Here is a 65,726-nt window from a genome sequence, read left to right as displayed (position 1 = left end):
CCCACAGCTTCCGCATCCCAGTTCACTGCTTACTGGGAGGCACTGGGGCTCCAGCCCCCTGGGGGAGAGGTCCCCGGAGATGCTACCCACCCTGCTGAGAAGGGAACAGGGGACGTGGCTGATCGGCTTCCCAATATCCAGCCTCTGGGTTCTCCTGCTGTGAAAACCCATCAGGTGTCGGCGTTGAACCCCATGCTCCTGCAAGACTGAGCAGCCGAGATAACATCCCCGCCGACGGCTTCAGCCAGGCTTTCTGCAGCCCTCATGTATATTAATCGAGATGAATATTTATGCAAAGTTTCTCGCTCTTGAGCGGTTGCTCGTGTGCAGGCGCGATCCGGCTACCAGTTTGGGCGGTGAAATGGCTCCGGCAGCTGGAGGCTGCGGGCAGCCCTGCGGTGGCAATGGGCAGGGCTGGGGGTGACCTTGCTCCTTGCCAGGCTGCTCCGGCTCGGGAAGGATCTCCCAGCACGTTGGGATCCAGAGGGATTTATCCTCGCTGAAGCCCCAGGATGGAGCAGGGCTGCTTTCTGGTGCATAGAGACCTGGAGGTGCAAATCCCGCAGGTGTTCCACGTGCCAGCTCCTCACCAATGCTGTGCTCGTCCCTCAATCCCACAGGTCCAGGAAGCAACTTCTGCACCCTCACCCGGCAGAAACTCTCCCAATTTCTCCCAGAAACTCTTCCCAGCACGCCTGGCCCAGTGCCTTGAGTCCTTCGCGTTGCCCTGCCTCGTGCCAATGCATCATCTCCGCATTGGCGCAGGACACGGGATCAGCCCTGGTCCATCCTTCAGCGAACAAAGTGCCTGGAAAAATCAAAATGAAGATGCTGAGCTGAAACCCATCTTCCTGGGCACAACGGCTGTGTCCGTAGGTCTGGGAGCCGCTTGGGATCAGCCGTTGGCGGTGCTGCTGTGAAAGTGCTCCTCGGTCCAGAACAAACCCCAAAGTGAAATTTATTTCAGAGCTTATTCCTATCCTTCCTCTTCTGCTCATCGCATGGGCTTCCTCCGCTCCTTTTCCTTTCCTTTTCTCCATGCCACCACTAGCAGAAAACTTCACGTGAAGGTACCTCGGAGGTGAGCAGTGGCCGCGGGCAGCCGGCGCGGGGCCGGTCCCTCCGTCCGTGCGATGGGCACCAAGCGACTGGCGAGGGCTCCTCCGCCGGCACTTAGGGCCTCTTCCCGTTAGAGCGGATTACCTTGCAAACCAAACTTCCCTGTTTATGGCTGCTTTTGTTTTTCCACTGGAGCAATTCACAGCGAAGTTTATGGCAAGCGATTCAGGCAGGCGGCTGTGGTTACCGGCTTCTCGGGGGCTGCCTTCTGCTCCCGTCTCGCCCTGCGGTTCAAGCCGAGATGCTCCTGCTAAACCTTTCTGAAAAGCTGCTGCTCCGTGCGCAGCTCGGGGGAGACCAGCCCTGGGGATCGGGCCCATCGGGGGCCACGGGAGCTTGGGGGCTGGTTGCAGCATTCCCACATCCCTCCCGGCCGGGAGCTGGACTCGCTCTCTTCCCCGAATCCTCATCCAGGGCCAGGCACAGAGTAGCTGCCACCTCACCGACTCTCCCCTGTCCCCGATTTCTGTGCCAATACATAAGAGCCCCATGTTGGAAAGGCAACAGCGCTGGGTGCCTTGGGAGCCCCCGGCTGTGGGGCTCGGCCGGTCCCTGCCCGGTGCTGGCCGTGCCGGCGGTGCCCATGCCGGTGGATGCTGTTAGCTGCAGCAGCAGCGCCTGCATAATGATCGTGGCGGCACCGAGGACCTTGTGTCAACCCGGCGGGTTATTATTGCCTTAACGGACAGGTCTAATTCCCATCCCGCAGGCAAAGCCCTGGTGTTACAACCTCCGCACACGCGGGCGCTGCTTTAATTACGCCCTGCGAGCTGCTCCGCTTGTGCTGACACCCAGCCCCCCCGGATCCGCGGGCACCGGTGAGGCTGAGAGCCCTGATCCGTGCTTTCCCCACATCCCAGCAGTTCGCGAGGGTGAGGAGGGTGCTGGGGGCTCCGGGTGCTTGCACCCATCAGCCGGGGAGATGCTTCGTTTTGGCTGAGGGTTCTCCAGTGCCTTCCCGAGCGCTGCCTGGTCCAGGGGGACTTGGTGGGGGCTGAGCACCCCTCTTGCCTTGCTTTGGGCTGGGGGCACGGCGGGCGGCGGAGCTCACGCTGTGGCTGGGGGAAGGTTTGCAGGGATGCAGCAGCAACAAGCAGCTACCAGAGAGCACCCAGTTGTCCTGGTAACAGTGGGTGCCTCCAGCTCCCACAGCTCGGCCCCCCCCCGCAGTGCTGGAGCCCTCTGGCCCCTCCTTGCTGCAGGCAGGGTCCCACCTGGGGCAGAGGGGCCTTTCGGCAGTGCTGCCTGCAGCAGCGGGGAGCCTGGGGTGGGGGGGATGCGGAGGCTGGAGAGGACTCCCTCGCTGGAAGGGCAGCAGCAGGCAGAGCGTGATGTTGGGTGCACGACCACGGGCCGGGGCCAGGCCTGGTGGCAAGGGGCTCTTGCAGGACAGAGCCACGTGAGCCAGGCTGGCCTGGGATGCTGCGTAGCAGCTTGCACTGGAGCCAGGGCAGAGCCCACGGGTGATGCACAGGCAGCATATCTTGCACGGCATCCTGCATGGCAACCTGCATGGCATCCTGCATCGCATCCCACATCGCATCCCGCATCACTCGCAGGGCAGCGGTAGCTGGTGACAAGTGCATTTGGAAATTTGGAGGTATATCAAGCGTGCAGACCTATTCAGCTGCGGGAGCAAATACCTCGCGGGAAGCAGAGAGTGTGACCCAGAGAGCCGTGGCTTTGGGATCGCCCTTCTGCTGAGCTGCAGCCGCGGCAATGATCTGTATTTACAGAGACGGGTTCTGGAACATCCTCCAGTTATGTCTGAGCTAATGACGCTTTTCTCCCTGGGATAAAGAACAGCCTGAAAAGCTGGTGTGCTTTCTTTCAGCCTTGACCCAGAGGGGATGAGTGTCTGTCTGGGGACGCCGGGTCGGGCACCGGCAGCTGCAGGGGAGGACTGGGAAAAGGGAACGCCAGGGAGGGAGCGAGCTGAATTGCACAAAGGTCTCGGGTGGATACAAGCCTGAACTTTCAGCGGTGCCAGGCTGGATTAGGGCTGGTGCTGAGCTACATATCTCCAGGGTGCTGAGCAGTGGTCCTGGTGGTGCCTCCTGCTACCAGGTTTCTGCCTCTGTCACTCCTGGCCCTGGATGGAGGCTGCAAGGGGCCGCCCGGAGATCTGTGCATCCCCCGGGGCTGAGCACAGCACGCACAGCGCCGGGCAGGATGCAGCCAGCTGAGATGGGCAAGCAGGCAATGGGAATACGCTGCATTTCCAGCTGCGCTGCTCCCACAGCATGGCAGCGAGGCCGTGCTGCATCCCGCTGGGCGCCTTGCTGCGGGGCTGGGGCTCGGTGTCGGTGACGCCCCGTCCCCTCCAAGCTAAAGCTCCCCGTGCTCCTGGCGGGCTCTGCTGTGGAGCCTTTGTGTCGGCTGCTCTCAGTTGCCCATGGACCACCAAGATGTTCAGGTTTATCCCGTCTGTGCACGGCCTTCACTCGTGAAACTGCAGCTCTGCAGCCCCCCCAAACACCCCCGTGGCTCTGGGAGTCTGACATTCTCCATGTCACACACACTCGTGCCACGTTTGTGCAACGGGGTGTGCCAGCCCCATTTCTCACCCAGCGCTGATGTTCCAGGTCTCCCTGCATCCCACACCCCCCCTGCACCCCACAGCTCTCCCTGCAAAACATGTCATGCCAAGGCCTGCACGTGTGTGCAACACGGCTGCTGGCAGGGAGCACATGTATCCTGCGCAGGGGTGTGCCATGCACGTGTGTGTGCACGCCCCAGCACCCACTGGTGTGCACGCGTGCACTGCCCACGCATCAGCAAGCACGAACAGACCCCTTGTGTGCATGCATGAACAACCCAGCCGTGCACACGCAGACACAGCCCACACCCGTGCATGCACAAACCAAGTCATGCGTGTGCGGGCACACGCCAGCCACACACCTGCACACGCATGCAGCCTGCATGCACCCTCCACCACCCAGGAGCACAACACCCGTGTGCATGTGCGCACCACATCCACGCGTGTGCAGCGTGCACCCCCGCCCGCCCGCCCCCCCAGCACTGCAGCCCCCTCCACCGGGCTGCAGCACCCCGGGGGTCACCTTCCCACCCCCCGCCCGCTCCGGGGGCGGCGGCGGTGCAGCGGCGGGGTGCGGGGGAGGCCACGGGGGGAGGTGGGTGTGTGCCCCCCCGCCCCCGGCCTCCTTGAGGCGGCCCCGCCGCCGCGCAGGCTCCCCGCCATGCCCGGCGCTGTCACACCGCCCCGCGCCCGGCGCATGCAGCAAGTGCCCGAGCCGCGCGCGCCGCCGCCGCCCCCGCGCCGCCGCCGCCGCCACCGGGGCCCGGCGCGCCGCGCGCCCGCTCCCGGCCCCGCGCGCCGCCGCGCTCCCCGGGGCGCGCCCGGGCACCGGCTGCCGCCGCCGCCGCCGCCGCCGCTGCCGCCGCCGCTCGGGGATGGCCAGCCCGCTGCACGCCGCGCCGCGCCGGGGCTACACGCGCTGCTGACGGAGCGCAGGTAAGGGCGGCGGCGGGGGAGCGGGCACCCCCCCTGCCCGGTGCACCGACATCCCCCCCCTTCCCGGTGCACCGACACCCCCCCCCCGCCTTTCCGGTGCACCGAACCCCGAGGTGCGGTGCGCTCCGCTCCCCCCGCTCCGCGGCGCAGCGGGGGCGGCAGCTCGCCGGGGATGCGGGATGCGGCGGCCGGTGCTGCCGGTTGGCAAAGCCCCGGTTCCGCCGTGCCACCACCGCCCCCCCCCGCCACCCCCGTCCAACTTTCCTGCCCCGGCGATGGGCTGTGGGGCCGGGGACTTGCAGCCGCGCCGCGGTACCGGTGGTGCCCCGTGCCCGGTGCGGGCAGTGGCATCCCCGGAGCGGCCCCGGCCCTGCCTGGAAGTTGCGCGGGGCTGCGGCGGCGGCGGCGGCGGCTGGGCGGGCTCGACACCGGGGCCGGCTGCGAGCGGCGGGCATGCCCGGGGCTGCTGGTCCCCCTCCGGGGCTGCCGGTCCCCCCCACGCCGGGATGCCGGTGCCTCCCCGCGGGCAGTGCCAGGTCTCCGGCAGCCCCACGGTGGAGGGGCTACACGCGTGTCGGTGGGCACATGCATGTTTCTGGGCACACGTGTGGCACCACAGTGCTGTGGTGTGTCATACAGCAAGGCCACGGGTGCCCGGCTGCCTGCTGGCATCCCTGCCAGCCCCGGCGTGGGCACGCATGTGCTGCCAGCCCAGCAGGCGTGGGTGCTCGGCGCGTTGGTCTCCCCACGCCGGGGCTGGCCCCACACTGTCACCCCTGGCCAGGGCCCCGGGGAATCGGCACACACCTGCGTGGGCAGGCATGTTGGCAGAGCCCCGGCAGCAGGTGGGCGTTTTTGCAGCTCTCCCCTGCGTGGGGCTTTGTTTGGTGCCAGCGTGGAGGGCTGCAGGGAGCCCCCGTGCCACGGCCGTGCCACTGGGGCAAGCGGCACCCAGGGATCGTGGGTGTGCGAGGGCACACGTGGGCACCCAGCGTGTGCCAGTGCGGGCACGTGCGGCGTGCAGGTGGCAGCCGGATCTGGGGGGGAGCGGGGGAGCTGCTTCCCTTCCCAGGGGACCTGTGAGCCCCGGGGTTCATGGCAGGAGCAATGCCACGTGTGCCCATGCAGGTCACTTGTTGAAGCACGGGGAGATTTTCCGCAGCCCCAGCCGGTGCGGAGGGTGCGTGTGTACCGCGCCTGCACGGTCGGCGCCCAGGGCTCGCGGCAGCTCAGCGTGTGAACAACCCTTTGCTTTTCTAGGTCATGTCACCGCTGCCTGTGCTGGATGGTGCCTGGCAGCCAGGGCCACCGGTGACGTGGGGAGGTGGTCCCGGGCTGGCTGGGCTGGGCTGTGGCAAAGCGTCTGGTCGGGGTGTCTGGCCGGGTGCTGCCGATCACTGGGACGTGCGTGGAGCCAGCAGCGCGGGGCTGGCGCTGAGCTGTGTCGCTGGGAGAGCTCCCGGTGGGCAGCGGGGCGGTTATTTGGGACTGACCTCTCCCCCCTCGAAGGCGGTGGCTGAGCCGAGGAGGGCTCGTGGGGAGGGAGCCGGCTCGCAGGGCTCGCACCAGGCACCCGTGAGGAGGAGCGGGGTGGTGCGGCTCTCGTCACCGTCACCATCACCTGGCTGCTCTCCAGTCACCCTCATCTGGGAGGCTCGGCACCCTGTTTCCCAGTGGGGTTCATTACCAGTGGCACAGACGGCAGCGGATGCTGGAGTTGGCCGTGGGGCAGTGCCAGCTCCTCTGTGCCGGAGCCCGGATCCTGGCAGTGGCTCCTCTTCGAGGCCTGCCTGGCTGCTCGTCAAGCCTTGTCACCAGACCCTGCTTTGATCCAAGGAGTTTGCAAGAAGCCGGGATCCTACAAATTTGGTCTGTGTTGGAGAGAAAATGGATATGGAGCCGGCACCGCGGGCGGCTTGCTCTCTGACCGGCAGCAGCATGGCAGAGGTGCTCCAGCACCGGCTGGGACACGCTGGCTGCTCTTCCCAGCTGTCTCCAGCTCTTCTCAACATCTCTAAGGACCTCCAGCAGCGCAGCTCCTCTGCCTGGTGTGACACCTCTGCTGTGCCGGTGCCGGGCATTGGGCCAGGGGTGCTGGGCTCTTCCTGGAGAGCTGCAGTGGGCTCTGCCCGCCCCGGCGGACTCCCCTGCCCTGGCACCGGGCTCCCGCACAGAGCAGTGGAATAGATGGGTTTTCCTTCGCCCGGGCTGTTCCCATCGCTGCCGAGTCCCTGTGCTCCAGGCTGGACGGGGGCTGCAAGATGGGCTGCCCGTGCCCCCCTGCCCGGAGGAAGATGATGCTCGGACGGACGGACACACAGACCATGGGACGAGCCGCTAGCCCTGGGCCAGCCCCCGCCGCCCCTGCACAGCCCTCGGGGCTGGGCTGCTGCGACGCCTCGATACTTCTCCATGGGAATTTGGACCGAGGCCCAGCAAACTCATTTCCTACCACAGTGCCGTCCTCTAATGGGGACGGGGCTGGCTCTGGGCCACCCAGCTCGGTTGCCAAACGTCAGAGGCTCCGTAGCTCCTTGGTGCTTGCGAGGGCCATTGTGTCCCCCCCGCTCTCGTCCCGCCTGTTCGTTCTTGATGTCCTCCAAGAGCAGGATGGAGCCAGGCCCCTTCTCCTCCTCGGGGTACCTCGGAGGCTCCCGGCGGATCCGGGTCCAGCTCAGATGGTGGGTTACAGAAATCCCCCTCCGGCGTGAGCACACATCCAGGCTGCCACCACGCTGCTGCCACCCCTGGGACGCGGACCCCCCTTTGGAGCCCTCCTGGGGCTCTCAGCCCCAAATCCCTTTGCCCTGTGGTGCCAGGGCAGGATGGAGCTGATGGAGAAGAGGGAGCCACATCCCAGCGACATGGAAACTCCTCAGAAGAGACCGTGGGAGAGCGACAGGAGCAGCCGCGGCTGCTGCAGCCCCTGCGGGTGCCCTGCTGCGCGGGGGTGCTCGCCTCTAGGGACCCCGCAGCCACGGAGGGGGAGGCAGCACATGCTGTTCCCTGGCAAAGCGTAATCCCTAATCCCGGAGGAGATTTCACTGTGCTGTCTCTCGGCCTTGCTTTTGGAGTGGAGTTTTACCAACAGCAGTTAAGTAAAATAAATAAAAAGGCCTGTGCTTGCCAGTGCTAGCGAGGCTGAGCCAGTGATTGGCAAAGCGGCACCATTAATTACAGCTCGGCGCTGCTGCCAGCCTGCCAGCTTCAGGAAAGGTGGTGGCAGCGCGCCGGGGAAGCCAGAGGGAGAGGGGGAGTGCAGGGGGAGGGGGGAGACGTGGCAGCACCGAGGGGAGGGAAACGTGGTCCCGGGTGCCAGGGGGGATTGTGCTGCGGGGGGCGGAAGCGGCACCAATTCCCCTCTCCCCGCCGAGTGCCTGTGCGTGCATGCACGGGAGCCCACGCGTGCACACGCGTGTGCATGCATACGCTTTGCAGGAAGCCACATTTTCGGGGGGCTGTGATCTCAGTGGAGTTGCTCCGGCACTTTTGCCCGGTGATGCTCACAGCGTTAATTAGTTGGCAGGGAGGCTCTGTGGGTGCTGCCGAGGGCCGGGCAGGGGCTCAGTGCTGGGGGTCCCTCGCGCCGGGAGGATGGGTGCAGGGCACCGAGGGCTGAGCACGGCAGAGGTGGCTTGGAAGTTCTCGGGTGCCTTTGAACAGCTAGTGAAGATCCTGGAAATTGGAGGGTCACGGACTGTCCCGGTGGGAAGAGCTCGTTATGGCACTTCGTTCATCAGTGTCGCCTCTGGGCAGGCAGGGATGTGCTTCCACGGGAGGGAGCCCATTTCGTGGCCGCATGGCCGTGCCGTGCCGTGCCGTGCCGTGCCGTGCCGTGCTGCCGGCCAGCCTGCTCCTCCCCAGATGCCGTTGCCTTTCAGCAGGGAGCGAGGCCGTTCCCGCTGTGGTTCAACACCCAGGACTGCCTGGCCCTTCCTTACCCTCGTGCCCTTGTCCCGAGCCATCCTCGCGTTAGGAATTCTCATGGATTGTATATTTTCTACAGCTTATTAAAAGAACACTGTCGGGTTAAAAACCGTGTCTCTTAAAACTGAAATCTCCTTTATTTTGCTATTAATCGTTTCTCAGATTATTTATGCCAGCGGGGTTTAGTGCCGCCCGTTTATCACTTTTGGGGCTGCTTGGTTGTTTCTGGCTTTGCCTGGCGGGAGAGGGGCGGCCGCGGCAGTGGTCAGGATGGAGCTGGACCAGATCCCTGCCGAAATCCCCGTTCAGGCACAGCATCTTGAGGGAAACAACCTGTTTGTGCGGCGCGAGCGGGGCTGGTGTGGAGCAGTGCTTCCTCCTGCCGTGCCGCGGCTGCTGGCGAGGGAGAGGCGAGCCCTGGTCGGATCCTGCCGGTTACCGGAGCCAGGAGGGATGCGATGGCAGCGATCGAGAGGGGCCGTGCTCTGACTGCCGAGGATGGGGAGCCTGGGATGTCGCTTCCGCACAGTCGCTTCCCGGTTCTGTGATGGCTCTTTAAAAGCTTTAATTAAAAACCCACCCCCTTCTCCGCGCCCGGGCGGGGAACAAAGGCAAATGGAAGGGGCTGGAGCGGGTGGCTCCAGCGGGCAAGCGTGCCAGCCGTGCTCCGGGTGCCATCCCCGGGGAGCAGCACCCACTCCCGCAGCAGCCCAGCAAGGCGGTTGGGTGCGGCGGGTCCCTGGGGGCAGCCGGCGTCCCCCCACCAGCAGACTTTGCCAACGGTGCCGGGATGCGGCCGCTGGCGATGGGCGGTTTCTTCCACACGGACCGAGGCCGTTTCGGAGGCGGAAGGGCGATGGGCAGCGGGGCCGTGCCCTGGCACCCCGGCGAGGCTGGGCTTGCACTTGCCGGAGCTCGCCAACGGTGACGCTGCAGGATGTGAGGTCCTCGCCACGGTGCCAGGTAGGGGGTGACGGTGGCCCTTCCTCGAGCCGCTCGGCAGCTCCCGCCGGGTGACTCAGTGCCCCAGATGTTAAATATCTTCTCGGGCCCAGCTTGCAGCTCAATGAAATATTTTCACTGCAGCAGCAACAGCAAGCGCTGCAGGGAGCGGGGCTGGTGCTGAACGAGCTGTATCAGATTTGATCTGCTCTTAACGAGCCCTGGCTTCGATAGCAGCTACGGTGTGGTGCCAGGCGCTCGGGCAGCCGCAGCCCCAACCCTGGTGGGATTTTGGGGTGGGGGGAGGCTCCCCATGGTCCAGAGCACCTGGACGCGGTGGAGCCCGGGGAGGCACAGCAGTGGGCTGCCCGGCCGTGCCCGGCCCTGCCGAGCTTTCCAGCATGCGGTTTGCCCCAGCGGCAGCCGCGCAGGCAGGCTGGGCACCGGCAGGAGCCGGGCGGGAGGGAGGAGCGGATGGCAGTGCCAGAGCATCCCTCCTCGCTGCTCCCGGGCGAGGGAAGCAAGCACCATCTTGTGTCCCTGCCAGGCTGCGGGAGCCCCGAGAGCTCACTGCAGAGCGGCAGCGTGTCCCTGCCTGACCTCCTCTTCCTCCTCCTCTGCCGCCTCCTCCTCCTCCCATCCCCGGCTCTCCCGGAGCAGTGGAGGGCCGTGATTCTCCGGGGGGACCCCAGGTCCTTGCTGGGTGCTTGAGGACCATCAGTGGGGGCTGCCCGTGGGGCTCCCTGCTCCAGCCCCCCTTGGCTCCCTGCTGCTGCAGGTGGGGGATCTCCTGTGAAATTCCCCGGGGTCTCCCGGGGGTGGAAGTGGCTGTGGGAAAGTGGGGTTTTCTTTTGCCCCAGATCTGCTTACATCAGGGGGGTCCTGCCTGCATCCGGCCCCAGTCCCAGCTCTTCCCGCTGGCTCCATCCCAGCCCCTTTCTCCCCCTGCCTGTGTGCTGCTGGCGGGGGCCGGCTGCCGGCACCGAGCCCCAGCGCTGCCGGGGCGGCGGGAGCCAGCGCCAGCCTGTTGCATGAGAACCGGGTTATTTTTAGCTCTCTAATGTGCCCGTCGTGGCTTCGGCGCAGGCTCAGCCGAGGCTCAAGCTCCCTCCCCGATGAGCAGGGGGATGCCCTGGTACCGGGGCCCCGGCCAGGGGTGATTTGGGAGCAGCAGATGTTGTTTGGGGATGGAGAAGAGTATCCTGGTGTTGTGTTGAGTGCTTGGCATCCCCCAGGCATGCCTGGGATAGAGGGGAGCAGGGACCTCAGTGATTTTGGAAATCAGTTTCTGGAATGGCATCCGTCCCCTGCGGCCACCTCCTGCCGTCCCCGGGGCTGCCCCTCGCCGCTGCTGGCCCGGCAGAGCGGTGCCGACACGCGTGCGGTGGCCTCAGCCTCTGCAGAGCCACGCTCCGGTCCAGCTTAAGAAGGCCACCGCGTGCATTATTTTATTAATGAGTTATTAAAAAGCTATCCACGGCAATGCTGCTGCGTACCCGGCATGGTGTCCAAGAAATATGTACTTTAACAATTGCTCGCCCTGTGCCAGGCTCTCACGGCAGGTGGGGGGGACACCATGCTGTTGGGGTGCCCGTGCACCCCCAGCGCATCACCCCGGGCTCCTCTGCTGAGCAGCCGGCCTGTCCCCGCGGTGCTCTGGGGCCCCAGCAATAGCTACGAGGCTTTTTATAGCCCCGTCTGGGCAGAAGCTGCGTGGTGGCTCCTTGCCCAGTGTTGTGCCTGGCCAGCCCAAGACCCCAGGGTCTCTGCTCTGGTGGTTTTGGGGTAAAGTCCCCGGTCCGTGCTGCATGGTCCCTGGCCTGGGGGCTGCCTTGGCACAGCCTGGGGGACAGGGCAGGGGTCTCTGATGGCTGTCCCCTGCCTGCAGGGTGGCAGTTTGGGGACATAGACCAGCTGGGATGCTGACCCCCCCCATACCAGCTCTGCACCCCCCGGCACAGCAGGGAGCCCGCAGCAACCTGCCTCCCAGTAAGCGTCTGTCTGTCCGTCTGTCTCTCCCCCAGGGCAAATGCCATAGGATGACCGCTGCTGGTCCCCTCTTACTGGCTGTGATATCGTCTCTGCTGTGGCTCACGCGGGGCTTCGACCCGGCTCCCAGCGCCTGCTCCGCTCTGGCCTCTGGCGTCCTCTACGGCTCCTTCTCCCTCAAGGACCTCTTCCCCACCATCTCCTCCGGCTGCTCCTGGACCCTGGAGAACCCCGACCCCACCAAGTACTCGCTCTACCTCCGCTTCAACCGGGAGGAGCAGGTCTGCACCCACTTCTCGCCCATGGTGCTGCCGCTCGACCACTACCTGGCCAACTACACCTGCGACCCCCGCGGCGAGGCCGCCAGCCCCCCGCCCGCCCGCCAGCGGCCGGAGGAGGAGGAAGAGGAGGAGGAAGCCGAGCTGGAGCTGTGCGAGGGCGCGGGGCCCTTCACCTTCCTCCATTTTGACAAGAACTTTGTGCAGCTCTGCCTGGCGGCAGAGCCCGAGGCGGCCCCCCGCCTCCTGGCCCCCCAAGCCCTGGAGTTTCGTTTCGTGGAGGTGCTGCTCATCAACAACAACAACTCCAGCCAGTTCACCTGCAGCGTGCTCTGCCGCTGGCTGGAGGAGTGTCTGCAGGCGCCCGGCGCCCGCCGCTGCGGCTTCACCCACGCCGGCTGCAGCTGCCAGGCGGAGAGCCCGCCGGCGCCCCGGCGCAACGGCACGCGGCACGCTGCCCGCACGCCCGCCACGCCGCCTGCCACCAGCGACTGCTGCCCCACCGACCTGCATTCTGCGAATGCCAATGATTTCGACCTGCCCGAGGTCCCACACGGTGAGTGGGGTGCGGGGGGGGGCCCCGGGGATGGACCCCCTGCTCTGTGCATGGTTCCCAGGGGTGCTGTGCACAGAGCAGGGAAGCGTGCAACGGATGAATCCTGCCCATGCACGCTCCCCAGGGCAGGAGGGTGCAAATTTGGCACTGTGCATGGAGCAGGGAAGCCGTGCAATGGATGAATCCTGCCCGTGCACGCTCCCCAGGGCAGGAGGGTGCAAATCAGGCACTGTGCACAGAGCAGGGAAGTGTGCAATGGAAGAATCCTGCCCGTGCACGCTCCCTGGAGCAGGAGGGTGCAAATTTGGCACTGTGCACGGAGCAGGGAAGCTGTGCAATGGATGAATCCTGCCCATGCACGCTCCCGGGGCAGGAGGGTGCAAATCAGGCGCTGTGCACAGAGCAGGGAAGCGTGCAATGGAAGAATCCTGCCCGTGCACACTCCCCGGGGCAGGAGGGTGCAAATCGGGTGCTGTGCGCACAGCAGGGAAGCCATGCAAAGTGCAAATCCTGTGCATGCTCCCAGCCCCGGGTGCCCCTCGCCTGAGCCATGGCCAGGCTCAGTGGAGCCGCAGCTCGCTCTGCCCTGGCCGCGGTCCGGCCAGCCCTGTCAGCCCCGCTCCTCGCCGCGCCGGCCCCGGCTGTTTGCCACGGCTGCTCTGGCACAGCCTCCGTGGCCCCGGGGCCTCGCCTGCCTCCCCTCCGCGCCGGGCTGCTGCTCGCCTGCCTGCGAGCCCGGCGCAGGAGCGCTGTCGCTCTGCATTGGTGGAGACGTGGAAAACAATTTGCAGGTAAAATGACCCTTTCTCGTGGCAAATTACCCTTGACTGCTGCAGCCCGGGCGCTTGTTATTCCAGGCAGGATGTCACGGCACGGCGGCACGGCGCGGCCGGGCTATTAACCAGGGGGAATGAAGCCATTTGCTTGTTACGGAATTGCAGGAACCTCAAGTGAAGCTAAAGCAGCCGTGCTCACCCGTGCCCTGGGCACCGGGGTCGGGCTGCCCGTGGCAGGGAGTCGCCTCACCCAAGCGCTCCCTTTGCTCGTGGGCATCTCTGCCCAGCCTGGCGAGGTGATGCAGGGGTTTTGGGGCACATCTGGCCAGATGTTCCCCCTGCGCCGGCGCTGGGTGATGCACAGGGAGGAGCAATCCCCAACTTAGCTGTGTGGGGTCTTTATCCAGCAGATTAGGTGGTGGTGATGGGCTGTGGGTATATATATAATTTCACTGGGCTTTAGTATTTATTTCAGGAGCTAAATGTCATTACGGGCAGATCCCCCAACTAAATCCCTGGTCCGTTACAGCTGCAAGGTTATAAATCGCCTCATCCCGAGGGGAGCTGCTTGAACTGATTTTATTTTATTTTTTTCTTCCTTTTTTCCCCTTTAAATGCAACTCTGCATGGATGATTATGAGCTCCGTGCCGGGTTCAGGTGCCATCCCCAGGCTCAGCCTGGCTGGTTCTCTGCCCGGGGCACCCAGGGATGCCGCAGGGGCCGGCACCCGCCGTGTCCCGGGGCTGCCTGGGGAGCAGCGGGTGCTGCGGGCTGCCGGCGTGGAGCAGGGCTGGAGGATGCCCCATCCCCTCGGTTCCCAGGGCATCCTGCACCTCCCCGTGGCTGGTTTGGCGGGGGTTAGTAATGCCGAGCGTGGCTCCAAGAGGGGGTGCTGGGCCGGGTGCAGCAGAGGTGGTCCCCGCAGACCCCCCGCAGACACTCAGGCACCGAGCCGCCTGCCGCCTTTCCGCAGACGGGCACGCCGAGCGGCAGCAAGGGCGAGAGCGTGAACTCCCGCTCCTTCCCCAAATTACATTTGACATTCAATTAAAACCTGGAGGTGCCCGGACGTACAATGTTATTGCAGCGCTGCAGCCGCAAGGGTAATGCGCTGCCTCGGCCACCCCGCGTGCCGCGCCGCTGCCAGCCGGCGCAGCCCCCGTTGCTGCGTTCCCCCCCGGGGCGTTTGCCTGCATCCCTGGGCCGGGCCGTGGGGCTGCGGGGCTGGAGCACAGAGCGCCCTTCATGGCAGCGAGGGGGGGTCCCGGGCTCCCACCTGGCCTCCCCCCGGCGCCCCGCGGGGTGGAGAATGGCCGCCTTTCAGGGTGGCGGTGGCAGGCAGGGCCGGGGGGCTGAATGGCGCCTGTGAGCCGAGCCTTGGCGGGCGCCCAGCGCTGATCTCACCGGCTCTCCTCCGCCGAGCGCCGCAGCAACGCGGGGGCTGGCGCCCGCCCAGCCGCTCCCCGGGCCTCCCCGCTCCCAGCCGCGGCGGTGCCCCCGGGGTCCCCGGCCCCCGCGCCGTCCCCTCCGTGGCACGGCTCTCCCACGGGGCCGGGGAGACGTGGTTGGAGCTGGGGAGACGCAGCCCCAGTGCGATGCGGTGCTGGGTCCACGCGGGCGGAAAGCGTGGATGGGTGTGGGGATGGGGTTGAAACTTTGCGCGTGACGTTGGGCGCATTGCAGCCATGCAATGGGGGGGGTCTTTGGAGGGGGTAGAGCCCCGCAGAGTCCGCAGCACCGGGGCCGAGCGGTTCCAGCTCTGGGGCTTGCTCCGGGCTGCGTTTCCCCTTGCCCCGAGCCCATCACCCTTCAGAGGCCCCCGGGGAGGTCATACCGGGACAGGACCACGGCTGTCGGCTTACGGGGACACAACTGGCCTCAGGGGACATCCTGGGCTCCCCAAAAGAACCCCACTGCCCTTGCAGCCCAGCAGCCGTGCCATGGTGTGGGGTGCTGGGGGACCCCGGGGGCAGGACTGGGTGCGGGTGCTGGGGCGGGGGGTGCCGGGGCCAGGCGCAGCCACCCCGTGGTGACGGCCGGGGATTTAGTGCTCTCCGAAGGAAATTGAATTTGGTGTCTCTGTCGGACACAGCCGGGGAGAACGCCCTCGTATATCCTCGGGATTTATGGTTGTCCCCAGGCGCTTGCCATGACGTGCGTAGTTCTGCCGTGCCAGTCATGGGGGCGGGCGGCCCCGTGGGGAACTCGGCCCCGCGGCTGGACAGACCCCCCCAGGGCAGCCCCTCCACCTTGCCGGGTCCCCCTGCACCCCCCGTGCCACGGAGCGGGGTGCGCAGGGAGAGGAGCCGAGGGCACCCGGCTCCACCGGCGGTGACGGCGAGGAGCCTGCGCTGGGGACGGGCGCGGGCAGGGGTTACGCTGGGTTGAAGGCAAAAGTCAGTAAATTTGGGTCTGGTTTACAGCACTAATAATTGTCAGCGCAGGCAGCGCTCCCTGCCCGGGGCTCGTATATCACCTGTGTGCATTGCAACGGGAGCCGCAGCGTGCCCCGAGCACGATGGGCGCTCCCCCGCCAATGCCAGGTGTCCCCATGTCACCTCCCTCTATCCCTTGGGGACATCACCGTGTCTGTGCCGGGGCAGCTCGGCGAGGAGGTTGTGCCGTCCCTGGCTGCTCTCCTGGCTGGCACAGCAGCGGGGTGCCCACGGCACTTTGGGGGGGCCACGTGCCTGGGGTGGCATTGGCAGTGCCCAGGGGAGCCCCCGCCGTTTCCTGTGGCACACGGCATCCGCTGGCAGCAGCAGCCCCGGTGCTGCCGTGCCGTGCCCAGGGCAAGCACACGGGAACGCGCCAGCATCCTGCGCCCCGGTATGGGGACAAGGGACCCTGCTGCAGGACAGGGGGGTGACCCGGGGGGGTGTGGGGGAGGCCGGGGAAGGCGTCCCCCCCGCGCCCGCAGCCGTGCCTCCCGCCGAGCCCTGCACATGCCAGTTAATTTCACGCCAAGTGCTCTTGATGGATCTCTTGTTATTTTTGGTGAGCCAAGCCATAAATTTGTGCCACCTCACTGCAGCAAGCTGTTAAGTGGGGAGGGGAGAGCACCTCTGCCCAGCGCGGCGGGGGCGCGGGCACCCTGCCTGCACCGGGGACGCGGCACCAGGGCCGTGCTCCAGCTGCATCCCCTATGACAGGGGGTGATGTGTTTTGGGGGGCTGTGAGTGTGCTCAGCCATGCTCAACCATCTCTAGCCCTCGGGGATGCCACGCGGTGCTCAGTGTGGGGCTGGGTAAGCCTGTATCCCTCCTGCAGTGTCCCTTGACCCACGGTGGCCCTGTCCCCATCCCCGTCCCCTGCCCGCTCTCACCAGAGCCTTTCTCTCTTCCAGACAATGCGGTCGAGGAGAATCAGAAGGTGAAAACCCAGTGGCCGCGGTCAGCAGATGAGCCAGCCGTCTACATGGCCCAGACAGGTACTGGTGCTGCCCCGGCGCGGGGACAGGCACAGGACACCAGCGGCGCTGGGCTCGGGTGCCCGGCCACAGGCAGGGGTGATGGAGATGGAGCGATTCCCTTTGCTTTCTGCCCACAGACCGACTTAATTTGCTCCATTTATATATTTTTTTCTTTACACCTTCCTCCGAGGGTTGTAAAGCAAAAAAAAAATCCATTAATTGTTTCGTTCAAATGTATTTATTTGGCAAATCCATCTGGGTAATTTGAGCGCGCTGCTCCCCCCTCCCCAGCCCCCCCTGATTTATGGTCGGAGGGCTCGGAGGCGAGCGGGAGATGGATGAGCCCCGGTGCCGGGAGAGGAGCTCTGCTCCCTGTGCCTGGCATGCAGATCTCCTCCCAGCCATGCTCACGGGGGTCCTGCCCCCCTGGGAGCTGCTGGGCAGAGCGTGGGGTGACCCCGGTGGTGACCCAGTCCGGCCCCGGGGTCCCCGTGTGATGCGGAGCAGCCGCAGGGCGTTGTCACCTCCATGGGAGCCCTGCTCCGGAGCCTGCGTCCTGTCTGTCTCCAGGACAAATCGTCCCCTTTGGAGCCCTCCTCCGTATATTCCTTTTTAATTTAAACTGATGGCCTTTTCTTCTGGCCTGTCCAATAGCTTCAGAGACATCATCAAGCTTAATAAGAGCTGGGTTGTTGTAAATGTCGATGCTGCGCCTGGGTGGGGAGAGGGAGCCGTGCCAGGCTGCCCGCACTGCCCGCGCTGCCTGCGCTGCCCGCGCCGCCCCGGCTGCCCCGGCGCGATGCTATCCCTCCCTCGTGGGGGGCGATCCTATGCCCCGACCCCTTCTCCAGGTGCAGCTGGTGCTGGGTCCGGAGGGCAGCGTGGGCTCCTTCACCCTGCTTACGTCCTCGGTGTCATCCCTGTCACCTTGTCCTCGTCCCTGCGCTCACGGGTGCTGCCTGGCCGCTTTCCCGTCCCCCCGTGGGGGCTCCACTCACGGGACCTTCCCCGGCCCCCCCAGGTGGTCGCCGGCTCTCAGGCTCCGTGTCTCCCACAGGGGACCCGGCGGCGGAGGAGTGGTCCCAGTGGAGCGTCTGCTCCCTGACGTGCGGGCAGGGCTCCCAGGTGCGGACGCGCTCCTGCGTCTCCTCGCCCTACGGGACGCTGTGCAGCGGGCTGCTCCGGGAGACGCGGACCTGCAATAACACGGCCACCTGCCCAGGTACGGGGGGCCACGGGGGCACCGGGGGGGGGCTTCGCTGCCGGCTGGGGGGTGCCCACTGCTGGCTGGGCTCTGGGTCGGTGCCCACAGGACTGAGCGGGTGGGTGGCTGGGGAGAGCAGGGACATTGCTGGGGGTCTCTGGGGGTGTGGGGTCTCTTGCGGGTGGGGGGATGCTGGGGGTGGATGAGGAGGGTGGCTCTGTGTGGCGGTGCTGTGGAAGCAGGCATTGCCCGTCCCGCGCTGGGCTGCTCCGAGCCCCCGTTGGCATCCCCCCATCGTCTCGCCTTCCCCGCTGTGCCAGCTCTTGGGAAACCGCGTGGGGAGCAGCAAGCTGGGGGAGGCGTCTGGAGTGGGTGCCCCATCCCACCCCACCCCACCGCTCCTGCTGCCGGGGGTTTTACCTTAGGAGCAGCTCGGCCGGCGGCTCCTCTCCGTCCTCCCTCCCGGCAAACTCGGGGCTTCCCCAGGGCGTCTGCTGGGCTTTGTGCTGGGGGCTCGGGGGCTGGAGCCTGCGCCGGGGGGCTCGGGGCTGGGCAGCTGCCTGGCCCGGTGTGGTGGGGGCCGAGCCGCTCAGTGCCTGGAGGCAGGTCGCAGGCAGGATGCCGGGGGGGGGTCTCACTGGGCCGAGTACTGGCCATGGTGGTGTCCGTGCGTCTCCCGTGGGACACGGGATCGGTGGGGCATCGGGGTGCTGCAGCGGCAGCCAGGCTGCCCTGTCCGAGCCTGGGATGTTTTGGGGGAGTGCAGCCCTGTCCCATCGCTCCAGGGACATGGCAGCTCACGGAGGAGCATCCTTTAGGATGCTTGTGTGCCGCGTGGGTCCCCGCTCCCTTCCCGGGTGACCTGAGCTCCCGTGGGTGTGATGTGTCCGAGGGGTGGCCATGCCCAGCGTGTCGACATGGGTTGGGGTGAGTCGGGCTGTGTGTGGGTGCGGGGGGACGTGCGCCGCCGGTACCGGGACCCCAGGGAGGAGGCTGGAGCAGGGCAGGGAGCGGCAGCGGCCCCGCTGCCTGATCAGGGCCCTTGGGGTTCAGGCTCGGGTGTGATGGTGGGGCAGGCGGTGCCGGTGGGACGAGGAGGGGAGCCGGGGACCGTGCCCGGCTCTGCCGCGGAGCCCTGGCCCAGAGCACGAGGGGTCTGCGATGGCCAGGACCCCTCGGTGCCAGGAGGAGGAGGAGGCTGGAGCCCCGCGGGGCCGGGAGCGTGTGGCGACGGGCGCTGTGCTGTGTTGCAGTTCACGGCGCGTGGGAGGAGTGGTCCCCGTGGAGCCTGTGCTCGGTGACCTGCGGGCGAGGGGCCAGGACCAGGACGCGGCGGTGCGTGGCCCCGCGGCACGGAGGGAAAGCCTGCGAGGGCCCCGAGCTGCAGGCCAAGCCCTGCAATATCGCGAGCTGCCCGGGTCAGTACCTCCCTCTCCCCCTGCTCCTCCTTCCCCCCGGGAATGCCGAGAGACGGCACCGGCCAAGAGCCAGGGCCGTGCTCCCGGCGCGGGGCTGCGGTGCTGCGAGGGACGGGTGGCACCGCCGTGGGGACCTGGGACAGCCTGGGGACACATGGGTGCCGTGACATGGGGTGCTCCCTCCTGTCCCTGCTGGAAACCCAGACAGAGAGCCGGCTCTGTCGGCCACGCCGGGGGGCTCGAGCCCCCACCATGGGCAGGGGGGACCAGCCTGGGGACCACGGAGGAGCCGGCTCCTTCCCTCCCCATCTGCTGCGACCGTCTGTCCCCCGCGTCAGGCAACAGCGCTGGCACCGGGGTGGCACGGGGACATCGTGGGGCACCGGGGAGGTGGCTGGAGGTGGTGAAGGGGGTCTGTCTGTGCGCGGGTGGCAGTGCTGTCTCCTTCCCTTCCTCCTGTGTGCCGGGAGTGGCTGCGGTGGTGGCCGTGGGGTTTCTCGGTGATGGCCAGGGATGCCACGTCAGGGGCCAGCATCCCCGCGGGGACTCCACGTGCGGCGCGGGGAGGCCAGCGGTGGGCTGGGAGCAGGAGGGAGCGCGGGAGCTGAGGCGTGCGCAGGGTGCACCCCTTCCGCAGCAGCTCCGGCAGGGACGTGCCACCCCCGGCACATGGCTTTTGCCACGGCAGATGCTGCTGGAGTGACGAAAGGTCACGGCAGCTCTTTCCCCGCCTGCCCTGGCCCGTACGGCAACGCTGGGGCTCGCAGGTTTGGCGGGGAGCGATGCCGGGGCCCCGTGGGTGTGGCTGGGCGTTGCGGTGCAGCGGGGCTGTCGGAGCAGCCGCTCGGGGTGTGGGGGCCAGTCCTGGCGACAGCCCCCCGGGCTGGGCAGGGTTCGGCGCTGGCTGTTGAGGTCGGGACGGGAGGAGCCGGCACGTCCGTAGGTTGGACCCGTTGCACGGAGAGCCCGGCGTGGGCCGCGGGGAGCTGGGGCCGTGCGGCTGAGGGGCCGCCGGCCGGTGGGGGCTGACGCCGCTCTCGCTTGTCCCCGCAGTGGAAGGGCAGTGGCTGGAGTGGGGCGCCTGGAGCCGCTGCTCCGTCACCTGCGCCAATGGCACGCAGCAGCGGACGCGCAAGTGCAGCGTCTCGGCCCACGGCTGGGCCGAGTGCCGGGGGGCCCACGCCGACGCCCGGGAGTGCTCCAACCCCAGCTGTCCCAGTAAGGCCCCGCGCGCTGGGGGGGGAGCGGGGGGGAGGCCACGCGTGCTGCTGGCACGGCGTGTCGGTGCGCGGCACATCAGCACGCGGCCCAGCCGTGCATCTGCCGTGTCACCGCCGGTGACACGAGGGTGCCGGCAGCCCCCTCCGCTGCAGATGTGGGCGCGGGGGGAGCAGGAGCCAAAGGGTGATGCTGGGGATCGGCAGCCCCCCCCCTCGTGCCGGTTGCTCCCTGCAGGCGCACCCCAGCTGGAGGAGCCGGGGATTTGTCCCGTGCCCTCACCCCTGTGTCACGCTGGGGGGACCCGTCGGTGCCCGGTGGCTGCAGGTCCTGGCGTGCTTTGGGCGTGCGAGCTCTCGTGCGTGCACACGGGGCAGCGCGTGGGGCTGGGGCCGGCTCTGGGGCTGGGGGGACACAGGGCAGGGGGTAGTCAGGCCGAAGAATGGACCCCGTCCTCCTCCTTTCCTTCGACCCCATCCTCGTCTTGTCCTTCGACTCCCCGGCATCGGTCGCAGGCGCAGAGGGAGGCGGGTGCTGCGCCATGGCCGCCGCGGCAGCCGGAGGGAGGGAACGGCTCTGCCGCGCGCCGAGGGTGCCCTTGGGCTGCCGACGGGGAGCGGCCGGGTGGCGGCACGGGGACGGTGGTCTTGTCTGGAAGAGATTTAAATCATTGATCCATGGATTTCATACCCTGAGGAGCTTTCAATTCATGGCACGGGGGGCAGCCGCCGCTGGGGCCCATCAGCCCATCCCCGTCTCCCCGGGTGCTGCTCGCTGTGCCAAACCAGGTGTCCCACGGTGTCCCCATCCCCGCAGCCGACAGCAAGTGGGGCCCCTGGAACCACTGGAGCCTCTGCTCCAAGACCTGCGACACCGGCTGGCAGCGCCGCTTCCGCATGTGCGAGGGCACCGGCGTGCAGGGCTACCCCTGCGAGGGCACCGGCGAGGAGGTGAAGACCTGCAACGAGAAGAAGTGCCCAGGTACGGGGCACCCCCCTGCCCCCCGGTGCCCATCACCCTGCGTCTGGGCTGCACCTGACCCCCCTCTCGCCCCCCAGCCTACCACGAGATGTGCAAGGACGAGTACGTCATGCTGATGACCTGGAAGAAGACGGCTGCCGGGGAGATCATCTACAACAAATGTCCCCCCAACGCCACGGGTGAGGGGCACGGGGCGAGCACCCCCAAACCCCCCATGCCCCGGAGCAGGGCAGGGGGTGGCGGGTGGCATCGGAGTTCCGGGCAGTGCCGCCTGTTCTCGGCGTGCCGGGGAGGCGGTTCCCGTGCCGGCGTCAAACCTGATTCTCCCGCGCAGGGTCCGCCAGCCGCCGGTGCCTGCTGAGCCCCCACGGCGTCGCTTACTGGGGTGTGCCCAGCTTCGCCCGCTGCATCTCCCACGAGTACCGATACTTGCATCTCTCAGTAGGTGCACGCTCTGGCGCGGCCCCCCCGCCCTCCCCTCCCCGTCATGGGGCGTCCGCCCCGTCCCCAGCCCCTGCCGTCCCCTGGGGAAACCCAGCAGCTGCTTTGCTTCACCGGCTGGCTACCACATGGGGAAACTGAGGCAGGGCTCCCCGGGCAGGGCTGGGAAAGGGGACCCCAGTCCGAGCTGTGCTCCTGTGTCCTCGGGAAATGGCTTTTGGGGTGGGAAGGAACCGCCAGACCCCCATGTCCCGCTGCTGTCCCAGTTAGTGCAATTAGCTCTGCAGTGTCCCCACCACCCGGGCTCGGGCATGGCGAGGGACCTGGAAACACAGAGCACTGTCGGGGAGGGCGCTGGCGGCCGAGTGACACCGGTGTCCCCCCCTGTACAAGCTGCGGGAGCACCTGGCCAAGGGGCAGCGGGTGCTGGCGGGCGAGGGCATGTCGCAGGTGGTGCGGAGCCTGCTGGAGCTCATGGCCCGCAAGACCTACTACAGCGGGGACCTGCTCTTCTCCGTGGAGATCCTGCGCAACGTCACCGACACCTTCAAGAGGGCCACCTACACCCCGTCCTCCGAGGACGTGCAGGTAGCGGGCAGGGGACGGCGAGGGACGCCCCCGGGGAGGTGGCGGTGGTCGGTCCCTGGACCCCAGCCCCGCTGAGCCCCGTCCCCGCAGCGCTTCTTCCAGGTGGTGAGCTACATGGTGGACGTGGAGAACCGGGACAAGTGGGAGGACGCCCAGCAGGTGGGTGGCACAGGGCACAGGCGGGTGGCTGGGGCGGCCGGGATGTCCCCACCGTGGGGCCACGTCCCAGCGGCTGCGGAGCTGGTCCCTCGCCCGCAGGTCTCGCCTGGCTCCGTGCACCTGATGAAGGTGGTGGAGGACTTCATCCACCTGGTGGGGGACGCGCTGAAGGCCTTCCAGAGCTCCCTCATCGTCACCGACAACCTGGGTGAGCGGCGGGGCGGGCACGGGGCCCCAGCGGGCGCGGGGAGCCGGCCGGTGACGCCTGCTCTGCCCTGCCAGTGATCAGCATCCAGAGGGAGCCCGTCTCCGCCGTCTCCAGCGACATCAACTTCCCCATGAAGGGCCGCCGGGGCATGAAGGATTGGGCCCGCAGCTCCGAGGACAAGCTCTTCATCCCCAGGGAGGTGCTCAGCCTCGCCTCCGCCGGTGAGGCCGGGCTGGGGCCGCGGGAGCGGGCACGCTCTGCACGTGTGTGCACGTGTGTGCACGTGTGTGTGCGCACCTGGGGCTGTGCAGGGGTGTGCACGAAGTGAGCGTGCACATGTGAGTGCACATCTGGTGCTGTGCACATGTGAGCATGCGGCTCTGGGAGTGTGCATGTGTGTACACATGTGTGAGTGCACATCTGGTGCTGTGCACGTGTGAGCATGCGGCTCTGGGAGTGTGCATGTGTACACGTGTGTGAGTGCACATCTGGTGCTGCGCACATGGAGCGTGCACATGTGGTGCAGTGCACATTTGCACGCATGTGTGAGCATGCATATCCGGGAGTGTGCGTGTGTGTGCATGTGAACATGTGTGAGCTTGCATGGCTGGGGCTGCGCATGTGTGAGTGTGCACATCTGGGAGTGCACGTGTGTGAGTGTGCAGGCAACCTCCTGCCAGCCCACGTGCCGGCGTGTGTCCGTGTGTGCCGTGCCTGTGTGGGGGAGGGGGTGCACGTTCCCTCACGCGTCTCGGGGGCAGACGTGTGGGCTCATACGTGTATGTGTGTGCTCGCTGAGCCCACGCGTGTGCTGGGTGCTGGATCTCGGCGCCGCTTTTCCATCCCCTCTCTCTGCAGAAACGGATGAGTCGTCCCACTTCGTCATCGGGGCCGTGCTGTACCGCACGCTGGGGCTGATCCTGCCTCCGCCCAGGTGAGTGGGGCTGCCCGCAGTCTCCCGCACCGCGTCCCCGTCCCTGTGACAGCCGGTGCCCCTCCCTGCAGGACCCCCCTGGCCGTCACCTCCAAGGTGCTGATGGTGACGGTGCGCCCGCCGACCAAGCCTGCGGAGCCCCTCGTCCTGGTGGAGCTCTCCCACATCATCAACGTGAGTGTCCCTCTCCTGTCCCATCACCGCCTCACCACGTCACCGTGTCACCTCTCGGTCCCACGTGGGTCCCACCAGCCCCTTCACCCCCGGGCGCTGAGAGCCAGGCAGGGGCCAGCAGCTCCCAGCTGGTGGCCACAAGTACTCAGCTCCGTGCCCGCGGTGGGCACGCGCCAGCGCTGGGGGAGCCGGGCAGGTCCCCAGGGGCCGATCACCCTCCTGGGGCTGGGAGCAGGGGGGCGAAGCACTGACCTGTCCCTCTGTCCGCAGGGCACGTCCCACCCGCAGTGCGTCACCTGGGACTACTCAAGGACGTGAGTGGGGGACGGGGGTCAGGGACACCCCGGCCATGCCCTCACCGGCGGGCAATGCTGGGCAGCGGGGCTGGGCTGTCCCAGCACCCACGGGCACCTGGGGAGGTGGCGGCAGGGGCGGGAGCGGGGTCAGTCCCTTCCCGTGGCTGAGCCCCTCTGACTGCGGGTGAATGGTGCTGCCGCGGATCGATCTGCCTCCGCGTGACGCCGGGGACGGATGCTGCCAGCCTGCCAGATGCAATTTGTTAGCGTGGAGCCCGGTGCTCCGGCAGGAGCGAGGGAAAGTAGGGCACGGCGGGGGGAGCGGGTGGCATTGCTGGGCCCCCCCACCCAGGTGCCCGTGGGTGCTCTGCATCTCGGGGTCACTGGTTCCAGTACAGCTCCCATGTTGACAGGGGAGGCGTGTGGTTGTGATGAGTGTGGCAGGTCTCAGCCTGGCCTGGGGGAGCTGTGTCCCCAGCTGTCCCACAGACCCAGTTCCTGGTTTCCCTGCCTTGCTGGGAGCGGTGGCTGCTCTCTCCATGCATGGCCAGCGTCACCCTGGGGCACCCGCTCCCGGGGGGTCCCCATGGCAGGAGGGGTCCCCACGGCAGGAGGGGAGCATCGCCGCTCCCGGGCACGGCTGGCTTTGGGGGTAGCACATCTCTGCTGCGTGAGCCATGGCTCGTGCTGGGGGGGTACGTGGGTTCCAGGGGCCCCCTGGGACTGCTCCTGCCTGCCCCGGCGCTGCCTCGGCCCCCCTCCACCCCCACCACCCCTCCTCCTGGGCCTGGCCCCCTCCCTCTGTGGTTTGCCCCCCCAAACCTGGGTGGGATGATTAAAAATTAAGCTTTCGTGTTGCACCGCTCCCCAGGGGGATCAGCACCAGGGCAGGCGGGGGCAACCGGGGCAGGGATGGCTTCACCCCCCGCCATGGGCTCGGGGGATTAACCTGTCCCCTGGCAGTGCCCCCCCCGGCTGCCTCCCCCCAGGCAGGGGCCAGCGAAGGGTTAACTCGGGAGAGGCGCGAGGGGCTGCCCGTGTGTTTGATCATTTCAAATTGCTCTCCCTCACTCTCGTCCCATTAATCAGGGATGCTGGCTTGGGAAACTGGGACACGGAGAGCTGCCAAACCCTGGAGACCCTCCCAGCGCACACCAAATGCCAGTGCCGCCAGCTCGCCACCTTCGCCGTCCTCGCCCAGCTGCCCAGAGACCTGGTAGGGGACAGGACGGGGACAGGGACGAGCCTGCTGGGGACACGGGCCATGGATGGGGGGCGATCCCCGGGGCCCGGCTGAGGTGGGGGTCCCAGGGGAGGATGGGGATGGGCAGGGGCTGCATTGCCTGCAGGCACCTCGTCAGGGTGGGGTGGGCACCAGGGGGATGAGGGGGGTGTCTCCCACCACCCGAGGGAAGGGCCCCTGCACCCCCTGGCACCCCGAGGGTGGGCTTGGGCAGGCAGGGGGCTGCCGTGGTCGACAGGGCTCGATATGGGGCATTGCTGCGTGCAAGGAGGGGAGGGGGCAGACCCCGGCCCCAGGCATCCCCCCACCCCATTGCTATTCTGCCCGCATCCCCCGTCGGCATGGAGATGGGCACGGGTCCCCGGGAAGGCGCCTTGGCTACGCCACCGACCCCCTCCGGCACCCGGGGGTCCCCAGCTGGGGAGGTGGAGGGGCCCGGTGGGGGGCAGGGGCTGGCAGGGAGCAGCCATGGGGGGCCGGGCTCAGGCGCTCCCCCCCTTCCCTGTTCCCCACCAGGCCATGGACCCCTCAGGCACCCCGTCGGTGCCGCTGATGATCGGCTGTGCCGTCTCCTGCATGGCCCTGCTGACCCTGCTGGTGATCTACGCTGCCTTCTGGAGGTGACCCGGGGACAGCTGGGGACGCGGGGGGCACCTGGGGCGTGAGACCACGTGGGGAGGGGGCGGCGAAGGGGGGCACGGCGCGAGCAAAGGCTCAGCATCAATGTGATTAAATGCAACGTGGCGGGAAGAGAATAACTCAGGTGGCAGCGGGTGGGAGAGGTGCCCGGGCTGCCTGGCACTGTCCCTGGCGCAGGACGGTGCCCACCCACTGGCAGCATGCGGGGGACGTGGGACAGGGACGTGGAACAGGCTGGCGCCCCGGCCCCACGCGGCTCCTGCCCCCAGGTTCATCAAGTCAGAGCGCTCCATCATCCTGCTCAACTTCTGCGTCTCCATCCTGGCCTCCAACATCCTCATCCTCGTGGGCCAGTCTCAGATGCTCAGCAAGGTGGGTGCCACCACCGTGCCCCCCTTGTGGGGTCCCCGGGTGGGCATGGGGGCTGCAGCGGGGTCCGAGCCCTCTTTTCCCGGCCGGTCGCCTCTTCCCTGCTGGCTCCCAGCAGCAGATTGGATTTGGATTAACTCGATCTCGGGATTAAATCCTTTGCGCCGATGGCTTTGACACAAACCTTGCCCAGGCGTGGGAGTTTAACCGCCACGGTGCCGGGCGCGTGGCCGCGGTGGTGCCGCGATGCCTCCCCCTGAGGTGCCCGCGTCCCCGCAGGGCGTGTGCACCATGACGGCCGCCTTCCTCCACTTCTTCTTCCTCTCGTCCTTCTGCTGGGTGCTGACGGAGGCCTGGCAGTCCTACCTGGCGGTGATCGGCCGGATCCGGACACGCCTGGTCAGGAAGCGCTTCCTGTGCTTGGGATGGGGTAAGAGCCCGGCAGGGCTGGTCCCGGGACAGGGTGGAGGGGAGGCACCGTGCACCCCTCACTGGTACCCCCCCAGGGTTATCAGAAGGGGAAACTGAGGCACAAAGGAGGAAAATAGACCCAGGTGTCTTGGTCCCTTCAACGTGGCACTCTCTGACCAGCCAGACTGTGGGGAGCTGCCAGAAGGGCCCCATCCCTGTCCCCATCCATGGGGGCTGGCACAAGAGTGATGCTGGGGGGGACAGTGATGCCACCCCCCTGCAGCTCCAGCCTCATCTCCCCTCTCCAGGCTTGCCAGCCCTCGTGGTCGCAGTCTCTGTTGGCTTCACGCGGACCAAAGGCTACGGGACGGCGAGCTAGTACGTGGGGACGGGGGGACACGGGGCTGGGCATGGGGACCGCTCCGGGCTGGCAGCAGTGCTGGGAGCAGGGGACAGGGACAGGGGATGTCCCCTTCCATCGGCTCCTGACACGCCACGGTCCCCTGCAGCTGCTGGCTCTCGCTGGAGGGCGGTTTGCTCTACGCCTTCGTGGGACCCGCTGCTGTCATTGTGCTGGTGAGCTGACCCCCAGCCTTGGACCCCCAAAACCCACCCCGGTGCGTGGCCGCTCCTGCCAGCCCCGGCTCGGGGAGGGCTCCGTGCCCGGCCCTAACGCCGGCGCCGCTCTCGCCCAAGGTGAACATGCTGGTCGGCATCATCGTGTTCAACAAGCTCATGTCCCGCGATGGCATTTCAGATAAGTCCAAAAAGCAGCGAGCTGGGTAAGTGCCCTGCGCCCCGCGGGGCTGTCCCTGGGGCCGGCGCGGAGCACCCTGCCCTGCCGCGCCGCGGGGCATGGCATGGGGTCTCCTCCGGGAGCGGGCTGAGGACGGGGCAGACTTCACCTCATCAGTGGGTGGTGGGGACCAAGCCCAGGGCAACCACAGCTCCTTGCTGGGGGCTGCTGGAGGGGCGGTAGCTGGGGGCAGTCACCCCCACACCTTTCCCCGGGGAAGGGGGAGCCGCATGCTGCGGACCCCCCTCCCTGCCGCCAGCGGAGGGGGCTGAGCCCTGCCCGCCCCATCCCGCTGCCGCTTGGCCACCCCTACTCGTCATTAACAACTGCTGCCGCCCTCGACTAACCCGGCTCTCTCTCTCTCTTTCTCTTTTCCTTCTCCCATTTGCTTTTTGCCTGTGTCCATCCATCCATCCGTCCATCCGTCTGGCCATCCACCTGTCTGACCCCCCTCCCCATCGCTGCCATCCTGCTCTCCCACGGCCTTGCTCCCCGCGTGGCCCGGTCCTGGCCGCGGGGCGCCGGGGGGGGTGGTGGGTGCGTAGCTCCAAGCCCCCCCCCTGCGGCAGCCTGCTGCTGAAATGCACCAAGTGCGGCGTGGTGTCCAGCGCGGCCATGACCTCCGCCACCGCCAGCAGCGCCATGTTAGTGCCCGCCACGCGCCCGCTTCGCCCCCCCGCCCTGAGCACAGCCTTGGACCCCGGGGAGCGGGGGGGTGGGCTCTGGGTATCGCTCCGGGGAGGATGGGCTCTGGGTTGGGGGTCCCGTGGGCAGGGCGAAGGCTGTGTGCTCGGGGCGGCCCCGGGCGTGGGGTGCGCGTGCCCCACCGCGGCCATCACGTCTGCATGGCATGGCTTCCCGCAGGTCACGTCATCTCTGGGGTTGGGGCGCGGGGGGCTCGGCTCCTCTTCCCCGGGGCGGCTTGGGAGAGGGGAGGGCGTGAGGGGCACCACGCCATGGGGCACAGGCAGTCCTGGCCTCGGGGGCGTCCCCGGGACCCTCTTCCCGGCACGTGAGCCCCCTCGGGTGCTGGCTGGGACGTCTCCAATGGGTTGGGCTGTGACCACTGCCACCCTGGCCAGCCGAGGTCCCTGCTCCCAGGGGTTTAGTTGCAATAGAAGCAGCCCCAAAATTCACTGCTAAAAAAGAAAGAAATCCCCTTTCTGCTCTTCTTGCGGCTGTGGGAGGGTGACAGTGGCCCCGCGTCCCCCCAGCACCCTCGCTGCTGGCTGTGCTGCCTGTGCGGGGACAGGGACATGCATGGCTGTGCCCTGCCCGGGCCAGCTCGGTGGTGCCGATGGCTCAGCCTGGGGTTGTGCCGGGGGGAGAAGGAGCCCGTGGGCCCCCATGCCATAAGGCAGAGTGCCCCGAGCACCCAGCCAGCGCTGGCTTGGGGACGCCGAGGAAGAGGGGACAGCGGGGGGGCCTGGTGGGGCACAAGGCGTCTGCAGGGTGCTCGGGCTCGGGTCTCCGTGCCGTGCACGCACGGTCAGCCCCGGCCACGCTTGCGGGGCTGGGGGCGATGCTCAGGGGGGCTGTCACGGGGCAGCTCCGGCGCTGTGGGCTCACCCCGGCCCCTCTCTCCCTGCCCCAGGGCATCGCTGTGGAGCTCCTGCGTGGTCCTGCCTCTGCTGGCGCTGACCTGGATGTCGGCCGTGCTCGCCATGACCGACCGGCGCTCCATCCTCTTCCAGGTCCTCTTCGCCGTCTTCAACTCCGTCCAGGGCTTCGTCATCATCACCATACACGGGTTCCTGCGCCGAGAGGTGGGGCGGCCCCGGAGGGGTGCCGGGGGGGACCCCTGGCTGCGGGGCCGTGACCGGCTCTGTCCCCGCAGGTCCAGGACGTGGTGAAGTGTCAGATGGGGGGGTGCAGGAGCGAGGAGAATGAAAACTCGCCCGACTCCTGCAAGAACGGGCAGGTGCAGATCCTGGTGAGTGCGGCAGCGCCGGCACGGCCTGCAGCAGGCACCGGCAGGGCTGGGCAGGGCTGCTCGCCCCGGCTGGGGCAGGGTCCCCATCGCAAACCCCGCTGCTCCCTGTGCTGGCCAAGATGCATTCATTTCCCTGTCTCTCTCCCTCTCTTTCTCTCCTCTCTCTCTCTTCTTTCCCCTCTTTCTGTATTTTTATAGACAGATTTTGAAAAGGACGTTGACCTGGCGTGTCAGACAGGTGAGGTCTCCCCTGCCCCCTGCGCTGGGGACGGGGATGTCACTGTGCCTTGCCTGGGAGGGACAGGCAGCGTGTGCCGGGGTGGGCACGATGCCACCGTGCAGGGGGTCGGTCCAGCCTCCCTGCCCTCCCGCGGGACCCCCGGGGCCGGCTCTGACCCCGCTCCCTGCCCGCAGTGCTGTTCAAGGAGGTGAACACCTGCAACCCCGCCACCATCACCGGCACCTTGTCCCGCATCTCCCTGGATGGGGACGAAGACCCCAAGCTCAACACCACCTCGGAGGGTGGCCTGGGCTTCTCCAGCCTGCCAGGGAACATCCCTCCCTCCAGCATCCTGGTCCAGGTCCCCAAGATGACGCCCAATGTGGTGGCAGGATTGAGCGAGCTGGGCGACCCACCGGCGCAGCAGCTGAGCCTGGAGACGCCGGGTCCCGTCTACCTGTGCACGGAGAGCAGCCTGCGGCCCCTGGAGTACGGCTGGCTGCGGGCGCCCGAGCCCCCGCGGGAGAGCGACTACATGGTGCTGCCCCGCCGGACCGGCAGCCTCAAGCCCTTCCCGCGGGAGGAGGGCACCCTCGGTCCCGGCGCCGAGGAGGGGGTGCCCGGTGGGACAGGGCGCCCGGCGGCCGAGGGGGATGCCTACCCCGGCTTCGTCACGGTGGACCACGTCAACGTGAACTTGAACCAGCCCTACGGGACGGTGAAGACCCCCTACGGCCTCCAGTTCAAGCAGCACCCCACCGTGCGGCAGATCCTGGCCTCGGAGCTGTCGGAACGCAGCCGCACCATGCCCCGCACCGTCCCCGGCTCCGCCATGAAAGTGGGGTCCCTGGAGGTGAGCGGGGGGCTGGTGTGTGGGTGTGCCCGTGGACACGCGCGTGGGGAGGGAGCGGGTTGGGCGAGGGTGCAAGAGCATGCATGAGCATGTGTGCACGCGCAGGGTTGCATGAGTTCCCCCCGCGCTCGCTGCTCGGCATCCCAGCCTTTGCCTGGGGCTGCCTTCACCCCAGTACCGCGGTGGATAAGCTGCACGTCCCCCAGCTCGGCCGGGAGCCCCGTGTCCCCAGCCGGGCTCTGCCCCCTGCAAGTGGCACGGCTCGGGGCTGGCATGAGCTTCCCCCCTGCCCTGCTCCCCCCACGTCCCGGACCTCCAAAGACCTTTCCCTTTTCTTCTCCATCTCCTCCCCCTGCTCTGGGCCCTGCGTGTCCCCTGCCAGAGGAAGAGGTTGCGATACTCTGATCTGGACTTCGAGGTAAGCCCCGCCACGGCAGCGGGCGTCACCGGTGCCCGCCGCGGGGTCGGGTGCCATCCGGGGAGCGAAGCACCTTGCCCCCGGTTCCCTCTGGCTCGCTGTCAGCGAAGCAGCAGCCAAGATCGGAGTTTTATACCAGGCAATAACGAGCGTTGGCTCTTGATTAAAACGCCAGCGCCGAGCGGGAGTGTTGCAGCGGGCTCTGCCGCTCGTCTGGGGTGCCCCGGGAAGGCGGAGGGGACGGGGATGGGAACGGGGGGGGTGTGCTGAGGGGCGCGGGGCCGTGCTGGATGCCGACGGCCGCAGGCTCCGCTCTCGCCCCGCAGAAGGTGATGCACACGCGGAAGCGCCACTCCGAGCTCTACCACGAGCTCAACCAGAAGTTTCACACGCTGGACCGGTACCGGGCCCCGGCTGCCGGCTCCTCCAAGGTGAGGTCCTGGGGTCCCCATCCTGCTCCGGTCTGCTCCCCGACACCCCTCCACCTCCCCCTGCATGGCCCGGGGCATCCCGGGGAGGACGGGGGAGATGGGGCACCCCCGGGAGGATGCTGGGGCTGAGTGCTGCGGTTATTTCCGCAGCGAGAAAAGCGGTGGAGCGTCTCGTCGGGCGGCGGGGAGAAGAGCACGGCCAACGTAAGTGCCCGAGCCCCCCCTGGGGCTGATCCACCCCATCCTGAGTGGGGCCGGAGGGTGTAGGCGAGTGGCTGTGCCCCAGGGCTGGGTGCTGGTGGGACAGAGCCGTGCATCGCCACGCACCCCGGCCGCTTGCCACAGCTCCCCCTCGCCCCGCAGGATGCGGCCAGCCCCGAGGAGCAGCAGCCGCAGGCGCCGGCCGCGCCGCCGAAGCCGTGGAGCACGTTCAAGGCGATGACGCTGGGCTCCCTGCCCAGCGCCCAGCGGGACCGGCTGGAGCTGCGCTGTGCGGACTGGGAGGGCCCCTGCGCCAGCCTGGATGCAGCCGACGGCGACTTCCAGACGGAGGTGTGAGCCCTGCGCCCGCCGCCATCGTCCCGGGGCAGGACGAGCCAAGACGCTGGGTTTGCTCTGTCCCCCTCGGCGGCTGGGGGGGTCCCCGCCTGGTCAGAGCCGTCCCCGCGGGAGGGACCGCGCTCCCCCCTGGCCGCAGCCGCCTCCTGCCCGTCCTCGTGCGGTTTCTCCTCCATGCCACCCTCCGGACACGGGTGCGGAGGGGACACGTGCACCCCCCCACGCTCACCCACCGATCACGCCTGCACCCCCCGGGGCAGGACCGGCCGTCGAGGCCGTCAGATCTTCGTTCTTTTCTACCGGGATGTTTCTTCACGCCGTGCACCGTGTGCACGCGAGCGGCCGCCCCCGGGGCCGGGCTGCCCTCGCCCCCCGGGGCCCCGTGGCCGCCCCCTCCCAGCCCTCCCCACCGTCCCCACCCCACGGGGCAGGTGCTGTCGTTGTTGGAAATAAAAGTTCACTCTCTGTGGTGCCGTGGGGCCGCGGCCGCCGCCTCGTGCTTCGTGTCGGGGGTCCGGCTGGGGAGGGGGTGACTGTCACCCAGTGGGGACCTCTGGTCTGTCTGCTCCCCCCAGTCCCCTCCCCGCTTGGGCTGTGCCCCTGCCCGGACCCCGCAGGATTCTGCTGGCCAGGGCCGAGCCCGCACCCACGCGCTGCCGTGCAAATGAGTGTCTTATCGCAGGAGCCAAGAGCAGTAAATTACATGGTAATTAATCTATGAGCAAATTAGTAACTTCGGAGGCAATTACTACGCAATCTGCAGAGGCACATAACGTGGGGTGCCTCGCGCTGCCGGAGCATCCCTGGCATCAGCGCAGCCGGAGCTGGGCGTTGCAATGCGGGGGTGCTGCCCACGGCGCCGGTGCAGGTACCCCCGGGGTGGGGACAGGCAGGGACAGGGTGCTGGGGCAGGGGGGGCTGGCAGCGGGGCCAGCAGCCGTGGCCGTGAACTTGGCTTGTGCTGGACCAGGAGCTGTTGGGAGAGCAAGGGCAGGACTCAAGCTTGGGGCAGGGCAGTGCTGGGGGAGAGGACGTCTCTGCAGCGTGGGTCTCAGCACCTTGGGACTAACGAGGTCCGTGCTAAGTGTTAATGCGTGGTGTGGATCAGGTGCCCGGGCAGCTCGGCTGGACTGTGGCACCAAAACCCTCCCACCGCGGTGTGCCGTAACGTGCCGGGGAGGGCTGCGCCGGTGGGAAGCGTGCCCTGGTGATGGCTATTGCTTCTCCCTGGGAGAAGCCGCCAAACCTTCCCCGAGGGCTCGTTTCAGCAAGGACAGGTTGGGCACAGGCTGCGGGCGAGCAGGCAGCACCCTCCAGCACCCACATTTCGGGCAGGCGACATTCCTGCAGGGATGAAGCTGGTGGGAGCCGTGGGGCCGGCAGCGACCCCCTGCTCCCGGGGGATGCTGGCACTGCCGAGACTTCTGGGCAAAGGATGCTGCCCGGTTTGGACCAGTGGCTTCCAAGGTGCTGGTTTGCTCCTTGCCTGCACTGCAGTGCTGTGCAGGGTGCTGAGCACCCTGGGGTTGGGGGCACTGCCAGCCCCCACCACTCCGGGCAGCTGCGTTTTCCCCTGCTGCAGCATCAATTAGTCCTCGTCAGCGCAGGCCCAGGGCCACGGGGATGTGATTGCGAGACGAGGCATGAAATTAGGCAGGCTAAAGGGGAGCATCATTAACCGAACCTGCCGCGGGAGCATGCGGCGCTGCCAGTGCCCGCAACAACTCAATCAGCGCTGACGGCTGGGCACCGGCACGGCGCAGCCGGGAGGGACGAGCATCCTTGCTGGGGGGGTCCCTCGCCAGGGGTGAGCTGTGCCTGTGCCCACGGGAGAGGGGCCCCCCATGGGAGCCAAAAAGGGATGCGGAAAGGTCCTGGGCCAGGGTACTGCAGGAGAGAACCATGCATTTTGGGGTGTGCATCTGGTGGGGGGGGTGGCAAGGCAGAGCTGAGGGAGGGGGCAGACACCTCCCACCCAGAGCCCCGGCTCAGCCTGGCCGTGCCGCCGGTGCTGTGTGGTGATCCCCTCCCTGCTCCCGCCGCTCTGCCCGCGCCCGGCAGCGCCAGCCCCGTGGTTTCCCGCCGGCTCCCTCGGCCTCCCAGTGTCTCGCCAGAAGCTCACTGGTTCCCACTGGCATGGGGCCCGCGGTGGAGTGGTGCTGCAGGGGGGGTGCCCGCGAGATGGGACTGGAGATGCTGCTCCCAGCCCCAGTGCAGCCATGCTGGGACACAGGGGCAGGATGCAGCCCCCGGAGCGGAGGGCTCTCGCCTTGGCCCCCCAGGCTGTCCCTTAAGGCTGGAGTGCTAATTGCACAACCCAGTTCATCCCAGCACCACCCAGTTTAGGTTTGGGGTGCGAGGAGAAGCGGGCTGTGGGCTGCAGCACAGTGATGGGAGCAGGGTGGGGGCGACCGCCCGCGGAGGAGGCAAGGGAAGGGGCCAAATTCTCCCCCCTCCATTAGAGCCTCCTCAAACAAAGCAGAAAGGGGAGACGAGGGGGCCCAGGCCCGGCACGGCCGCCTCCTGCCCCGGGTTTGCCAGCACTGGGCTGGTGCCAGCTCCAGTTGTGCAACAGATGCTGGAGCCACGGCACAGGGAGGGGGTCGGGCCCGAGCGTGGGGGCTTCGGCTGCCCACGCCGGGGGGGGACGGGGCTGCAGGAGAGGGTGGCAGGGCCGGGCACGGCGAGGGGCTGAGGTGGGGCTCGGCCGTGGCTCCCCGGCCCCACGGAGGGTGTGGGGTGGGAGCTGGGGCAGTGCTCTGGGGGCGATGCTGTGGGTCAGGGGCACCGGCCCCTCCCCGGGGATGCTCGCCCGCTGCCTTGGCCTGGCTGCTGGTTTTGCCAATAACAGCAGCCACGTCCTCTCGCTCCAGTTGCTGGGAGCCGCCGCGCTCTGGAATCCCCCCGCCCCGTGCTTTGGGGGACCCGGCTCCGGCTCCCCTCCTCTCCCTTCCCAGCCAAACGCAGCCGCGAGAGGCAGCATCAGGGTTTCCTGGGGCATCTGTTGGCAATTAGCAGCTTTTATTACTCATGGAGACGCCATATGTGGTGAGGGAACCGAGCCCAGGCGAGAGGCGCAGGCTCGCGGCGTGCTCCGGCATGGGGGGACGGGGGGCCAGCCCCCAATTCTGCAGTGCGCAGAGGGTCCGGGCAGTGACTGGGGGGTGCAGGGGGGTCCGAGCAGGTCGGAGAGCTCTGGAGCCATTTTCCATCTGCAACTTCCATCTGAGCCAAACCGCCTGCCCCCGTGCCAAAAATGTTCGGTTTGGGGGGCGGAAATGATGGAGAAACCGCTCTGAGGCTGCGCAGCCCACGGCGGCGCGGGGGGACGGCGAGCTCTGCCGCTTGGCTCCCCAGCTGCTTCTCCCGTCGTGTTTCAGCAAAGCGCTTCCTCCAAAAGAGGCAAAACTGCTGTTTTAACACTGCGGAAGCAAACGGGCCCCGTCAAGCTGGAAAGAATCCCCGCGGGCTCTTTCCTTCCCAGCAAATGCTGGAATCGGGGGGTTTGTGCCCAAATCGGTGCAGAAATAAATGCTGAACCGCTGAAATCCTCGCCACAGGAATTCCCTCCCGTGCACCGCCCGGGCCAGCGTGCGAACTGGCGGGGTCCGGCCGGCGTTACCCCAGCCCTCACCCCCTGGCAGTGGGGGGCCCTGGGGGGGGCGGTGCCGGCAGCGCCGGGGCTGAGCTCGGCACGGGAGGCGGGGAGCCCTGCGGTAACCCAACCGCCGCAGCCGCCGCATGACGCTCGGGGTCGGAGGCAAATTGTCTCCAGCCCGAAAATTGCCGGGCTCTGCTCCGGCTCGTGTTTCTTGGCAGCCAGCGCGGCTGTTTCTTGGAAGCGCAGCTTGCCTCCGCTTTTTCCGTGCTGGGTCGGTGGGCAGGGGCTGCGGGATCCTGCTTTCCATCCCCCAGCTCGGCATCGCTCCAGGGGATGCCGGCACGGGCTGGAGGCAAACTGCTCCCCCCTTAGCAGGGTGCTGGGGGAGCAGGATTCGGCCTCCTTCCCCCGGAGACACCGATCCCGTGCACTGGCACAGCAAGGGGAAGCAGGAGCGGCAGGGAGCGGAGGTTTCCATGCCGTGGCCGTCCCCATGCTCCCGGGGCCAGCGGGGTCCCTTTGTGCCACTGGATTGGAGACAATCTACCCGTGGGAGCTCCTTGGCAAATGAGGGAAACTGAGGCACGGGAAGAGCAGCAGGAGGGATAGGTGCAACCCCCCAAAGCGATTCACAGCCGAATTTGAGGGTCCTGGGAGCTGCTGGCCGTGCTGGTGTTAGCAAGGGGTCTGGCTTGAGAGGAAGGGATGAGGCTGCCCTTCGGCCCTGCTCTGCTGTGGGGCCAGGTTGTGGGGCGAGGCTGGGCTGTGGGGCCGGGTTGTGGGGCGAGGCTGGGCTGTGGGGCCGGGTTGCGGGGCTGTGCCTCGTGCTGGGGGCGAGGGCAGGTCCCAGCCCCCCACCCAAGAGATGCACAAACCCCACTCGTGCTCATGCACAGGCTTCGTTGCTGCTGGGTGGCCACAAACAAAGAACAGCTTGGGGTGAATAATTGTCCGATAAACAGGAATTATAAAAGTTTCGTTATATGTTGTACCCACTTGCTTTAATTACCCTTAATTACTACAGTAGGCAACTCGCAGGAGAATCGAGTGCTCTGTCACCGCATCTCGGGGGCTGTCGGCTGAATAAATGGCAGAGTCGAGCTGCTCTTCAAAAGCAGCGTCGCTTGGTTTGCCCGCGACAGCTTATTTACTGTGGGCTGAATAAATATCAGTTGTTAATTAGAGCGCGTTTATTGAGATGCATGCGTCCCTAACACACATTTGTAAAGCTTCAGTGTAAATAGATTCATCACAATTTGGGAGGAAAGCGGCTGAGCAGGGGCCCGGTGGTGCTGTGCCATGCTGGGCACCCCTCAGAGAGGGAATGCAGCGATGGGGCCCCGGGGACACACGCGGCTGCTTTGCATCCCCCAGACCCAAACTTGCATGGGTCAGCTGCTGCCCTGGGTGGGCCTGCTCCCTGCCTGCTCCCTGCCTGCTCCCTGCCTGCTCCCTGCTGCGGGGCTCCCTGCTGCAGCCCAGCTTGCATGGGCAGGGGATGCTGGAGCAGAGCCGGGCAGCCAGGCCCAGGGGACAGCGGGGCGGCATTTGGGGCTGGCACGTCCCTGCGGCGTGGAGCCGGACGCCGCGGAGAGGCGGTGTGAGCCGGGATGGGTGCCGGATCCCTGCAGGGCTTGGCGGGGCTGGCAGGGCTCCGGCGCTGCTGGAGAGGCTGGTTCAGCTCTGGAAAGTCAGCAGCTCTGCTGCTGGGGACAGGGGGAGATCCCTGCCAGGCGCAGGCAGCGTTCCTGCCTCCAGCAGCGGTGCCAGCGGGAGGGATGGCGGCAGAGACGCCATCCCAGGGCTCTGACCCCAGACACCTCGCCCTGGGCCAGGCTGTCCCGAAGTCACCAGGGAGGGTACATCAGCTCCATGGCACGGTGGGGTGCTCCACAGCACGGTGGGGTGCTCCATGGCACCCAGGGCAGCTCCCGGCTCGGCCGGGTGCGGGGGTCTGGTGCCGCGCCGGTGGAGGAGCACTCCTGGAGGGACACCCTCGTCCCCATAATGGCAACCATTCTGGCCAGCGATGCCATCACCAGTGCCAGCACCTGGATCCCCTCTAGTCCCGGGAGAGAGGAAGAGCTGCTCCACAGGGATAGCAGCCAGGGGATGGGGGTCACTCCCAGCCCGGGGATTGGGGCGCTCCGCTCGCCCCCCGTAGGGGGTCCCCTCCTCCGGGCGGGGGTCCAGCCCCCGGGGAAGGGGGAAGGCGGGATAGGGAGGGCGCTGCCGGAGGAGGCGCCCGGGGGGGAGGAGGAGGAGGAAGAGGAGGGCGGGGATGCGAAGGCGGGCGGCGGCTCGGGCCCCCCCGGGTTGGGGAGGCGTAGGGCGGGCAGCTGCCGGGGGACGGCTCGGGGCCCCCCCGGAGGGAGGCGGGGAAGGCGGCGGGGGCGGCGCGGCGGAGATCCCGGTGTCCCGCCGCGCTCCCACCGCCCCGGACCGGCCGGACCCGCGGCACCGCCCGCTCCCTCCCCGCCAGCCCCGGGCAGCCCCGGGCCCCGCCGAGCACCGCGCAGGTGAGCCCCGGGCCCGCCCTGCGCCCCCGCCGCTGCCGGCTCCGGGCACGGGGAGCGGGGCAGAGCCCGGCCCCGCCGTCGGGCGGGCGCGGAACGGGGGTTTCCCCTAATTGATCGTAATTAATCACCGCCCCGGGGCGGACGGGGCGGGGACGGCGTCCCGGAGCCGTGGGGACCCTCCGGTGCGGAGGGTGCGGGGGTAGGAAAGCCGGGGTGCAGGCGGGGAGCAGCCGGAGGGGCATGGGTGGGTGCAGGAGTGGGTGCATGAGTGGGTGCAGGGGGAGCAGGGGTGGGTGCATGATGGCAGGGGGTGCCCGGCCAGGGGAGCCGGGAGGTGCAGGGGTTGTGCAGGAGGTTCGGGTAGGGGAGCTGGGGAGCAGGCAGGGAAGAGCTGGGGGTGCAGGAGAGCTGCGTGCAGGCAGGGCAGAGACACGGCCACTGGTCACAACGGTCCCCGACCGCCATGCGTGGGGACGAAGGCACAGGGATGCAGGTCCAGCTCTTGCAGCGGTGAGCGGAGCCGAGCGTGTCCGGTCTGTCACAACGCCCGGCTCCGGCTGCCTGCAGCCCTGCCTTGCCTCGTGGCAGGAAGCAGGCAGGAGGGAGGCCAGGTCGGGGTGACCTGCAGGGCCTGGGCCACCCCGGGGATCCACACGGGATCGGGAGATGAAACAGGAGGGAGCGAGACCTTCCTGGGGGGTCCTGCACAGGAGGCACCTGGTTCTGCTCTGGGGCACCCCAGCCTCCGGGTTTCCAGACGTTTGGAGTAAAACTGGGTGCTGGTTGGACTGAACCCGTGAATGCCGGGATGCTGGGGCTTGCCCTGCGTGCTTGGGCTGGGTGCAGAGCAGACAGGGGATCCATCAGTGGATGGGGGCTACACTGACCCCCAAAACCTGCCTGAGCCATGGCTGAGTGGGTCAGCATCAACTCCGTGCTGGTGGCTTTGTTGTCAGTGTCCCAGCGTGGCGAGCTCCGGGGGCGCAGGATGGTGCCCACCACGTGCCTGTTCCGCTGCTGCCTGATCTCTCTCCCTTCCAGGCAGCCGCGTTGGCCCCGAGCCGCTGCCGCGGGCACCATGAGGGGTCTCTGGGCCCTCGCACTCGCAGGGCTCGTCAGCACCTGCGAGGGGAAGGAGCTGCCACCGGCAGAAGGTAAGGGGCACTGGGAGCACGGGCTCGGGGTCTACACAGGAGCGGCCTCCTCCTTGCCTGTCCTTGGGGAGAGGAGGAAGAGGAGGGCTGATCAGATCCAGGGATCACGGGGCAGAGGTGGCCAGAGGACACCATGAGCCGTGCCAGGTCCCCACGTGCCAGGACCGCACGCAGGGGCACGCTGGTGGCCGGAGCAGTGGCTGCGGACATCGTCTCCCTGCTGAGCACCAGCTGCTCTGGCTTTGGGGCTTTGCTCAGCATCCCGTGCGGGCAGGGGGCCAGGGAGAGCCGAGCGAGCCCTGCTGCGGGGAGCCAGCCCGGGGACACCCTACCATCGCCCCCGCAGTGGCCGAGCACCGGGAACACCCCACAGCCCAGGCTGTGCTCATGGAGGGAGGGGGCTTGGCCGTGCTCTGGCCGCAGGGTGCTTGCTGCCAGCTGGCGGCAAAGGCAGCGCCGTCCGGCAGCGTGTGCGGGAGCCGGGTCCGGGCGGGAGCTGCTCTGTAGGTGAGCCAGGACCGTTCGGGGCAGCGGCGAGGATGCACAGAGCTTCCGAGGGGATTTTGGCCTCTGGCTGTGAGGTGGGAAGAGGTTTGGCCATGGTGCACGCCAATGGTGGAGTGCTCAGGGCTGTCACCATGTGGCTGGGGACAGGGGGACGATGACTGAGCCCGTGGGGGGCCCTGGCTGCGGGGCTGCTGTGCGTGGGTCCCAGCGTGGGGCTGGCCATGGCTCGGGGTGAGCTCGAGGTGGATGGTGGGGAGGAGCCGCTGGCAGCGAAGCCGCGGTTGCATCAGTCTTTGCGGGGGTGGAGCGGTGGCTCATCACGGCAGGGCCCGGGGGCTGCCCGGCTTTGCCTATGCAAGGGACCCCACAGCTGGCACTGGCACCCACTGTCCCGCGTGGCACGGCCGCCTGGCTCCAGCCCTTCGTTAGGGAAACGAGGGCTGGGGAGATGGGGTTTCCCTTAGGGGCAGCGCTGGGGCCAGGAGAGGCTTCAAAGCAGATCGCGCCCGGGGTGATTTATGCCTCGCTTTCCGCCCCCAGCCCCGTTGCGGATGATCTCACCGCCGGCAGGAGGGAGCTCTGCCCCTGGCCGCAACACGTGCCTGCCGGGCCGGCTGCGCTGCTGCCACTGTGCCGGGGGTGCCGGGGGCAAGGGGCACCTCCCCGCGCTGCTGCTGGCCGTGTGCGAGCGAGTGGTCAGCCTGGGGGAGAAGTGCCGTGGTGGTGCCCGGCTCTTGGGTGGAGGTGGGCAGTGGGGCCGCGGGGGGCCAGAGCCACCCCCCGGGAACGGCCGAGGGCTGGGGAAGAGGCGGGTGAATCGTCAAGGGCCATCTCTGCTCCAGGGCTGGTGTGTGCACGGAGACAAAACGAATTCCTCCTTCAATACCCCCTTGTTTCCTCCCCTATCTCGCACCTCCCAACATCTGGTAGCATCCAGCGGAGGTGGATTGATGCTGCTGAAGTCATAATATATCAGCGCAGTTGCAAACAGCACCAGCATCCCCGTGATCGCGACTGACACGGCATTTCCTGCGGCTCAGCCTCTCGCCGTCCCCTGGCCCGGCCCTCGCGCCTGTCCCCTGGGGCCACCAGCTCTGAAGATGTCACCAGGATGGGACAGGAAGGCCAGCGGGCAGCTCTGGGTGCCATCTCCCCGCCTTGGGTGTCTGTGGCGCCCATCCGAGTCTCCTGATGCTGATTCCAGCTGCGGGGCTGTTTTGAGGCAAAACACGCAGCAACTGGGAAAAGCATTTCACCTGGTGAACTTGCTGCGGGAGGCGGCCGGGGCCAGCTCTGAGCTCACCCTCCGTCCCTTCCAAACCTGCCGCTCCGCGCCTGGCGGGCTGTTTGCAAGGAGCCGGCGCTGCCGTGGGAGCTGTATTTGCTGGATCCGTTGTGCCCTGCGGCTGCCAGCGGCCTCGGCATGCCGGGGGGCCGGGGTGAGCTCCCGGCAGCGCCCCGAGACCCGCCGGGGCTTGGGGGGCTCCGCACCGTCCGACCCTGCCTGTACAGCCTCCCCGTGCCCCTGGGGACACCGCGGTGATGTGCTGATTTGCTTTGCAGGGGAGCCGTGCCCGCAGCTCTGGGACGAGGATCTGGTTGGGGACAAGTATGAGAACGTAACAGGTAAGGAAAGCCCCTCTCGCCCCGCAGATGAGGGCCCTGTGCAGCCCCGACTCCCCAGGGATGGGCTCTGCGCCCTGCCTGGAGAGCGTCAGCCCTTGGCACCCGTGCCAGGGCCAGGTCTCACCTCCTCCGCTCTGTCCTGCAGGTTTTAACCTGATCAAAAGGTTCGACCTGCTGAAGATCTCCTCCATCAAGAAAGTCAGCAACCCGAGGGGGCCGGCGGTGCTGCGGCTGGGCGCCGTGCCGCTGGTCCAGCCCACGCAGTGAGTGCGGGCAGCTCGCGGGGTGGCCCTGGGTGGCCAAAGCACCGCCGGGCACCGTCCCCACGTGTTTTAAGGATGGGGCCCGGGCGAAGCTCATTAGGCTTTGCCCTTAACTCGTGCTGGAGAGGCCAGGCACCACGGCACCCAGGGCGATGCAGAGGTGTCGGTGGTGCAGCCCCGGGGCTGCCCAAGCCACCTTCCTCCTAGAAAGTAAATCATGGGCTGCCGCGGCTCGGCTGGGTCGTGGCCAGCCCTTACGCAACCGCGGCTCTGTGGCTGCTCTGTGTCTGCTCTCCCCGGCTTGGCAGGCGCTCGCCGGGGTCTAGACAAGCTCGAAACGCTGCACAGCTCCGAGCAGGCACTGCTGGGTTTGCTGGGGCCACGGGGGGTCTGCTGGGGGAGGCAGATGGAGACCGGCCCTCAGCCCCAAAGTCTCCCGCACGTCCTGCCCGGCCGTGCCCGAGGCCGTGCTCGCCGCCGTGCCGCGCCGTGGGGCCGGGACTGGCAGGGATGCTGCAGCGTGGCGAGGTGGGAGCAGGTCCACGTCCTCAGGAGCTGTTCCTGGAGGAAGCTGCTGCGGTTTGCATGCCTGCCTCCTCCAGCCCGCCTGTCCCCACATCGCCTCGGGGCTGGCACGCGGCTACGCTGGGCACAGGGCTCTCCCAAGGGCGAAGGAGACCCAGCCTTGGCTCCTGACCTGGGCAGCCAAGTCCTTAGATGGCTTCGAGATGGCTCCAGGCTGGTGTTGCTCTTGGCCGGGTGCCTGCAGCAGCCCAGAGCCAGCCCTGGGGAGCGCTCAGCACGAGGGTGGCCCCAGCAACCGGGTTGCGAGCCCCGGGTGGGCACCCATGGGGGTGCCCTGGCCCTATTCCTCGGTGCCCCACAAGGACAGCCCCGTGCCCTGCAGAGAGCGGAGGGGACCACCGGGTCCAGTTTGCTTCTCGTGCCTTGGTCCCTCTCCAGAGCGGTGGTTTGGAAAATTGCTGGCATGGTGGAGCCGAGGCCGGGAGCTGAGCGGAGCCCGAAGCAAATATTTCCAGCGGTTGAGCGGGCTGCGGGCGAGCTGGGCACGGTCCCACTGGGGAATGGCTGCCATGCTCCCCGCCGTGCGAGGGGGGAGCAGGCTGCCGGCGGGAGGTGGGCGCCGCGGCTGCCCCCTGCCCACCGCCCACGTGGGAGCGTCTGTCCCGCAGAGCCCGCGGGGTCAGGGACACATTTCCCGGCTGCCTGAGGACAAAATTCAATTCTGTGGGGATAAGCGCATGGCCCCGGGCGCTGCAGCCGCCCCGGGAGGGCCGTGTTTGGGGGTGCGCGGTGGAGATGGTGGCTGTGCCATGGGGCAGGGATGGGGACAGCGGTTGGGGGTGCCCGAGGCAGGCTGGGCTGGGTCCCCTCTGCCGCGTGTGCGTCCGGCCGGTGCGAGGGATGCGGGGCTGCACTTTGGGGGGACGGCCCGAGCTCCCCGTGCCTCGCCAGGACGGGAGGAAGCGTCTCTGCCGTCTGCCTCGTGCTCGGCTCCTGTTGCATAAGTGCTGGCGTCTCCGGCAGCCACAGCCCGCGCGTCCGGCCGAGACACAAACAGCTCCAGGTCCAGGCGCTGCCGCGTGGGGCCGGGGCTGGATCCGCCCCGACGACATCCACGGTGCCGCCGATGGGGGTGGTCCCCGGCGGGACCCCTGGGGGCTGTTAGAGTGATGCTGCCAGTGGGTGCCATGTGGGTGGGGGTGTTGGGGCGGGTGCTGCCACTGGCCTCGGTGCAAACGCCGGCGTCGGAGCTCGGTGCAGGGTCCGGCCGCCCCTGACGCCTGTCCCCGCAGGCAGGTGTTTCCCCACGGGCTGCCCCCCACCTTCACCCTCGTCCTCACCTTGCTGCTGAAGAAGAACAGCACCGGGGAGCACTGGTACCTCTTCCAGGTCACCGACCGGCAGGGCTACCCCCAGGTACAGCCCCGGGGCGGCGGGACGTGCCAGCGGCGAGGGGACAGCCGTGAGCCATCCCCGAGCGCGGTGTTGTCCCCTCTCTGCCCAGCTCTCCCTGGCCGTGCATGGCCCCGAGAAGAGCCTGGAGTTTCAGGCCAGGGCGCCGGGGGCCGCGTTCGTCAGCGCTGTCTTTGCGGGGAAGGCCGTGGCGTCCCTCTTCGACGGGCGGTGGCACAAGGTGGCGGTGGCTGTGCAGAGCCGTGCCATCTCCGTCCACCTCGACTGCACCTCCATCTCCTCCAAGCCGCTGGCCCCCCGCCGGGCGCTGGCCCCAGAGGGCAACGCCTTCCTGGGGCTGGATGCTGTGCGTGGCACCCCGGTCCGGGTGAGTCCCCGTGGGGGTGCGGGCACGCTCCGCCTGCGGTGCGGGATCCGTCCCTGCCTGCCCCTGACCTGCCGCTCCCTTCCCGCTGCAGTTCGACATCCAGCAAGCTCAGATCTACTGTGACGCCGAGCTGGCCAGGCAGGAGGGGTGCTGCGAGATCTCGGCCAGCGGGGTGAGTCCCCCCGAGCCCCCACCCCGATGCCAGGCCCTGGCATTGCCCTGCATGATCAGGGTTTTCCCCAGAGGGGAAACTGAGGCACAGTGAGGGCAGGTCTCTTAGCCAGAGCTCCCCTGTGGGTCACTTCGTGGTGGCTGGGGACGCAGGGCAGCTCTGCGCCAGCCCTGGGCTGTCTCTTGGCGCCTGTCCCCATGGCCAGTGCGGGGCACGGTGCAGGATGCATCCCTCTCCCAAACCGCAGCGGGTGCTCGGGCAGGGCTGGGGCTCCCGGGACTCTCACCCCGGCAGCCCCCCGTGACCCCCCTCTCTCCCGGCAGTGCCTTGTGGAAGTGCCCAAGACACGTCGGCAAGCGGAGCTGATGCAGAGCAGCAACCTCATCGAGATCTCGCCGCAGCCCCAGGGCCGGGTCTACACCCGCTGCTTCTGCCTGGAGGAGCCGCTGGGCGCGGTGAGCGCCCGCATCCCTCCGGCAGCCTGGCCCAGGGCCCCATCCCGGCGCGGGATGCTCCCGGCCCCGCGGGGTGGGCAGCTGCCGCGCCGGGTGCCTGGTGCTGCCGAGCTGGCGGCCGCGTTGATTCAGCCCCTGGAAAAGCCCTGTCTCACATTTTCCACTGCACGAGGCTCGGTGCGAGGGGAGGGAGGGAGCTGGCGGCAGCCGGGCGCCCGGGAGCGAGGGAGGGGAGGGCTCCTGCAGCCCCGCCGGTCTGCACCGGCTGAGCCCGCGGCTCGGGGCTCAGCCTGAGGCAGGTCGCACCCATGGGTGCCCCAGGCAGGATAACCCAGAGGTGCGTAGGGAGGTAGCACCTGGGGGTGCACTGGCAGCATAATCCAGGGTGCGTGGGGAGGTATCGCCCAGGGATGCACAGGCAGGTAGCACCCATGGGTGCTCTGCTCTCTCCACAGGAGCCGGCGAGGACCTCGGGGAGGACTGGCGTGAAGGGAGATCACGGGGAGAAGGTGAGGGGAGGTGGGAGAGGGTGTCCCAGCCTGGCTGCACCAGTCCTGGCATGCCTGGCTCCGCTCTCCTTCCTCCCGCCAGTGCCGGTGCTGTGCCAGGGCCCATCTGCGCCCCGGGCCGGGTCTGTCCGGGCTCAATTTGGGAACTTTCTGCTGCTTGCCAGAGCTGTAGAAGTGGCTGCTCTGCTCCCCCGAGCAGGAATTGAGGCCCCACTTAACTCTCCGCTGCTGCTGGAGCGATCCCAGCCGTGGCCAAGGGCCTCTTTGTTCCCTCTGAGCGTCTCCGGAGCGCTCCCGGAGCTGGGAAGCGTCTCCAGCATGTTCCGTGCCCCATCCTTGCGTGGCCCTGTCCCCCAGGGCTGCTGCATCCCCATGGTGGGATCCTGCTGGGGATCCCCAGGGTGCAGACCGGGTCCCACAGCATGGGCTGGGTCCCACAGCCATGGGGGTCTGCCTGGCTTTTCTTTTCACTCTCTGCTCTGTGTCGCTTCCCCGCAGGGTGACAGGGGACCCCCGGGCAGCCGGGGACACCCAGCGAGGGGGTGAGGTGTGGGGCTGGCCCCAGCTCGGGGATGGGAGCACGGGGGGCTGCGCTCTGCCCTGCCGGCACTGGCACCCAGGCACGGGGTGTGGGGAGCCCCGTCCTGCCCGGCCCTGGTCCCGGTCCCATGGGAGCATGCTGGGGCGGCTGGTTTGGCCCGGCGGAGCTGCGGTCAAGCCACAAAGCCGCAGGGAGAGGCGGGTGCCAGGCCAGCCGCTCTCCTGACCCCCCGGGGACGCGGCGGGGGGGAAACGCTCTCCTGGCTTTTCCCTTCTCCGACACGGGCATCCCCCTGTGCCCACGGGCACCCCAGGGCTGGCAGGGAGAGATGCTGCTGGGTGAGCCCGTGGGTTTGGGGTGCCCAGGGGAGCGGGGCAGTGGCCACGGGGTTGTGGGTGCTATAGGGTTGTGGCCGCTATAGGGTTGCGGGTGCTATAGCGTTGTGGGTGGTGTAGGGTGTTGGGTGCTGCGGGCGGTGCCCAGAGCTGGTGCAAGCCGCCATCCCTGTCTCTTCCAGTGCCCACCCTGCTCACCGCAGACGGCCTCAGCAAACGTGAGTGTGCTGCCGGGCAGCACCGTGTTGGCAGGAGGAGATGGGGACCCCGGACCATTTGCTGGGGCGGGGCTGTGAGCTGGGGCCAGCAAAAGCCACTGGGGTGCTGGCCCGGGGGTGTCACCTGCTGCTCTGCCATCGCCACCAGCCCCCTGCCACCCCTGGCTCCTCCTGGCCCGGGGTCCGGCAACGTTTGGCTGCGGGGAAGGTCCCTGATCCCTTCCAGATGTGGCTCCATTCCTGTGGCAACCTCTGGCTGGAAGTTTGGGGCTGATGGTGGGGGGACAGTGGATGTTTGGGACCCCGTGTGCCCCATGGGGCTCCCGGGATGGCACTTGGGGACAGGGTGATGGGAGGATGGGGACCGCAATGGGGACGGGGCTCTCTCCGGCTGCCCTTTGGAGGCAGCGTGCCCTTGCGGGGCTCCGGGCGCTGCAGGACACCTCTCTCCTCTCTCCCTAGGTCACGCTCGGTCCCCTGGGTCCAAAGGTAGGTTTGTCACCCCCCAGGACGCACAGAGCCCAGCTCCGGCAGGGATGTGGCCACGCAGACCCTCGGCTGTGTCCGGAGCATCCCTGCCCGGGAGCCGTGGGCCCCGCTGTGGGCACACGTGTGGACGTGGGGACACCCGTTCCCTGTCTCGTCACCCGCACCTCCCCTCTCTTGCAGGGTGGGAAGGGCGAGCGCGGCCTGCCCGGCACCGCCGGCGGCAAGGGGGAGAAAGGCGACCGCGTGAGTGTCCCCAGCCGCGTCCCGGGTAGGGACCCCCCTGCCCTGGGGGTGCTCCCTGCAGGGGTCCCCGGCACACGGGGGCCCCACTGCCCTGGGGAGCGCTCCTGCCCCCCATGGCCCCCCGTCCTTGGCCACGGCCGGTGCAGGCAGAGCCCCTGAGCTGCCTCCCCCGCTCCCGCAGGGCGCTGACTGCGTGCGCACCCACCCCGGCGGCCCCGTGCAGGTGAGACCCCCCACCCTCCGTGTACCCCCCGCCCCGGCTCTGCCGCCCCCCCTCACCCCACTCCCTCCTTCCCTGCAGTGTGCCGAGGGGCCGCAGGGCGAGAAGGGGCAGCGCGGAGAGGCGGTAAGTGATGCCCGGCGGATGGGGCCACGGCGTGGGGACCCAGCGGTGCCCCCCCCCCACGTCTTGTGCTTCCCCCGGGCTGGGGCACGGGGGTCCGGTCCCGAGGAGACAGCTCGGTGGGTGGTGGTGGGATGAAAGGGGCGAGCGGGAGGAGGGAAGCCCTGCGCAAGCCCACCCATGGGCATCTGCACGAGCCCACCCGTGGGCACCCACTTTGCCCTGCTGTTCCCACGCAGGGGCTCCCGGGGGTGGCCGGTGCTGATGGGCAGAAGGTAAGTCCAGCCGCCTGCGGGAGCTGGCATTGCGGCGGGGACGACTGCCCCGTGGGTCCCGGGATGGCGGCAGAGGTACCGGGACCTGCCGGTGCCAACCCAGGCAGCATGGGAGATGGCACGGGTGACGTCCGTCTGTCCCGCAGGGCCAGAAGGGTGAGAAGGGCGACGGGGGACTGCAGGGCAAGCCGGGGCGCCCAGGGCGCGATGTGAGTAGTGCCAGGCGGTACCTGGGCATCCCCTGGGGCACCCCCCGGGGCAGCGGGGTCCGGCCGCTGGACCAGCCCGCCCCGTGGTGTGCACGGCGCTGCACGTGCGGAGCCTTCACACCCCGCTCCCTTCCCGGCAGGGCCGGCCCGGAGAGATTTGCGTGGTGGGCCCCAAGGGCCAGAAGGTAGGTGGGGGCTTGGGGAGTGGGAGGGTGGGGGCAGCAGCGCCGGCACTGACACCCCTCCCTGCCTTCCAGGGCGACCCTGGCCTCGTGGGACCCGAGGGGCTGGCCGGCGAGCCGGGGCCCCCGGGCAAGCCAGGCTCTCCAGGGATCGGCTTTCCAGGGAAGCCGGTAAGGACCCCCATGCTTTGAGGCTGCGCCCAGACGGCGTCCCCAGCTCAGCACACGGTGGCTGCGGGTGGGCATCACCCCAGGAGGGGGCGAGGTGCCCCCCAGGACTCCGCGATGGGGCTGGCTGGGGTGCTCGGGCAGGGCTAACGCCATCCCCTCTCCCTTTCAGGGCGACCCTGGTGGCCCCCCGGGTCCGAAGGGAGAAAAGGTGAGTAGGGGGGGAAAGGGGTCCTGACCGCCCCCCGTCCTGCCCGAGGGCAGCTCGGCGCGGCAGGCAGTGGGTCGTGCCGGGGATCCCCGGCTGGAGCCGCATCTGCCGCAGCTGAGTCAGCGCTGGCTCACGGTGCCGCCGGCTGGGCAAGCCCCGGCTGGGTGGCCCAGGGCTCGGCTTGGGGGGGCAGGAAGCCCCCCTGGGGGGAAAAGGGTGCTGGGGGTGGTCAGGGCCGTACTTTCTCCCTTGCCGGGCTCAGGCTCTCCCATCTCTGGCTCCAGGGCAGCTCGGGAGCTCCTGGACCCGAGGGATCGCCTGGGACACCCGTGAGTACCGTGAGCCTGGAGCCAAAGCCCGGGGTCAGGGACGGGTTTCTTGGCTCGGGGTCGGGGCTGCTTGGCTGGAGCAGCGGCGGATCCGAGCCCAGGCGCGGAGAGGGGTTTGGGAGAGCCGGCGGCCTCGTTTGGGGCTGGGACTGTCCCATGCCATGGCTGGTGGCAGGGGTTGGGGGGTGCTGGGTGGCAATGCCAGGGCAAACCTGGGTCTTGGGGCTCCCTGAAGCAGCCCCGTCCCTGCCTTCCTCCCGCAGGGACCCCCCGGCGTCCTGGGCCCAAAAGGAGACAAGGTAGGTGCTGCGGGCAGGGTGGCCCGGTGCGGGGCTGCCCCACGCCTCGCTGTGCCATGGCCATGGGCACGGCAGACCCTGCTGGCACGGCTCCACCGCGGTGCCCATCCCCTGGGCTCGGGGCTGCTTGGGGCATCTTGGGGCCACTCCGAGGACCCCCCCAGCCTGGGGCTGCATCTCTCTGTCCCCGTGGGCAGGGCGAGCCGTGCGAGGTGTGTCCCACCATCTCCGAGGGGACGCTCGGTGCTGCCGGGCTGCCCGGCAAGCCAGGACCCAGGGGAGCGCCTGGAGCACCCGGCAAGGACGGGGTCTCGGTGAGTCTGAACCGCAGGGGCTTGTGGGCGGGCGCGCGGGGTGGAGGGCAGAGCAGGGTCCCGTCTCAGCATCCCTAACGCTCCCTCTTCATTTCCCCCTCCCCAGGACAGACCCGGCCCTGTGGGACCCAAAGGGGACAGGGTAGGTGACGTGGGGCCGAGGGGTGGGCTGGCTCGTGCCCAGCCGGAGCGGGGGGACACTGAGCAACCGTCCAGCCCGCGCTGGCAGCGCCTGGCCCAGCTCCTCTGTTTCCTTCCCAGGGAGATCCCGGCATCCACGGGATAAAAGGGGAGAAGGTGAGTGTCCGTCCCTCCATCCCACCTGCCTGCTCGGTGGGCAGCCCCCGTGGCCCCCCTGAGCCGTGCCCTCTCCCTGCCCTCGCAGGGGGACTCCTGCCTGTCCTGCGATGCCCGCGTCCTCGCCGCGCTGCTGCGGGGTCCCGCCGAGGGGCTCGAGGGCATGCAGGCGCCGGCGCCGCTGCAGCCGGGGATGCCGGTGAGTCCATGGGGTTGAGCCCCCCTCTCCCGTGCCAGAGGGGCACCCCGGCCACCGCGGGGCTGCGCGGGTGTTGGGTGTGTGACCGTGCGGGGCGTTCGGCAGGGCGAAGCGGGGCTCCCCAGGCTGGCTGGCATCAAGGGCGAGAAGGTGAGTGACCCCAACGCCCACCCCCTTTGCTGCACCCCCAGAGGGAGCAGCAACGGCTGCATCGCCCCACGGGGTCGGGGCAGCCTTGGCTTCCTTCGCAGCCTGACGCTGACCCTGCTGTCTTGCAGGGGGATGGTGGCCGGGAGGGACCCATGGGCAGACCGGTGAGTGGGGGCACGGGTGGGCAGCGTGGCTGCGGGGGCTCGGGGTGGGTGCTGGGGGCCAGGGGGTGCAGGAGCCAGGCACTGGGGGCCGTACTCTCATCTCTGCCATGGCTTCGGTGCAGGGGCTCCTGGGAGACAAGGGCGATCCAGGTGTGCAGGGGCTCAAAGGAGAGAAGGTGAGCCCTGCCATGGGGACCCCCTGGGACCCCACTCCCTGCCCCGACCCTGAAACCTCCCCAGCTGAGACCTGTGCAACTCATTGCATGGGACAGCCCTGAGATGGGGAGAACAGCGGGGGCTGCAGGTACCCCCCCAAAGCCACGCTCCGACCGGGATGTCCCCTCCGCAGGGTGAGCCATGCGGGCAGTGCCCTCCCGTGCCACAGGCCCTTGAAGGGGCAGCGACGGTGCTGGCCGTGCCTGGACCGCCAGGGGAGAGGGGCCAGGGCGGCCCCCCGGGCAGAGCGGTGAGTGCCCCCCCGCGCTCACGGGTGCCCATTTTGGGGAATGCTCTGGCCTGACCCGTTCCTCCGTTTCCCCAGGGCAGACCCGGTGACGCTGGCCAGAAGGGACAGAAGGTGAGAGGGGCTGGGGAGGGGGCTCCGGCGGGGCTGGGGGTGGCAGAGGGGGCTGGGGAGGGGGCTCTGGCGGGGCTGGGCTTGGCAGGGGGGGCTGCGACCCCCCCGGGTTGTGGGGCTGGGGGAGTGCCGTGTGCCCCCCTGCCCCATGCCAGCCTTGTCCCCTCTCTTTGCCAGGGGGACGCAGGCAGCCCCGGGGACCCAGGCACCCCAGGCATGGCTGGTCTCCCGGGGCTGTCGGGTGAGCCCGGCATCAGGGGTCCGGCCGGCCCCAAAGGCGAGAAGGTGAGACCCCCGCGCTTGAATGGGGACCCGCGTCCCATCACCCCTGTGTCGCCCACCCCCTCCATCCCGCACCCATCCCGACCTCCCCTCCTGTGCTCCCTCCTCTGCAGGGAGACGCCTGCGAGCCCAGTCCTGCTCCGCATGGGGACTCCTCGGATGGGGTCGGCATCCCGGGAAAACCCGGGGCCAAAGGGGATCAGGGTCCCCCAGGCATCGGCCAGCCGGGCAGACCCGTGAGTGCCCCCTCCCCGCAGTGCCACGGGTGCCCGGTGGCATCATGCCTCGGGGCTGACCCTGGTGTGTTTTAGGGGAAGCCGGGACTGCCGGGGGTTCAGGGCCCCCCCGGGCTGAAGGGGCTGCAGGTGAGCAGGGCCGCGGGGGGCCGGGCACGGGGGGGCTTCGGGGCCGCTCACTGCCCCTCTGTCTCCCTAGGGTGAGCCGGGACCACCGGGAATTGGCCAGCCGGGACCGCAGGTGGGTGTGTGTGCCGTGCCGTGCCGTGCCGTGCCGTGCCGTGCCGTGCCGTGCCAGGCAGCTCTGCCGGCTTTCATGCACTCTGTTTTTCTCAGGGAGAGCCCGGGAGCACCGGACCACCCGGGGCACCCGTAAGTAGCGTTTCGGACTGCCCAGCCCTGGGAGATGGGGCAGCCACCAGCCCCCCAATTCCTGCAAGCGGGGGCATCGCACCCCTGCAGCGTCAGCCCCCCAGTGTGGGCGGTGGCAGCAGGGTCCTGGCCAGGCCACCCTGGGGACAGTGCTGTCACCATGGCTCGCTGGGTGGGCAGGGGGGCTGGCTGGGGCTGCCGGGGGGAGCTAACGCCCTCTCCTGCCCCCAGGGCCCCCCCGGACCCCAGGGACCCCGGGGGATGGCGGCAGAGAAAGGTGCCAAGGTAAGGGAGCGTCCCCCAGCCCTCCCTCCCCACCCTGCCCCCCCACTCCTGCTGTCCTTCCTCTGCAGGGATCTCCGGGGCCCAAAGGTGCCGTGGGACCCGCTGGGCCACCAGGGACCAGCGTCACGGGGCCACCGGTAAGTCCTGCCCTCCAGGACGGGCATCACCATCCTCCCCTGGCCCCTCGATGCTGGTTAAAAACCACCATGCCACAGTCCGAACCCGGAGCTGAGCTTCCTCCCCCTCCTCTTCCTCGCAGGGCCCCGAAGGGCAGCGGGGGCTCCCCGGGGTGCCCGGGTCCAGCGGGCAGCCGGTAGGTACGGGGGGTGATGGAGGGGCCGTGCCTGCAGGCGTGGGCAGCGCTGCCGAGCGTGCGGGCAGCGCGGTGCTGAGCCGCCGTGCCCCGGTGCTCGCCCGGCCGTGGGTGGGGGCACGGGGGTGCCGGGGGCTGCTTGCTAATGCACATCTCCGGCTTTCCTCCTCGCAGGGGGAGAAGGGTGCCCGGGGCGAGAAGGTGAGTTGGGGTCGGGGTCGAGCTGTACCCCCTGCCACCCCGCCGCCCTCCCTGCCCTCACCTCCTCTCTCTGCAGGGAGACCCCGGGGAGTGCGCCTGCCCGCTCAGCCCCCGCCAGGACCCCAGCTACGCCGGGATGCCGGTAAGCACCACGGGCGCCCATGGGCACCCCCCAGCTCTGCTTCGCCCCCGCTGAACGCTCTTCCCCTTCTCTCGGCCCCAGGGAGCCCCAGGACTGTGGACCGGGATGTCCTGGCAGCCGCAGCCGGGCCCGCAGGTGGGTGCTGCCCCCGCTGCGCTGCGCCCGCCAGCCCCCCACCCCCCACCGCCTCACCCCCCACCTCTCTCCGTTTGTGTTTTGGGGTGTTGCAGGGTCCGCCCGGAGCCCCCGGCCCCCCCGGCCCCCCCGGCGCCCCGGGCCGCCAGGTGAGTGATGGGAGACGGGAGCAGCAGCGAGTGAGCGGGGACCAATCCTGCCCAGCTTTTAGCGCAGGGTTTAAATATTCAAGCTCTCTCCTCGGCTTTAGGGGATGCCAGGACACAATGGTTTGCCAGGACTGCCCGGACCCGCTGGAGACCTGGTAGGTAGCGGCTGTGCCCGCGGCAGCTCCCCCCATGGCCGCCCATCCTGGTCCCCCCGCTGCGGGGACCGTCCCCTTCCCTCCTGCATCTCTTCCAGGGGCCGCTGGCCGTCATGGCCGAGAGGAACATCGAGGTGCTGAAGGTGAGAGCATGGGGACAGGGCACCTTCCTGCTGTGGGTCGTGCCTGGGGGACCCCGAGCACCTCGGGGCGCCCCTGACTCGCCGCCTCCTCCCAGACCCTCTGCGGGGACTGCGCCCAGCTGCAGGCAGCCTTCAAAGCACCCAGCGGTGTCAAGGGGGAGAAGGGAGATGCGGGCATGCCGGGTGCCCCCGGCAGCGAGAGCTGTGCCCACGTGAGTATTGCCCACCTCTGGGTGGGAATCCCGGTGCCCAAAAACTCCTGGTCCTGGGGGGTCTTGGCGTGAAGTGCAGAGATGCTGCTGAGCCCCCGGGCATCGGCTCGCGTGGCAGTCGTGCAAAGCAGCAGGCGCTTGCAGGGCTGGGCACGCTCTGGGCACGCTGGTCCTCCCTGCCATGCACAGCTCCTGCCTGCCCCGATGGGGTCCCTGAGGAGGGTGAGGGGCTTGTCCTGTGCAGGGGCCGGTGTGGGCTGGAGCAGCGGGTGCTGAGTGCCCGAGGGGTGCAGGATGCGGGGCTCCGCGCCCCGCCATGCCCCGCAGCTCCTCCAGTGCATCCCTGCAGGGGATCCTCGGGTGACTCCTGGGTTTTCTTCCAGTGCTTTGCCCAGTTCCCGAGAGCGGAGGAGGCTCGGGTGAGTGAACCGTGCCACCCGGCACCCTCTCCCTGCCCCTGGGGCTGAGCTGCTACCCCGGTCCCCAGGGTGCTGCAGGGATGGTCCCTGCTGGGGCAGGACCCAGCACCGTACCCCCGTTGCGGGAGCAGCTGGGGCTTTGGGGAGCGGAGGTTGCTTCGGGGGGCACTCGGCAGGGCTTGGCAGGGCTCGGCCGTGGGCAGCGGGCAGAGCCGGCCCCGGCTCCTGACGCATCCCCGCTCCCTGCAGGGTGACAGCCCTGACCCGGACTGCGTGGGCGATCCCGGGCTGCCGGGCACCCCGGGCATCCCCGGCGAGAGAGGCGAGCAGGTGGGTGCACTCCCCAGCCGCAGCGCTGTCCCGCTCCTTCGGCCCCTCCCGCCATCCCAGCCCTTCCCGGTGGCCACGGGGTCCCTCGGTGCCCCTCGGAGCTGGAGCGGGGCCAGGTCCCCCCCATGGTCACACCTAACGCACCCATCTCTCCCCAGGGCTCACCGGGACTGCGGGGACCCCCGGGGCCACCCGGGCCCATCGTAAGTACCCCTCCCCAGGGTGGGGGGCTGCCGGGCTGCGTGGGCATCATGTTGTGGTCCTGGGGGGCTTGGAGCCCCCCACTGCAAGTTGCCAAGGGGGCCCGGCGCCTTGCCCCGAGGCCGTGGTGATGGGCAGAGGGCCGGGGCCATGGCGAGGCTGTGCCCCGGCGAGTCTGGAGACAGAGGCGAAGGCGCTGCCAACCTGGAGATGGAGCAGGAGCCCGGCTTGGTGCGGGGCCGAGGCCGAGCCGGCCTGCGCCCGGCCGCTCTGCGGCACCCCGAGGGCTCAACCCAGGCTCCCGGGTGCCATTTCCAGGCTGTGACCTCCCTGTTTCTCCCCTCAGGGCCCCCCAGGCTTTCCTGGAACGCCTGGCGCACCCGGACTGCCCGTAAGGACCCAGCACGGCTCTGCTCTGTGCCCTCTGTCGCTGCCGCTTGGTTTGGCTGTGTCCCCTGTCCCTGTCCCCCCTGGGAGCCGCAGCCCAGCTGCCTCCCTTCCCCTTCCACCTCATGTTCATCTTCCCATTTCCACCTCCTCCATCCCCATTCAGGGGGTCTCGGCGGACCCCGGGTCTGCAGGCTCGGGAATGCTCTTCCTAAGCTCAGGGGCCCGGTGCTGGCACTCACCGGCCCCGGTGCCGCTGCCCCCGCTGCCCCGTCTTGGGGCCCTTCACCGCTGCGGGACCCGGGTGTGCCGGGTCTGCCCGGGCTGGCTCGGCGCGGCTGCCCGGCCGTGCTCGGTGTGCTGGGCACCTTCTGCCCCGGCTTGGTGCCCACGGCTCGTCGCAGCTCCCATGGGGTGCGCTGGGTGCACTGGGTGGCACCCAGCTGCTGCCCCTTCCCCGGGTGCCCCTGGGGACTCCCCTCATGGGCGCCGGGAGTATCCCCCTGTGCAGCCGGTGCTGCCTGGGCTCATCCTCCTCCTCCCTTGGTCCCCAGCTCCTCTGGGGTCAGCCGGCCTCCTCCACCATCTCCATCTTGATCTTCATCTCCATCTTCATCTTCGTCCTCATCTTCATCTTCATCCTCCTGCTCCCACCCATGCTCCCTCCTAGCACGAGGCAGCGGTGGGGCTGCACCGGCGGCTCTCGGAGGATCCTGCCCTCCCTCACCCGTGCCAGCCGTGTCCTGCTCCTGTCCCCTCATCCACTAATGTCACCGTAACACCACGGTCTGTGTGGGTCTCTGTGGGTCTGTGTGGGTCGTTGCTCTGCGGTGTGCCAGCGTGTCCTGTCCAGCCTCCACCGCCTCGGCACCACGTCACCCCACTAACCCGCCCCAGCGGTCCCGTGACGGAGCCCAGGGGCTCCCGGCTGTCACCCGTCACCCACGCCTGGCGCACCCTGGGAGGACGGGGAGGCAGCGGGTGGCACCAGGCTGGAGCTGTGGTCTGAAGCGTGTCCTGGGCAGTGGCTGGGGTGCCAGGAGCTGGGCACCCCGCACAGCCCCCCCAGGGCTGAGCTTTCCACGGCCCCGTGGCACCGGGGCTGCCCGTGGGTCCTACCCGTGGGCCACGGCGTGGGGGGCACAGGCAGCAGTGACCTGTGTCTGGGTGTGAGCGTGCCCGGCCACGCTTGGGCGTTGAGCCCGCTGCACCTGGCTGGCACCGTGGGTGGAGGGAGCCCAGCCGGGTGCCGAGCGGGTCCTCCCCGGTGCCCGGAGGTGCCGGGCAGGCTGGGGCCAGCACGGGCTGGTGGAGATCACAGACCCCATGGGCCGTGCCCGGGTCCTCGGCCCCCGTGCTCTGCCCGGCCGTGCTGCCAGGCGAGCGCAGCCCCGGGCAGGGGCCGCAGCAGACCCCCTGCAGCTCCTCTCTTCTCCCTCCGAAGGGTCTCCAGGGGGAACGCGGCCCCGCTGGGCTTGCTGGAGCCAAAGGGGAGCCGGTGAGTGGTGTGGGTCGAGGGGACGGGGGACACACTAGTGCCCTGTGGGCTTTGGGCACCTGGCTGGGGCATTGCCGCTGGCTCAGCATCGTCCTCCTCCTGCCCAGGGACCTCCAGGGCAGCCCGGCTACCCCGGAGCGACGGGCCCCCCCGGCCTTCCCGTGAGTACCGCAGGGAGCCAGGCAGCGTCTGCCAGCCCCCAGCCACCTCGTGTGTCCCTGTGTCCCTCCCTGGAGCCCACTGGGGCCCCCCATGCTGCCAGGGACGGGCAGGCAGTCGGGGGACCCCAGCAGGCACCGAGCACCGGGTCCCTGCAGGGCTCATCCCTGTCCCATCCATCCCGTCCCACCCGTTCCCGGTGCCCTATCCATTGCCCGTCTGTTCACTCCATCCATGCCCCTTCCATCTGTGCCCCGTGCATGCCCTGTCCGTGCCCCATCCCCATGCCCTATCCATGCCCCATCTGTCCCTCCACCTCCTGTCCATGCCCCCTGTTCCGTCCGTGCCCCATGTCCCAGCTCGTCCCCTGTCCTGCATGGGGCCTTCATCTCCTTCCTTCCCCAGGGCATCAAAGGCGAGCGAGGCTACGTGGGCCCCCCCGGGGAGAAAGGGGAACTGGTGAGTCCCTGGGGGCCATGCTGCCGGGGGAGAGGGGCTGGGGGCTCTCCCAGGTGCCCCCCTCGCCGCAGGCACCGGGGCTGAGGTCCTTCCAGCCACATCCATCTGACCCCGTTCTTCCCCTTCCCAGGGACCCCCCGGCTTGGACGGCCTCCCCGGTCCCACGGGACCAGCGGTAGGTGCCCACCCTGATCGGCTCCCGGGGGGTTATGGGGGGGGTTATGGGTTATGTGGGCGCAGCAAGGCGCTCCCCACCCATCTCACCCCCTCTCTCCGCAGGGACCGAGGGGCGAGCGCGGGCTCCCGGGCAGTGCCGGCGAGAAGGGGGACCAGGTGAGCGTCCCCAAGGAGCCTGCAGGGACGGGGATCCCCGGGACCCCCGTCGGGCAGGGTGCGGCTGTCGGGATCCGGCTCAGCTCTCGTCTCTCCGCAGGGTTTCCAGGGCCAGCCCGGCTTCCCGGGGCCGCCGGTGAGTACGTCCCGCGGGGGCTGTGGGGAGCAACGTTCCGGCACAGTGGGGTGTCCCCAGGAGATGATGCTCAGCCCCGGCTGTGTCCCCCTGTGTCCCCACGGGGCTGGGGAGCCAGCCAGGGATGGGGACAGGGGTTTCTCCCATACAGACACGGGCTGTCCCGTGGGACAGGGTGTGGAGAGCAGCCCCAGAGCAAACCCGTTAAAATTAATTTGGAGACGGTGGGCTGTGGGGGGCTGGGCTCTCCCGCCACAATGTCCCCCCCTCACTCAACATCCCTCTTCTCTTTAGGGGCCCCCCGGCTTCCCAGGGAAGGTCGGTCCGGCCGGGCCACCGGGGCCGGCGGCCGAGAAGGTGAGTGCTGTGGGTGAGTGCCACTGGGACGTGGCTGTGAGGTGGCACCGCTCGTCCCCCGGGCTGGTGGCCAGGTTCGGCCCCTGCTCCCGTGACCTCCTGTGGCTCTTGCAGGGCAGCGAGGGCATGCGTGGGCCCACGGGAATGCCAGGGCCACCCGGACCCCCCGGACCCCCAGGCATCCAGGTGAGACATGCCCCATGCCACCCCTGGGGCAGAGGGGACAGGACCACCGGTGTCATGGTGCTCCTGGGGATCGCCGCTGGCTGGATCCACTCCCCAGGGACCCGTGCCCATGCTGTGGGGTGCCCAGAGCAGGTCCCTCGGGGACCCCCAGAGCCCCTCGGTGCAAACCACCCTCTGACACCCTCACCTTGTCCCTGCAGGGCCCCGCTGGCTTGGAAGGACTGGACGGCAAGGACGGCAAGCCAGGGCTGCGGGTGAGGCTCCGGGGCTCTCCCAGGTGCTGGCGGGGGGGCAGTCACCCTGCAAGCCCCCCCAGGACACCCCCAAGCCGTGTCTCTTTCTCCCCAGGGTGACCCCGGCCCCCCCGGGCCACCAGGGATGATGGGTCCTCCGGTGAGTGACAGCTTTCTTCGTCCCCCCTCCCCGGTGCTCTGTGCCTGGCATGTCCCCGCAGCCAGGACCGGGTGTCCCCTGAGCCGGGACTGTCCCACCGCCTGCTCCTGGGGGTGCTGAGCCCAAGGGGGTGGGTGGGCATCCCCCCCGGCCCAGCGCTGCAAGTTGGGGTCCCTGGTGGAGATGGGGGTCAGGGTTGCCTGCCTCACTCACGGGAGCCAGGACCCCCACCCAGCTCTTTTCTCCCTCCAGGGCTTCAAGGGGAAGACGGGGCACCCGGGTCTCCCAGGACCAAAGGTGAGTGATGGTGGAGCTGGGGGACACTCGGTGGTGACAGCCCCGGGGACCTCGGTCCTGGGCCAGGGTCTCCACACATTGCGCTACCCACGGCGTCCCTTCCTCCTTTTAGGGTGACTGCGGCAAACCCGGCCCCCCGGGGAGCACGGGCCGGCCAGGAGCGGAGGTGAGCAAAGGGGTGGGTGGGCGCGGGAGCCCTGAGCTGGATGGGCCCCGCGCCGCCCCTCATCACGCTACCTTCCTCAGGGTGACCCCGGACCCATGGGACCCCAAGGCCGGCAGGGACCCCCAGGGCTCATCGTAAGTCGAACCTGCCCCCCACGGCGCACCGGGACGGTGCCCATGGCGGGGAGCACGGCGGGGCCTCCCCCGGCGCAGGGAGCGGGGTCATTGCCACGGCTCCCCCCAGCTGACACCCCTCTCTCTGCCCCCCAGGGCCCCCCCGGCAGCCCGGGGCAGCCGGGTCCCGCTGGCCTCGCCGGAGTGGTGAGTACAGCCTGGGGCCGGACCCTGCCCCGTCACAGCCCCAGCTGCAGGATGCGGGGGCCAGGATGGGGCCGGGTGGGGGCCTCGGAGGGCGGGTTCGGGGGTCGCCGTCCCCATCCTGCACTGACTCCGACGCTCCGGGCTCCGTCCTGCCTCCCCACAGGGGCTGAAGGGCGAGCGGGGCTCTGTCGGGGAGCGAGGTCTGCCAGGGATGCCAGGACAGCCGGGACCCCCGGGTCACCCGGGACCACCGGTGAGTGCAGCAGGGTGCGGGGGGGTGGTGCGGACCCCTGCACCCCGGAGCAGTGGGCACCTTGAGACCGGTACCGTGCCGGTCACCCTCTCACGCTGCCCCGCTTTGATTTCACAGGGGGAGCAGGGACCAGATGGACCCGTCGGTAAAGAGGTATGAGCAGGGGCTCTGCGGCACTCCCGCCCCGCTGGACTGTGGCATCCTCTGGCCTGGCCACGGTGTCCCCAAGGTGCCTGCGCAGGGGACATCCCTGCCACCCCGCTCCTCTGTGTCTCCCCAGGGCCCCCCAGGAAAACCTGGCATCGCGGGACCGGCTGGCCAGAAGGTGAGGGGAGAGCCCGGCTGTGCCACCGGGGCCGTCCTGGCGCCCCACAGCCCTGTGAGGGGCCGGGGGTGCCAGGGCTGAGCCTTCCCTCTCGGCGTCTCCGCAGGGCGAAGCTGGATCCCCCGGCGAGAGAGGCTACCCCGGGGAGAAGGGCAGAGCTGGCATGCCCGGGGGGCCGGGGAAGAGCGGCTCCATGGGCCTCGTGGGGCCGCGGGGGCCCGCGGGAGAGAGGGGCCCCCCTGGCTCACCAGGACCTGCGGGCAGCCCCGGGCTGCCAGGACCCCCGGGAATGATGGTAAAGAGGGGTGACCGGGGTGCGGGACCCCGTTCCCCCACAGGGCCCAGTGGCGATGGCCCCTCGTGTGTCCCCCCAGGGAGATGTGGTGAATTACGACGAGATCAAGAGGTTCATCCGGCAGGAGCTGAGCAAGATGTTTGACGGTAACGGGGCAGTGGGGACGAGGGCCTGTCGCGCTCCGGCATCCCCTCGTCCCCGCCGGCGCTGAGCGCGGCCGCCTTTCCCCGCAGAGCGGATGGCGTACTACACCTCCCGGCTGCACTTCCCGGTGGAGATGGTGGCATCCCCAGGGAGACCCGGTCCCCCGGGGAAGGACGGGCTGCCCGGCCGGCCGGGCCCCCCCGGCTCCCCAGGGATGCCGGGGCAGATCGGCAGAGAGGGGCGGCAGGGCGTGCCGGGCATGCGGGGTAGGTGCTGCTCCCCGGGGCATTCCCGGTGTCCCTGAGCACCGCGGTTGTTCCGGGGTCTCACCCCTCTCCATCCGCCTCTCCTCCAGGTGAGCCGGGAGCCAAAGGAGAGAAAGGAGAGAAAGGCGTGGGGCTGATGGGGGACAGCGGCCCCCCGGGACCCCCAGGTGAGCCCCCTCCCTCCGCGTGGCCACCAGCCCCATGCTGGGGCTCGCTGCCAGCCCCACACCCTGCCACCTCCCTCTTTCTCTCCCTCTTTTCCAGGTCCCCAAGGGCCACCAGGCTATGGGAAGATGGGGCCCCCGGGCCCCGTGGGTCAGCAGGGCATCCCCGGCATCCCCGGCCCCCCGGGTGCCACGGGGCAGCCGGGCAAGATGGGGCACTGCAGCCCGGCGGAGTGCATGGGCGCCGTGCCCCTGGAGCAGCCCCTCTTCCAGCCCAAAAACGTCAAGGGCCCCTTCGGCTGAGGGAGCCCCCGCGCCCCCCGCCTTTGCTGTTAATATTGTTTCCCCGCTGTGCCGGGGGCTGTGCCTGTCCCGCGGGGGGCGGGGGGTGCGGGTGTTGTACAGCTCCGTCGCGATCGTGAGGGCAGGTGGATCCTGCCCGGCCAAATACACCCGTGCTGGTGCCCCCACGCCTCCTTGATCGCCGCCTCGTCCCCACCCCTGTCCCCATCCCTGTCCCCGGGGGACGCTGCTCTGCCCAGTCCTGGAGCCCCAGCCCAGCACACGGCGCTGAGGCCACCCCGGGGGGGGGGCACGGTGCTCCTGAGCCCTGCAGCCCTGGGCCTGATGGGGGGGGATCCTGGGGAGGTCCCGGCCCTGATCCCAGGGGATCCTAAGCCTGATCCCGGGAGATCCTGGCTCTGCCTTGGAGAATCCTGGATGAGCTCCTGGGGAGATCCCAGCCCTGATCCCAGGGGATCCCAAGCCTGATCCCAGGGGCTCCTGGACCTGCATCAGGGAGAATCCCGGACCAGCTCCTGGGGAGATCCCAGCCCTGATCCCAGGAGATCCCAGCCCTGTCTCTGGGGGGATCCCAGACCAGCTCCTGGGGAGATCCCATCCCTGATCTTGGGGGGATCCTAGCCCTGCTCCCAGGCTGATCCCGGCCCTGCTTTTGGGCTGATCCTGGCGCTGCCTCTGAGGGGATGCCGCACCAGCTCCCGGGGAGATCCCAGCCCTGATCTTCAGGGGATGGCAGCCTCACTCCCACGCTGATCCTGGCCCTGCTCCCGGGCTGATCCCGACTCCCCTCCCCGGGGGACCCTGCGGGGCTCGGTGGGCCCCACCCGCTGAGGGGTCATTGCCCCCTTAAGGCCTCTGCGGGCACGCCCTTCCCGCGCGTCACTGTCCCGCTTCCTCCCGCCCCGCCCAGCTGACCCACTGCCCTCGGGGGGCGGGGCTTCCGCGCGACAACGCGTCTCGGCCAATGGGCGCGCGCGCCGCCCGTGACGCCGGCGGGGCGGGGCCAGCGGGGCGGTAGCGGTGCCATGGCGGCGTACCCGGGGCAGGTGGGGCCGCGGCGGGGCCGGGGCGGCGGGGGCCGGGCGGGGGGCACGGAGGGGGTGCCGGGGTGAGGGGCGCGGGGGGGCGGCGGCGGCGGCGGCGGCGGCGGCGGCGGCGGCGCTGCGCGGCGCGGGGCCCGGTGCCGGCCGCACACCGGGCTCTGCCCCCTCTCCTCAGGGCTTCCCCGGCGCAGGACAGGCCCCCGGCGCGCCCCCGGCCGGCCCCTACCCCGGAGCTCCCTACGGCGGGGGGCCGCCCGGGGCGCCCTACGGACAGCCCCCGCCCGGAGGTCCCTACGGAGGCGGCGCCGCGCCCGGAGGCCCCTACGGACAGCCTGGCAGCGGCCCCCAACCCGGGCCCTACGGAGGGGCGGCTCCCGGAGGTGAGCGGGGCCGCGAGTCTGAGGGGTCCCTCCTGCGGCGGGTGCCCGGCGCCTGGGTCTCCCCGGGTCAGAACCCCAGGGGCGGGTGGGGGGATGTTCCCCAGCTCCGTGCCGGCAGGGGTTGGCTCGGCGCCCCTCGCCCAGCTCGGCTGAATTCACCCTGTGAACGAAATCGCAAAGTCCCAGTTTATTATTTTAAAATCCTGAGGAGGAGGAAAGGCGCCAAGAGGCCGCAGCCCTGAGCACCAGCAATAAAACTTGACAGCCGCGCATCCGTCTCCCGGCACCGGCAGGTTTATGGGGCGGGAGCTCCGTGGTTCTCCAGACCCGAGCTACGCGAGGGCTCTGATTTACTCCCCTTTCTCTGCCGCCAGACGCTACCTGCCAAGCCCCGGGCCTCCTGACCTGTGTTCCCAGGGTCACGGGGCTGTAAAAAGCTGCTGAGAGCAGAAGTGCTGACTGGTCCCTGGGCGTTGGCTGCGTCTCTGTGAGCCATCCCCAGGGACGGACCAGCCAGCAGCCCCTCTGAGGGGAGGGGTGAGCCGCTGATGGCTTCTCCCCACGCAGGTGGTGCCCCCCCGGGCGTGGACCCAGAGGCCTTCTCCTGGTTCCAGGCGGTCGATGCCGATCACAGCGGGTTCATCTCCGTGAAGGAGCTGAAGCAGGCGCTGGTCAACTCCAACTGGTCAACGTTCAACGAGGAGACCTGCCTGCTGATGATAAGTGAGTCTGGGCTCTCCCTGCCCTCCCCCTGCTTTTGATTCCGATTTCTTTGAGACGAGCCTCTGTCGGGGTGAAGCCCAGCCCAGCCCCTGTTACCTGAGCATCGCTTACCTGAGCAGCTGGCCTGTCAGGCGCTCTCTGGAGCGAGAGCTGGGCAAACCGAGCAGCTCCAAGAGCCCTTTTGGTGGAGGACACGAGTCAGGGGCCCGAAACGCTGCTTGGGAAAGGGAACCCAGCTCTACGTGAGGCTGAGCAAGCCCCAGCTCCCAGAGAGCCAGGGAACAAAGGGAGAGAGAGCTCCAGTAGCTCCAGCATAGTCACAGCGTTCCCCTCTCACCCCAGCATTGGGTTTTGGTGCTGTTTCCTACCAGCCTCTTAGGATTGTATGGTCCCAGTTGATCGCAGTCCTGGTGAGGGAAGGCTTTCAGGGCCGGAGCAGGGTGCCAGGGAGCTGCAGCGCAGATCCTGAGCTCTCAGGGAGTTTCTGCAGCGTGTCCTTGCTCTGCTCCTCACTGCCCTGCTCCTGCTCTTCGTTCTTTCCTCCCCAGACATGTTCGATAAGACCAGGTCAGGACGCATAGACGTGTACGGCTTCTCAGCCTTGCTGCGCTTCATCCAGCAGTGGAAAAACCTCTTCCAGCAGTACGACAGGGACCAGTCGGGTTCCATCAGCTTCAACGAGCTCCAGCAAGGTGGGCGAGGGGCAGAGACACCGACCTGGCCCTTACCGAGCTCCCTGGGGACTGCTGTCTGGCTCTGCTTGGTGTTTATTTCCAGCCCGGCCTGGTGACTCCTCCTGGTGCCGTCCCTGCAGCAGGGCTGGGTGTCTCTGAGCTCCTGGGGTGCCTCCCATGCAGCCGTGGCTGCAGTCCACACCCGTTGCTGAGCTGGGGCACGCTGGGCTGGCTAAACCGGCTGTGGCAGAGCTGGCGCTGAGCCTTCCCATGGGGCAGGAGATGAGGAGCCGCAGCAGGGTTGTGGCATGAACTTCCTTCCTTAAGGAAACCCAAAATGCCTCCCCTCCAAATGGCATGTGTTTTCTGGGAGGAGCTCTTGGGCGTGTGTGTCTGATGGAGGGGAAAAATGTCTGGAATTCGTTCCTTGGTTTGGTTCTTCCCCTCGGAGAGCCCAGCCCAAGCACACCCGCCATCAGAAGCGAACATGGGGCGGTGGGAGATGGGGTGTGTGCCAGCACATGGCAGGGAGGGCACAGTTGCTCTTCTCCACTGCGGAGGGTTTAATCTGAGTGTTTCTTGCTCCCAGCTTTCTCCCAGATGGGCTATAACCTGAGCCCCCAGTTTAGCCAGCTGCTGCTGGCCCGCTACGCCCAGCGATCCTCCAACCCCAGCATCCAGCTCGACCGCTTCATTCAGATCTGCATGCAGCTCCAGAGCACGACCGACGCCTTCCGCGAGAAGGACACGGGGCTGGTGGGCAACGTGCGGCTGAGCTACGAGGACTTCCTCACGATGGTTGTGACTCGCATGATGTGACGCCCTCGGCCGAGGGCTGTGAGCTGACCGGGAGCTCTGCGGGGCTCTCCGGAAGCATCCTCGGCCTCACGCTGGGATGCAGCCAAGCCTTCCGAAGAGCGACCTGTTCCCCCGGGCCGGCTTTCCAGCCTGCTCCACCCAAGGAGCCCCAGGTCCTGCCGGGGCCCTCCCGGCTTCAATTCCTTGTCCCCACTCAATGGCAGTGGGTGCCTCCACGCCAAACCAGAGCCCGGTTCTAGGGCTGTGCCGCGGGGTGGGACAGCCAAACCAGTAGCGAGCCTGTGCCATGCCTCCCAGGGAGAGCTTAGATCTTCCCTTACCAGACACAAAATCATACTTAAACCCCATCTGCGCTGTCCCTCTGCTTGGCGGGATGTCTGCAGTGGAACATCCCTGTCTCGGCATGCTTTTGGGGACTCTCCGGTGACCAAGAGCTGAGCCTTCATCTGAAAAGCAGCAGGAAGGGCACAGGCGATGGCAGAGCTCGTCCTTCCTCGCCTCGCAGACTGTCCTTCCTCGCTGGGAGCACGTCCAACCCCTCGGCTGTGCTGGAAATGCTCCAGCTTTCCTGGGGCTCTGAGCCCCGTTTCTCTCTGTGCTGCTGGAACGGGCCACGCTGCTGCAGTCACACGCAGGATCACCGACCCCCCCCTTGTTGCCAATGTCTGGTTTGATTCGTCTCTGTCTGCTGAAGCCAAACTCAGAAATGGTTTAGAGCTTATTTTTACAGCTTTTGAATAAAAGGCAATGTGCGCTGGCTGCTGAGCGGTATATACACACACACACGCACGCACACACACGAGACACATCACTGTGGTTTTATACACACACTCACTCTCTCTCTCTCTCACTCACAGCCACTGCTGGTTTTTTTTGGTTTTGGGTTTTTTAATATATATTTATACACACACTCTCTAACAGAGCCCGTTTATACACGTGCACAGTAACAGCCCCAGCGGGCTCTGGTAGTGTGTGTGTACGTATACACAGACAGCAGTGTCCGGAGCAGTGTCCTTTAGAGTGTGCATATACATAACCAGCAGAGAGTGAGTGTGTGTGCATGCGCATAAATAAACAGCTCTGTGTGTGTGTGTGTATATATCTATATATATATAAAAAACCCCCAGCAGTGTCTGTTAGTGTGTGCGTCTATAGAAAACCAGCAGTGTCTGTTAGTGTGAGTGTGTGTGCACATATAAACAACAGCAGTGTCTGTTAGAGAAGGTGTGTGTGCATATTTTTATATATATATATATATATATATATATAAGGGGTGTGTGTATCTGTGTCGACATGGGGTGTCTGTTAGTGCCTGTGTGTCAATACACGTATATAGGCAGTGCTGTCTGTTGCGGGGGGGGTGTATGCAACCGGCGGTGTCTGTCAGTGTGTGCACAGGCCCAGGGCTGTTAGTGTGCACGTAGGTATAGCCACAGCCGTGTCTGTACAC

General features: G+C 68.3%; 3 protein-coding genes across 3 annotated transcripts; all 3 read left to right on the top strand.

The window, feature by feature from the left end:
- The first annotated feature begins 7,048 nt into the window (after nt 1-7,048).
- ADGRB2 (adhesion G protein-coupled receptor B2) lies at nt 7,049-32,445 on the top strand. Its single transcript, XM_075173842.1, is given in 33 exon segments — nt 7,049-7,151; nt 7,154-7,275; nt 11,488-12,286; nt 16,410-16,493; nt 17,533-17,697; nt 18,933-19,097; nt 20,151-20,315; nt 21,132-21,296; nt 21,374-21,475; nt 21,631-21,737; nt 22,131-22,325; nt 22,416-22,484; nt 22,584-22,692; nt 22,767-22,913; nt 23,551-23,626; nt 23,698-23,800; nt 24,071-24,114; nt 25,186-25,312; nt 25,856-25,959; nt 26,248-26,350; nt 26,627-26,777; nt 27,067-27,136; nt 27,268-27,334; nt 27,455-27,540; nt 28,100-28,198; nt 29,149-29,320; nt 29,392-29,487; nt 29,686-29,725; nt 29,902-30,560; nt 30,943-30,978; nt 31,305-31,409; nt 31,560-31,613; nt 31,773-32,445. Coding segments are annotated over 33 exon segments (4,869 nt in total). The 5' UTR covers nt 7,049-7,063; the 3' UTR covers nt 31,968-32,445.
- A 6,686-nt stretch (nt 32,446-39,131) lies between these two features.
- COL16A1 (collagen type XVI alpha 1 chain) lies at nt 39,132-60,788 on the top strand. Its single transcript, XM_075173513.1, has 70 exons — nt 39,132-39,241; nt 41,312-41,374; nt 41,520-41,637; nt 43,455-43,578; nt 43,667-43,942; nt 44,034-44,114; nt 44,438-44,569; nt 45,025-45,078; nt 46,137-46,172; nt 46,635-46,661; nt 46,842-46,904; nt 47,086-47,127; nt 47,206-47,250; nt 47,487-47,522; nt 47,669-47,731; nt 47,872-47,916; nt 47,989-48,084; nt 48,254-48,292; nt 48,577-48,621; nt 48,885-48,920; nt 49,118-49,234; nt 49,341-49,376; nt 49,496-49,531; nt 49,620-49,700; nt 49,836-49,880; nt 50,009-50,044; nt 50,167-50,220; nt 50,394-50,510; nt 50,586-50,621; nt 50,799-50,906; nt 51,017-51,139; nt 51,215-51,268; nt 51,339-51,380; nt 51,476-51,511; nt 51,743-51,796; nt 51,865-51,933; nt 52,056-52,109; nt 52,284-52,310; nt 52,387-52,452; nt 52,534-52,587; nt 52,683-52,736; nt 52,838-52,891; nt 52,990-53,034; nt 53,130-53,246; nt 53,630-53,665; nt 53,915-53,995; nt 54,154-54,198; nt 54,543-54,587; nt 56,028-56,081; nt 56,189-56,242; nt 56,646-56,699; nt 56,830-56,874; nt 56,979-57,032; nt 57,133-57,168; nt 57,463-57,525; nt 57,640-57,711; nt 57,912-57,965; nt 58,060-58,104; nt 58,357-58,401; nt 58,514-58,567; nt 58,648-58,701; nt 58,837-58,887; nt 59,051-59,140; nt 59,258-59,293; nt 59,421-59,465; nt 59,572-59,760; nt 59,840-59,906; nt 59,994-60,170; nt 60,260-60,337; nt 60,435-60,788. The coding sequence occupies exons 1-70, from the start codon at nt 39,166-39,168 to the stop codon at nt 60,635-60,637; spliced, it is 4,839 nt and encodes a 1,612-aa protein (XP_075029614.1). The 5' UTR covers nt 39,132-39,165; the 3' UTR covers nt 60,638-60,788.
- Nucleotides 60,789-61,603: 815 nt separating this feature from the next.
- On the top strand, nt 61,604-65,033 carry PEF1 (penta-EF-hand domain containing 1). Its single transcript, XM_075173219.1, has 5 exons — nt 61,604-61,683; nt 61,856-62,060; nt 62,628-62,783; nt 63,332-63,475; nt 64,047-65,033. The coding sequence occupies exons 1-5, from the start codon at nt 61,663-61,665 to the stop codon at nt 64,274-64,276; spliced, it is 756 nt and encodes a 251-aa protein (XP_075029320.1). The 5' UTR covers nt 61,604-61,662; the 3' UTR covers nt 64,277-65,033.
- Nucleotides 65,034-65,726: the final 693 nt, after the last annotated feature.

The sequence above is a fragment of the Calonectris borealis genome, chromosome 25, assembly GCF_964195595.1.
Source record: "Calonectris borealis chromosome 25, bCalBor7.hap1.2, whole genome shotgun sequence".
Classification (NCBI taxonomy): Eukaryota; Metazoa; Chordata; class Aves; order Procellariiformes; family Procellariidae; genus Calonectris; species Calonectris borealis.
Note: the sequence above shows the minus strand (reverse complement) of the source record. Positions and strands in the feature narration are given on the sequence as shown.

Coding starts and splice junctions, on each gene's coding strand:
- COL16A1 (XM_075173513.1), top strand. CDS start 39,166: ATGAGGGGTCTCTGGGCCCTCGCACTCGCAGGGCTCGTCAGCACCTGC. Junction 47,917..47,988: donor TGGGCCCCAAGGGCCAGAAG/GTAGGTGGGGGC, acceptor CCTGCCTTCCAG/GGCGACCCTGGCCTCGTGGG. Junction 49,377..49,495: donor TGGGACCCAAAGGGGACAGG/GTAGGTGACGTG, acceptor TTTCCTTCCCAG/GGAGATCCCGGCATCCACGG.
- PEF1 (XM_075173219.1), top strand. CDS start 61,663: ATGGCGGCGTACCCGGGGCAG. Junction 62,061..62,627: donor CGGAGGGGCGGCTCCCGGAG/GTGAGCGGGGCC, acceptor CTCCCCACGCAG/GTGGTGCCCCCCCGGGCGTG. Junction 62,784..63,331: donor GACCTGCCTGCTGATGATAA/GTGAGTCTGGGC, acceptor TTTCCTCCCCAG/ACATGTTCGATAAGACCAGG.